General features: G+C 42.8%; 1 pseudogene; it reads left to right on the forward strand.

The window, feature by feature from the left end:
* The first annotated feature begins 18,227 nt into the window (after positions 1–18,227).
* Positions 18,228–59,344, forward strand: LOC115787854 (major histocompatibility complex class I-related gene protein-like; annotated as a pseudogene).
* The last annotated feature ends 1,604 nt before the right edge of the window (positions 59,345–60,948 follow it).

Here is a 60,948-nt window from a genome sequence, read left to right on the forward strand (position 1 = left end):
TCAAAGGTAAAGGAGCCCATCCAAGTGATCCCAATGCTGAAGCAGTATCACTGCAGTTGGAGACATTTGTGCTTGCTCCTCATGATTAGGGCGCCGCTTCTGCACCCCAAACCCAGTTTGCACAGTTCTTGAAAGACAGGATTAGCTTGTTGAAGAGCACAGAGCTCACCAGGAGTATATTGTGGTATGGCTGTAGCTGCCAATAGCAGCCTGGGCTGCCTCAGCATCCATCAACCCCAAAGCATACTGCAAAGGCTTAGGCACGGCAGTACCGGGAAGTACCTCGGAAGCAGATGGAGACTGACGAGAGACGGCATAAGCCTTTTTTTTTAATTTTTACTCCACCCTGACCAATTAATGTAAAAATCAAAAGAGGCCAACTGGGCAGCCCACCTCGGCTCTGTGGCAGACAACGTTGCAGAAGTCAGATGACTTAAGGGATTGTTGTCAGAGACAACACACTTATAGCCAAGCAGATAGTCTCTAAGTTTCTCAGTCATACTCCACTTAAGGGCTAAAATCTCAAGCTTCATGGAACTGTAGTTACTCATGTTCCTTTTGTGGCGGGGTGAGGTTTTAGCGTGCCCGTGGCTATTCCATCACGGTGAGTAAGTCTAATGGTGTTGTGCCTTCTCTCTCCCTAACCGCATAGACCATACTAAACTCAGTTTATATTTTTTAGGTCTTGTGCCTCTGGGTCAATTGGTGGCTACCACTATTGTGGGATTTCTTCCCCACCAGTCTGCTGTTTTGCCTTCGGGCCTGTTTTGCCTTCGGGCCTGTTTTGCCTTGCGAGGAGTGTTCGCCAAATAAGGATTGGTTTGCTTTACAAGAATAACGTGCATGAGGAGCACTGTTAAGCTGTTGTCGAGAGCGGCATGCGGCTACAAGTTTGAGCTGGCTACTTCGGGGACCAGCAGGTTTAACCCAGAAGTGTGAAGTTGCAGCAGTGTCGCACTCCGCGGACCGTTTTTATTTGGGCGCTTAAAGCGCTGAGACACCTTTTTATAGCATGAGCCTGTGAGCTCTGTGTGTTCTTTTTTTTAATTGAACTCAGCTGATCTTGTGTGGTGTTTTTAATTGTGTCCTTATCTTTTGTTTTAGTGTGGGCGAGCCAGTGGTCGAGGGGTTCGTGCCCTGGTGGTGGGAAGTCTTGTGTGGCGCATTTGCAGTGTTGTGCACTGGTTGACGTTGTGGCGCTGTGCGCCCTTGTGTGTAGTGTGTGTGTGTGCGATTGGGTCCGGATCCAGTCCAGCCACTGGTGAGTCCATACGTTTATACCTCCCAATATAATTACTGTTGTATTTTATCATCCCTCCCCTTGGCCTAGTAGGGTTGTTGTGGCCGAGTCTGGGAGGCTTTTAAAGTGTTTTTCTTCAGCTGAGTATTTTTGTTTTATTAACTATATGTTGGTTTTATTGCTCATTGTGTGTTCTTCTTTTGTTTTAAATTAAGTATTGTATTGGATTATTAAGAGAGATCCCTCTTCTTTGGCCTGGTGCATTTTGAACTTGTGAACCTTGTAATCTTTATAGTAATTTATTTATTATTCCGAAGGGATCTTTTCCTCCGGTGGCGTTGTCGGAAATTTTAGAGCTCTTGCAAGCATAAGAATCTGCATGCTGGTGGCATTCAGACAAAATGCAGGTTTAAAGCACTTCCACACTGGCTGTGTTTTTCCACTGTGGAAGCTGCATCCATGCTTTATACTGTAAATATGATCTTCCTGTTAAATACTTGATGATGATGCTGAACTAAAAAAGAGGATTATTTTCTCTATTTTGTAATGCAGTGCATGAATCGTCAAATCTTCTGAGTTTTTTCTTGTAATAAATCATGACTTTGGTAGAATGAAATACTGTCTCCATGTGTGTTTTTTTTAATTAAGTCTAGCATGATAATCTAGAATATTTGATGTTAAAAAAGTCCATGAATTATTCAGAAGTCCTGCCATCCCCAAAACCCCATCACTATAGAGACGGTGCCGCTCCCATCACTTCCCACACTCATCTCTGTTCTTGTCCTGTTGGACCTCAGTGCAGCTTTGATACTGTTGACCTTAACATTTAATTACAGAGATTAGAGCATAAAATATGAGGAGTCTTAATTATGGAGTTCCACAGTATGTATAAAATTTACAGAAAATAAGTTGTATAACAGGGCTTTCAAATTGTTGTGTAGTAGCGGGGGGGCATGCCAAAGTAGCAGGCACTTTATGACCGAGACCTTTGCTGTCCTCCATGGACGTCTTTTCCCATTTGTTTCGCTTTTATGAGTTCTATCCAGTGTTGCCAGATCTCGCGATAGAAACCAGCAGTCAGCTCTATGAAAAAAAAGCCCAAAAGAAGCCCAACTGGCAACCCACAACACTGTATAAAACCGAGGCCACTGTTAAACAGTATAGCTCATTTCTTTGTTTTGTCTCGTGTTTTGGAGCAGTGAAACCCATGTTTCTTAGCCTCATAGAAGAGAAGGATGCACAGTTTTGTTTTTTTGTGTGTGTGCTTCTCTGTATCAGCACGTTGCATTAAATCAGCGTGGTGAGCAAAAAATCTGAATGTCTTTCATATGTCTCTCACCACAGCTACTTTCTGAGGTGTTTGCAGATGCAATTTTAGGCCCCCATAACACACACACACACACACACACACACACACACACACACACACACACACACACACACACACACACACGGTTTACTGTGTTCATGCCTGCATATCTCACCTATTCATGGACTTATAAAATGCAAGATTTCTATTACAGGCTATTATTTTCTATCAATCACAAACAAACAAAAAAAACCTATGCACTGCATATAGTGCACACCCACTTTTTGCGCCACTGTCTCCTATCTGAGCTTGCATCCATTCTTTAAGTGCGCTCTCTTTCTCCCACTCTTTATTATATTTTCTCTATATTTTCCCCATTTACTGGAGCTCATTCTTATCCTTCCTACTAACACTCTGGGTTGTTATGAGTGTGTGCCCGGTCAACAAGGGCGGGAATGATAAACAGGAAATGGGGGCTTGGCTGGGACAAATTACCTACTACGCGTCTTTTGTTTTATTATAGGGCGCTGAGAGATAATCAACAAGTTTCACTCAGAAAAGAAAGTCAAGCTCAAATAAGCAACTTGATGTTCAAAAACAAGCCCAAAGAAAACCGCAACCAGCAACACGAGATGTGCAAGAGACTTTAGAAAAAAGCAAGCTCAAAGTCGCTTATAATAAGCGGACTTGGCAACACTGCTCGAGGTCCGGTGTCCTGCAGGTTTCAGATGTGTCTCTCCTTCAACACACCTGAGCCAAATATAGAAATCATTAGCAGGACTCTGGAGAACTTGACTGCATACTGAGGAGGTAATTCAGCCATTTGATTCAGGTGTGTTGGATCAGGGACACATCTAAAACCTGCAGGACAGGGGCTCTCGAGGCCTGGAGTTGGCCACCCCTGCTCTACACAAACAGATCAGATTAGGTGCTACTAGTGTTGTAGTACTCAAGATCGTTCTTTGTCTCGAGACCTCTTTTTGATGGTCTCAGTCTTGTCATGGATTCGGACATTGCGCACGTGGGATTTTATTTCAAGACCAGTCAAGACTAGGGATGCACTGATCCGATATTGAGTATCGGTATCGGTCCAATCCTGATCTAAACTGACCTAAATTACTGGATATCAAAAAGACATAAAAAAATGCAATCCAATCCGATCCAGCTAATGTGAGCTAACGGTCCATGCATCTACATTTCATGTATTGAAATCTAAAAATGCAACGGTATCTGCAGGGACCATGTTGGAAAATAAATATGATGAAATTCAGCTAAATAAAAAGATGAGACGGGGGGTGTAGCTCTCGACTTCTATGCTGTTATATTTATGAAACATTTGTTTTGAGCAGGTACATTTTCCCTTACAGAATCGTCTTTATGTTCAGTGTCTTTTAAGTTACAATATACTTGAATGCTAATATCAAAACCAAAATCCAGATTAAAATATATCTTACTGTGTAAAATTACACATATTCACTCTGAGGCATTAAATACACAAAACTATTGAAACCAATACGGATTTATAATCATAAACTGGGGGAGAACATGTGTTACAAAATCTGCACTAATCAGAACACCTGTCTTCAGTGCTTACGTGGCTAATTGGCTAATTATGTAACAGACGTTATGCAATAAACGACGAGATTATTTCCAGCAGCAGCTCGGCTTTGTCTTCTTCTTCTTGTGGTTTTAATAGCAGTTGGCAAACCAGCTAACCTACTGGACTGGAATTTGGCTCAGGAAGTGACTCCAGCAATTTCCCAGTGATAAACTAACGAAGAAGACCAATTTTCTGTGGAGTTTAAGAATAGAGTTGAGGTATGGTGGCACCCTCTTGCCTGCAGCCAGGTCCCTCTCAAAGATACTGGCCTTTGAGGGGTTGAAATACTCCAAAATACATGTAACATTTGATATATTTATTTCAGGTTGAAGTAGTTCTAACAGACTGGATCATTTAAAGTGGAAAAATATTACTTTATAATATTTTTGCAACAGTTATTGTGTAGTTGAGTGTAAGTTTTATACAAAACCCGATACCATAGAAAAACAAAAAATGCATGAAAAAGAATGTTGCTGCCAATCAGTGACTCCTCTCAGGGCCTAATAAAAATAATAATCAAATAGTCCCCCAAATACATTTTATGGAAATAATTGTAGTTTTTTTGTTTTGTTTTGTTTTTTTTGTTTTTGTTTTTTTGCCTATAAAAACAGTAGCACTGTAGAGGGTTTTAATTTTTCAAAAAGTATATTATATTTGGTATCTATGTGTCAGGCTTAAGTAGTTTTAAAAGACTGGATCATTTAAAGTGGAAAAATATTACTTCATGATTTTTTTTTACAGCAGTTTTTGGGAAGGGGACACATTTTGTCCGGAAGATCACGAATGTCAGTTTTTTAAGGGATCTCCTGTTTTAACAGCACTTTATATGCAACAATCTTTCACAATAAAGTCTTCATTGCTAAAACAGTATTTTATTTTATGTATGACTAATTGCTTTCTTGATCACCCCTTTACAAAAAACACAACATAAAATGTGATTCAGGCGACTTGGGCCATGTTGGTCACGGTCCTGAGAAGCCATGATGGGGTCCCTTACTTCGATTTTTGAAAGGTGGCAACCCTACTCTATAAAATACTTCAAGAAATCATTACACATTCTAGAACATCTACACAGACAGGCAGTGGAGCATGAATAACAGAATCAATCACCTTGAACAACACGTTCATTTTTATGGTGGAGCATAATAATATTGGCCAGATAATGTCTTTTTGCAGTCTTAATAGCATGCTGGTAACAATGCCAGCAGTTTTTAAGAATCTGAAATGAAACTTGTAGTTATTCTTCCATTTCCTTTCGGCTCTGCGACATTCACGCTTGATGGCATGAACTTCGTTGTTAAGCCATGACTCACGTTACCTCGACCAGATCGCGGCTCCTAACCGTAGTAGGGAAACCTCTGGCTCATACTTCGCTTGGCTCATGGCTGGTAACTAACTTGCTCATCCACTGTGGGTCAGCTTCAGCAAGGCGGAGAAATGCAGCAAGTCGAAAGATTTTAGCAACAGAACTTTTATTCCTTTTGCACCGCCACCAAACCCCCTTTTTCCCTCGCCCTCGTGTCCCACGCCAGTTCATATACTCCCACAGGGGGGCAGAGAAAAATGGGCGGTCTCTCTTAGCCTACAACATACAACCTGTGGCTTGAAATACATTTTCCATAATTCAATTCAATTCAATTCAATTTTATTTATATAGCGCCAAATCACAACAAACTGTCGCCTCAAGGCGCTTTGTATTGCGGGTAAAGACCCTACAATAATACAGAGAAAACCCAACAGTCAAAACGACCCCCTATGAGCAGCACTTGGCAACAGTGGAAAGGAAAAACTCCCTTTTAACAGGAAGAAACCTCCAGCAGAACCAGGCTCAGGGAGGGGCAGTCATCTGCCGCGACCGGTTGGGCTGAGGGGAGAGAAAGACATGCTGTGGAAGAGAGCCAGAGATTTATATCAATTAATGATTAAATGCAGAGTGGAGTATAAACAAAGTAAATAAGGTGAATGAGAAACAGTGCATTATGTGAACCCCCCAGCAGACTAGGCCTATAGCAGCATAACTAAGGGATGGTTCAGGGTCACCTGATCCAGCCCTAACTATAAGCTTTATCATAAAGATTACTTACATTACTTCAAGATGGCGCCGGTGAGGTCAGCAGCCGTCGTACCTGCTCCTAACGCTTTGTTTGTATATATTAGGTTTAGCTCTAATTCTGGACTTTATAATTCCGCCTGCTCTGTGTCATATCACATATGACAGACAGACTCTTTTTAATATCAGAATACAGCACTCTGGCTGTATTCTGACACCTTTTTCTCCCGACCCGACTTGGCCCCAGGAGATACTGCGTTTCCAGTGGGCCAGCTCAAACAAAGGACGGCGCGGAGCCCCCAGGTCACGGACAAGGCCCCGAGGGAAAAGAGCCGGCGTAAGAGAGAGGCTGAGGCGCAGAGCGCACCAAATGCCACTGCCGAGCATCCTGTTGGCTAATGTCCAGTCACTGGATAACAAGCTGGACGAACTCAGGGCCAGGATACAGTTTCAGAGGGACATAGGGGACTGCAACATCATCTGTCTCACGGAGACATGGCTGACTCCCCTCATACCGGACCACGCCGTACAGCCGTCGGAGTTCTTCAGTGTTCATCGCACGGACAGAACGAGTGAGTCTGGAAAATCAAGAGGAGGAGGTGTGTGCCTAATGATTAATAACAACTGGTGTGACAGTAGGAATGTTGTCCTTCTGAAACAATCATGTTCACCTAACCTGGAGCTCCTAACCCTGAAATGCCGCCCCCACTACCTGCCCCGCGAGTTCACTTCGGTCATCTTCAGCGCCGTCTATATTCCACCTCAGGCGGACACAAACACTGCACTATCCGAGCTACATGAGGCGATTTCCACCTATCAGGCTAACCAGCGTGATGCGGCTCTCATCGTAGCCGGGGACTTTAACAGTGCAAACTTGAAAAAGGTGATACCGGAGTTGATTCAACACATCGACTGCCCCACCAGAGGAGAGAGGACCCTAGACCACTGCTACTCTGCATTCAAAGAGGGCTACAAAGCAAAGCCTCTTCCGCCTTTTGGGAAGTCTGACCACACCTCTGTCCTTCTCATGCCGAAATACAACCAACGGCTCAGGCAGGAACCCCCTGCTGTGAGAGAAGTGACACGGTGGTCTGATCAAACAGAGGCCGCTCTGCAGGGTGCGTTGGATTCAACCGACTGGGACATGTTTCGCAGCAGCGCGGGCGGAGACATCGAGGAGTTTACGGAAACTGTTGTGGGATTTATTGGGAAAGTTGTTGAAGACACTTCACTTAGGAGGACCATCAGGACTTTTCCCAACCAGAAGCCGTGGGTGGATAAATCTGTCCGCGACGCCCTGAGGTCCCGCACCGTTGCCTACAACTCCGGCCTCGCCTCTGGGAACATGGAGGACTACAAGGTTGCATCATACAACGTCCGCAGAGCGGTGAAAGAGGCTAAACATCGCTACGGCCGCAGACTGGAACAGCAACTACAACAGTCTGACTCCAGGGGACTGTGGCAGGGACTACGCACCATCACGGACTACAAAGCACCACTCACCGGGTGTGTGTGTGGTGCTTCTCTGGCTGATGAACTCAACATCTTCTTTGCGCGCTTTGAGTCGGGAAGCCGACAGCCCGCTGCGCTCCCGGCCGGAGGGGCGGAGACACTCACTGTGACGGAGCGCGACGTGAGGAGGGCGTTTAGACGTGTAAACACCAGGAAAGCGGCTGGACCAGACGGTATTAGTGGACGTGTCCTTAAGACCTGCGCTGACCAGCTGGCACCTGTGTTTACACTGATATTCAACCTCTCACTGAAACTGTGTGTGATTCCCACCTGCTTTAAAAAGTCCATCATAGTCCCTGTCCCAAAGAAACCACACCCCAGCAGCCCCAATGACTTCAGGCCCATAGCACTCACCTCTGTGGTGATGAAGTGTTTTGAGAGACTCATCAAGACATTCATCACCTCCTCACTGCCCACCACCCTCGACCCACTACAGTTTGCATACCGGCCAGACAGATCCACAGATGACGCCATATCCTTCCTCCTCCACAAGACCCTTTCACACATAGACACTGGTAAGGGGAACTATGTGAGAGTGCTGTTTGTAGATTACAGCTCAGCATTCAACACCATAGTTCCCTCCAGGCTGGTCTCTAAGCTGCTGGACCTGGGTCTGGGCCCATCCCTGTGCAGGTGGGTTCACAGCTTCCTGACCAGCAGACCACAGGTGGTACGAGTGGGTCACCTCACCTCATCCTCCCTCACCCTCAACACTGGATCCCCCCAAGGCTGTGTGCTCAGCCCTCTGCTGTACTCACTGTACACCCATGACTGCGTGGCCACGTCAGAGTCCAACGTCATCATCAAGTTTGCTGACGACACTGCTGTTGTGGGACTAATCTCTCACAATGAGGAGACAGCCTACAGGAGAGAGGTCTCCCGCCTGGAGAACTGGTGCCAGGAGAACCACCTCCTGCTCAACGTCAGCAAAACAAAGGAACTGATCGTGGACTTCAGCAGGAAGCAGCAGAGGGACTACCATCCACTTGTCATCAGTGGTGCTGAGGTGGAAAGAGTGGACACTTTCAAATACCTGGGAGTGACCATCTCACAGGACCTGTCCTGGACTCATCACATAAACATCACTGTGAAGAAGGCCAGACAGCGTCTCTACCTCCTCAGGCAGCTGAGAGACTTCAAGCTCCCACTCAAGGTGCTCAGGAACTTTTACACCTGCACCATCGAGAGCATCATGCGTGGGAGCATCACCACCTGGATGGGAAACTGCACCAAGCAGGACTTCATGGCCCTAAAAAGGGTGGTTCGTTCAGCTGAACGGACCATCAGAACCACCCTCCCCAACCTGCAGGACATTTACACCAAGCAGTGCAGGCTGAGGGCCATGAAGATCCTAAAACAGCCCAGCCACCCCGGACACTCTCTCTTCTCCCTGCTCCCATCAGGCCGGCGTTACCGCTGCCTGAGGGCTAAGACTGAAAGGTTGAAGAAGAGTTTTTACCCACAAGCCATCCGTCTGCTCAACTCTGAGCCCTACCTGGACCATTATTGCACAATGTAAATATTATAATTTATAAAAGTGTGTATAGTGTATAGTATATAGAGTATAGTGTATAGTGTGAATTACTTTTTTTTTTTTTTTTATTCTTCTTTTTATTTATATGTGTGTGTATATATGGTTGCAGGTACAAAATACATTTCACTGTGCATTGTACTGTGTATAACTGTGCATGTGACAAATAAACACTATCTTAATCTTAATCTTAATCTTAAAGGAAAGTTTTAAGCCTAATCTTAAAAATAGAGAGGGTGTCTGTCTCCCGAATCCAAGCTGGAAGCTGGTTCCACAGAAGAGGCGCCTGAAAGCTGAAGGCTCTGCCTCCCATTCTACTCTTAAGTATCCTAGGAACCACAAGTAAGCCAGCAGTCTGAGAGCGAAGTGCTCTGTTGGGGTGATATGGTACTATGAGGTCTTTGAGATAAGATGGTGCCTGATTATTCAAGACCTTGTATGTGAGGAGAAGAATTTTAAATTCTATTCTAGATTTAACAGGGAGCCAGTGAAGAGAAGCCAATATGGGAGAAATCTGCTCTCTCTTTCTAGTCCCTGTCAGTACTCTAGCTGCAGCATTTTGGATCAGCTGAAGGCTTTTCAGGGAGCTTTTAGGACAGCCTGATAATAATGAATTACAATAGTCCAGCCTAGAAGTAATAAATGCATGAATTAGCTTTTCAGCATCACTCTGAGAAAGGATGTTTCTAATTTTAGAAATATTGCGCAAATGCAAAAAAGCGGTCCTACATATTTGTTTAATATGTGCATTAAAGGACATATCCTGGTCAAAAATGACTCCAAGATTTCTCACAGTGTTACTGGAGGCCAAAGTAATGCCATCCAGAGTAAGTATCTGGTTAGACACCATGTTTCTAAGATTTGTTGGGCCGAGAACAAGAATTTCAGTTTGATCTGAATTTAGAAGCAGGAAATTAGAGGTCATCCAGGCCTTAATGTCTTTAAGACATTCCTGCAGTTTAATTAATTGATGTGTGTCATCTGGCTTCATTGATAGGTAAAGCTGAGTATCATCTGCATAACAATGAAAATTGATGCAGTGCTTTCTAATAATACTGCCTAAGGGAAGCATGTATAATGTAAATAAAATTGGTCCTAGCACAGAACCCTGTGGAACTCCATAATTAACCTTAGTGTGTGAAGAAGACTCCCCATTTACATGAACAAATTGGAGTCTATGAGATAAATATGATTCAAACCACTGCAGTGCAGTACCTTTAATACCTATAACAAGCTCTAATCTCTGTAATAAAATGTTATGGTCAACAGTATCAAAAGCTGCACTGAGGTCCAACAGGACAAGAACAGAGATGAGTCCACTGTCAGAGGCTGTGAGAAGATCATTGGTAACCTTCACTAATGCTGTTTCTGTACTGTGATGAATTCTGAAACCTGACTGAAACTCTTCAAATAAACCGTTCCTCTGCAGATGATCAGTTAGCTGTTTTACAACTACTCTTTCAAGAATCTTTGAGAGAAAAGGAAGGTTGGAGATTGGCCTATAATTAGCTAAGACAGCTGGGTCAGTGATGGCTTTTTAAGCAGAGGTTTAATTACAGCCACCTTGAAGGTCTGTGGTACATAGCCAACTAATAAAGACTGATTGATCATTTTTAAGATTGAAGCATCAATAATTGGAAAGACTTCTTTGAACAGTCTAGTAGGAATGGGATCTAACAAACATGTTGCTGGTTTGGAGGAAGTAACTATTGAAGTTAACTCTGAAAGATCAACTGGAGCCAAAGAGTCTAAACAAATACCAGCAGTGCTGAAAGCAGCCGAACATGAAGAATAATCTTTGAGATGGTTATGAATATTTTTTTCTCTAATGTCTAAAATTTTATTTGTAAAGAAATCCATGAAGTCACTACTAGTTAACGTGAAAGGAATACTCGGCTCTACAGAGCTCTGACTCTTGTCAGCCTGGCTACAGTGCTGAAAACAAACCTGGGGTTGTTCTTATTTTCTTCAATTAATGATGAATAGTAAGATGTCCTAGCTTTACGGAGGGCTTTTTTATAGAGCAACAAACTCTTTTTCCAGGCTAAATGAGCATCTTCTAATTTAGTGAGACGCCATTCCCTCTCCAGCTTTCGGGTTATCTGCTTTAAGCTGTGCATTTGTGAATTATACCACGGAGTCAGGCACTTCTGATTTGAAGCTTTCCTTTTCAGAGGAGCCACAGTATCCAAAGTCGTACGCAGTGAGGATGTAAAACTATTGACGAGATAATCAACCTCACTGGGAGCAGAGTTTAGGTAGCTGATCTGCACTGTGTTGGCACATGGCACTGAAGAGCATATGGCTACACTCTTAAAGTGAAAGCTCTGCCTGTAACACTCAGTTTGCCTCTTTGGCCGCATCATTTCATGGGGGCCACAGTGTCCAAGATATTCTTGCAGGAGACTTCCAACCAAGAGTGTAATTGTTCCATGGTAGAATTTGAAGGGCAGTAAGCCGCTCGAATGCGTCAGAAAAATAATTCATAATAGAAGGGTTAAAAACCCATCGGTGGCAACCAGGAAGAGGAGGTTTGACTTCGCCACCAGGTAAAACAACATTAACTACAACGGATAAATAATGAGAATTTATATTTCCACCTATTACAAGATGCATCACAGACAGGATGTGAGAAAGGACGAGGTCCATTGTGTGACCATGTTCATGCGTCTGGCAGGTTACCCACTGTACCAGGTTAAAAGAATCAATAAGGTTAAGAAATTCCTTCACCAATGGCCTCGTAGGACAACAAGTTGACCATTATTCCAGACAGGAATCCAGCAAAGTCACATAAAAAGTCCTTATCAACTCTTGGAGGCCGGTAAATGACAGCGCACAGCACAGAATCAGTGCAGCCTATTTCAAACAAGGTAACCTCGAAGCTTGAAGATGATGTGATGCATGGCTTACTCTTAAAATGTTCTTTATAAAGCGCTGTCGTTCCTCCTCCTCGTCTGGAGATTTGGGGGGAGCTGAAATAAGAATATCCTGTCAGCAAAAGTTCCACAAAAGCGCCGGAGTCACCTGCCTCCACCCAGGTCTCCGTTAAGCAGAGAAGTTCCAGGCCCCTGGAAATAATGCAATCCTGTAGAATGAAGGTTTTATTTGCTAGGGATCTGGCATTCACCAAGCCAAACCTAGAGGGAACCGCAGTCTGCAGGTCAGCAAACCGAGAGGCCCGGGGTAAGGTCCTCAAATTCTGCAGGTTAACTCTGCGCAAACGGGGTCCGGAGAAACAGGAGGGGCGTGGTAGGGTGCGCTCATCCAGGTCAGCAACGTATGTCAAACAAGTGTCAATAGAGTCTAAAAGCTGCAGAGAAAAACAATAATCCGTTTCTAGTCATGAAGGTGGAAGTTGAGCGTGTTAGATGGCGTTTGATCTTTACCAGCTGTCCTCCCGAGTTGGGTTCTCTGTGGAGGCAGAGTTTTATGTCCATTATAGCCAATCATACCTATTTTCTGCACGAGTTTTAATATCCAGAAGAGACTGGCGATCATATACGAGTATAGACTCATTGTGTATTATAAAACAAAAAACAGGAGAAACACAAGTAAAACAGCAGATGACTGATGGCCCTCCAAATACACTGGCACCATCTTGTCTGCTGATTACTGTACACAGCAGTTAATTAATAAAACATACTTATAACAAATTTTCAGTTTACAGACATGTAATGACTGAGCAGTTACTTCCTGTGTGCACTGATGACAAAAAGAGAGCTCAGTGAATTTCTCTTCTGTTTCATCAAAATACCAGTATTATTTGTATATTTATTTTTGTTATTATTTATATATATTATTTATATTGTTTTCTCCTCCATCACAAAATCCAGCGTTTGGCTCTGTGACTCTTCGGGGCTTTTCAGGTCGTTTAGTTCCAACAAGCTCTCACATTGTCTGTGTAGATTCTCAGTTATCCAGGTCATAGTAGTCTCTGGAGCTTGAAAAAGGCGACTGGACTTCTTTTTGTTTCTTTCACCTCTCATCCGAAAGGCTTCTTCAGTTCTCAACCAAATGGTGGAGAGACCCAGGTATTTAAACCCCTGTGGGCGTAGTCCCCTGGAGGTGGTTATGACCCTCTATTGATCATGTGCGTGAACACATGTGCCCAGGTGTGAAGGGGGCGTGGGTCATATTTAATCAGTGGTTTCAGTTGAAACCAATTTAGGACTCCGCTCCATTGTTTCCTGTGGCCTATTGAGGTCACTGGAACAAAGGTGTGAATGGGGGTTGAGACGTCTGGGAATGGAGCTCAGGACAGCACTGTAAGCGGGGGAAAGTTGGTGACGTAATCCACCTCCTCTGTTCAATGATGGTTGTTCACAGTGGACATAGATGGCTTCTTTCACTCCTCTTTCAAACCATCTGTTTTCCCTGTCCAAAATGTGAACATTGGCATCCTCAAAAGAGTGCCCTTTTTCCTTCAGATGCAGATGTACTGCTGAATCTTGTCCTGTCGAGGTGGCTCTTCTATGTTGTGCCATTCGTTTGTGAAGAGGCTGTTTGGTTTCACCAATGTAGAGGTCCGAGCACTCTTCACTGCACTGAACAGCATACACTACATCGCTGATCTTGTGTTTGGCGGGTGTGTCCTTGGGATGAACCAGTTTTTGTCTTAGGGTGTGACTTGGTTTGAAGTATACTGAGATGTCATGCTTGGAGAAAATTCTTCTGAGTTTCTCTGACAAGCCTGACACATATGGGATGACAATGTTGTTCCTCTTGTCCTTCCTTTTCTCTGTAGTTTGTGTTTGGCCTTCATTCCTGTGCATCTTAGCTGATTTGATGAAGGCCCAGTTGGGGTAACCGCATGTTTTGAGGGCTTTCTTAATGTGTGTGTGTTCCTTATGCTTCCCTTCTGCCTTAGAGGGAACACTTTCCGCACGGTGTTGTAGGGTCCTGATCACCCCAAGTTTGTGTTCCAGAGGGTGGTGGGAGTCAAAGAGGAGATACTGGTCTGTGTGTGTGGGCTTCCGGTAAACTTCAATGTTGAGGCTTCCATCTTCCTCGATAAGCACCGCACAGTCCAGGAATGGTAACTTGTTATCTCTGGTGTCCTCCCTGGTAAAACGTATGTATTTATCCACTGAGTTAATGTGATGAGTGAAGGCTTCTACTTCTTGGGTTTTGATTTTGACCCAGGTGTCATCTACATATCTGTACCAGTGGCTAGGTGCCATCCCTTTGAAAGAACCAAGAGCTTTACTTTCCACTTCCTCCATGTAAAGGTTGGCTACAATGGGAGACACTGGGGAGCCCATGGCACATCCATGCTTCTGTCTGTAGAATCCATCATTGTATTTAAAATATGTTGTGGTAAGGCAGAGATCTAAAAGTGCACAAATCTGATCTGGGGTGAAGCTGGTTCTGTTCAGTAAGGAATCGTCTTCCTGTAGTCGTCTTCTGACGGTCTCCACTGCCTCAGTTGTGGGTATGCAAGTGAAAAGTGAAACCACATCAAAGGACACCATGGTTTCATCTGGATCCAGTACAAGATTCTGTACCTTGTTAGTAAAATCTGTAGAGTTTTCAATGTGGTGGGGTGTGATGCCAACAAGCGGTGATAAGATGGTGGCGAGGTGTTTGGAAATGTTGTAGGTGACCGAGTTTATACTGCTGATAATGGGTCGAAGTGGGACTCCTTCTTTGTGGATCTTTGGGAGTCCATAAATGCATGGAGTGGCTTCTCCAGGGTACAGGCGGTAGTAAGTGGGGCGGTCAATGGCTTTTTCCTTTTCAAGTTGTTGCAGGCAGCAAACAACTTTTTTCTTGTAGTTGCTTGTGGGATCACGTCTCAAGACCTCATAAGTATTGTTGTCACTGAGGAGTGTAGTAATTTTGTTGTGGTAATCCGATGAATTCAGCACAACCGTGCACCTCCCCTTGTCGGCTGGCAGTATGGTGATGTTTTGATCCTTGCTTAGGGCTGTGATGGCCTTCTTCTCCTGAATGGTGAGGTTGGATGGAGGAAGTCTTGCACTGGAGAGAGTGGCTGAAACTTTCATCCTGATCTGTTCTGCTTCAGGATGAGAAAGTTTGTTATTTCTTATAGCGGTTTCTGTTGCTGTGATGAGGTCTACTATAGGAAGCTGTTGTGGGGCTATGGCAAAGTTGAGTCCTTTGGCTAGCACATTTTCTTCTGGTTTGGTGAGGACCCTGTCTGATAGGTTCTTCACCCACTTTCCTTGGTTTCCATTGCTTATCGTGTCGTCCTGTTTGTTAACAGATGAATGGTATGCCTTGGTTTGCAGAGTTTGAAATTTACGTAGTTGTCTTTCCTTGCCTTTGATGTGTTGTGTGAGCTGGGCTTTGTCCACAAATGTAAAAACTTCTTCTGCGATGGTGTGAGGTAAGAGTGATGAGAGTTTCTGCTGAGTCTGGTGGATTTTGTTCTGGAGTGCATCTATGGTGAAATGGACCTGTCTTATCCTTTCACTCAAAAGGTGGTTCTGTGCTCTCAATAGAATTTGGTCAGCTCTATGTCCTTTTACTGTGGACCCAAGGTGCAAACTCTTGGGAACCAGTCTGGACTGTCTGCATCTCAAGTTGAAACGAAGGTGGTTCCTGTAGTCCGCTAGCTTTCTTGAGTCCCTTTCATAATCCCGCACCAATTGAAGGGTGTTCCTCCCAAAGTGCAAGGCAATATGTCTGTGTAGATTCTCAGTCATCCAGGTCATAGTAGTCTCTGGAGCTTGAAAAAGGCGACTGGACTTCTTTTTGTTTCTTGAAGACGTTTCACCTCTCATCCGAAAGGCTTCTTCAGTTCTCAACCAAATGGTGGAGAGACCCAGGTATTTAAACCCCTGTGGGCGTAGTCCCCTGGAGGTGGTTATGACCCTCTATTGATCATGTGCGTGAACACATGTGCCCAGGTGTGAAGGGGGCGTGGGTCATATTTAATCAGTGGTTTCAGTTGAAACCAATTTAGGACTCCGCTCCATTGTTTCCTGTGGCCTATTGAGGTCACTGGAACAAAGGTGTGAATGGGGGTTGAGACGTCTGGGATCCAAAGATCCACAAAGAAGGAGTCCCACTTCGACCCATTATCAGCAGTATAAACTCGGTCACCTACAACATTTCCAAACACCTCGCCACCATCTTATCACCGCTTGTTGGCATCACACCCCACCACATTGAAAACTCTACAGATTTTACTAACAAGGTCCAGAATCTTGTACTGGATCCAGATGAAACCATGGTGTCCTTTGATGTGGTTTCACTTTTCACTTGCATACCCACAACTGAGGCAGGGGAGACCGTCAGAAGACGACTACAGGAAGACGATTCCTTACTGAACAGAACCAGCCTCACCCCAGATCAGATTTGTGCACTTTTAGATCTCTGCCTTACCACAACATATTTTAAATACAATGATGGATTCTACAGACAGAAGCATGGATGTGCCATGGGCTCCCCAGTGTCTCCCATTGTAGCCAACCTTTACATGGAGGAAGTGGAAAGTAAAGCTCTTGGTTCTTTCAAAGGGATGGCACCTAGCCACTGGTACAGATATGTAGATGACACCTGGGTCAAAATCAAAACCCAAGAAGTAGAAGCCTTCACTCATCACATTAACTCAGTGGATAAATACATACGTTTTACCAGGGAGGACACCAGAGATAACAAGTTACCATTCCTGGACTGTGCGGTGCTTATCGAGGAAGATGGAAGCCTCAACATTGAAGTTTACCGGAAGCCCACACACACAGACCAGTATCTCCTCTTTGACTCCCACCACCCTCTGGAACACAAACTTGGGGTGATCAGGACCCTACAACACCGTGCGGAAAGTGTTCCCTCTAAGGCAGAAGGGAAGCATAAGGAACACACACACATTGAGAAAGCCCTCAAAACATGCGGTTACCCCAACTGGGCCTTCATCAAATCAGCTAAGATGCACAGGAATGAAGGCCAAACACAAACTACAGAGAAAAGGAAGGACAAGAGGAACAACATTGTCATCCCATATGTGTCAGGCTTGTCAGAGAAACTCAGAAGAATTTTCTCCAAGCATGACATCTCAGTATACTTCAAACCAAGTCACACCCTAAGACAAAAACTGGTTCATCCCAAGGACAAACCCGCCAAACACAAGATCAGCGATGTAGTGTATGCTGTTCAGTGCAGTGAAGAGTGCTCGGACCTCTACATTGGTGAAACCAAACAGCCTCTTCACAAACGAATGGCGCAACATAGAAGAGCCACCTCGACAGGACAAGATTCAGCAGTACATCTGCATCTGAAGGAAAAAGGGCACTCTTTTGAGGATGCCAATGTTCACATTTTGGACAGGGAAAACAGATGGTTTGAAAGAGGAGTGAAAGAAGCCATCTATGTCCACTGTGAACAACCATCATTGAACAGAGGAGGTGGATTACGTCACCAACTTTCCCCCGCTTACAGTGCTGTCCTGAGCTCCCTTCCCAGACGTCTCAACCCCCATTCACACCTTTGTTCCAGTGACCTCAATAGGCCACAGGAAACAATGGAGCGGAGTCCTAAATTGGTTTCAACTGAAACCACTGATTAAATATGACCCACGCCCCCTTCACACCTGGGCACATGGGTTCACGCACATGATCAATAGAGGGTCATAACCACCTCCAGGGGACTACGCCCACAGGGGTTTAAATACCTGGGTCTCTCCACCATTTGGTTGAGAACTGAAGAAGCCTTTCGGATGAGAGGTGAAACGTCTTCAAGAAACAAAAAGAAGTCCAGTCGCCTTTTTCAAGCTCCAGAGACAAGCTCTCACATTAGTCCCACACCTGCTCACTGATGTACCTGCTCGGCTTTCCTTTCAACACTGTTGTCTGCTGTAAAATGACACGTTATCTCTATACAGTGAAAAAACTGTGAAGATTAAATGGTGTTGATGCCAAGAGAAAGCGGTCTTCAGTTTATTCTCCATCTCTTAATATCGGGTGCGTTGTCTCCTGCTGCCTGTAGGTGCCCTCATTGCTCCTGCAGGTTGTATTTGAGGGCAGGAACAAATATCGTCATTCAAACTGGAGGACTTGCTGCAGCAAAGAGTTGAGGCGGTGGTGAGAGTCTGAACCTTGTACTGTTTCACATTTTCAAGCCACGTCCATCACATTTTCATGGTTTCAGCTTGAACCATAAAGGAACGATGAAGTTATTTGTGTTGCTTCTCCTCTGCCCGGGTTTATTTGCAGGTAAGAAAAACGGTTAAATCGTTAAACAGTCTCAACTTGAGCAGCATGTTTACCTTCCTGTTTCTAGGACAGGTCTTTTAGTGGGAAAAAAATAACCTCAATTTCAGTACCTATTTATTCATTTTATAAGGATATAAAACAGGATACAAACAAATCCATGTTTTATTGTGTGGATGTTTATTGGCACCGCTGCTCTTTTTCATCACCATCATAAATGATACGAAGCTGAAAAGCATAAAAACAGTAATAAGTTCTCTTTTATAAAAGTGTGAGCTCAGATTCATTTTTAAAGATTTAGGCTGATTATGTTCAATATTGTTGTAGCTCAGAAAAGGGAAAATCTGATTTTATTTGCTCACACAGGTTTATTATTAACCATCAGTCAATCAGAGTCCAGTGGAAGCAAATATGCAGTGAAGGTGGTTTCACTGAGCAGCCAATCACATGCAGTCCTGAGAGTCTGTGATCTTTGCTCGTGAAATGTCAATATTATTGTGTTGGATATTTGCACTAATTTCTCAATTTTGAATGAAGTCACTTTTATGTAAGTAACAACTTCATCCACATCTTTATCAAAATATAACCATTAAGATTTTCTTCTGTCACATTTCACCATTGATCACAAACTCTCCTCTCCTTATGTTAACAGAATTATACTGAATATCATATTTCTGATACTGTTTCTATGTTTCTATTTACTAACATCAGAAACATTGTTTGTCCCACAGCGAAACACTCACTGAAGTATTTCATCACTGCATCTTCTGGACACCCGAACATCTCAGAGTTTCAGGGTGTCGGGTTGGTTGATGGCGTCGAGGCGGGTCACTGTGACAGCAGCAACAGGATACTGGAACTGAGACAGGACTGGGTGAAGAAGATTTTAGACAAAGACCCTCGGCAGTTACACCATTACAGTTATGTGTGTTTTGAAAACCTGCCAAACTTCTTCAGAGGCGAGATTTCTAGATTGAAGCAGGAATTCGACCAATGTGGAGGTGAAGATTTCCTGTTATACCTTCTGTTAGTCAGTATAATCACCAGATATACCTCAACAAACATGATAATTGAGTAATCGCATCCTCTTCCATTAATCATATAACTAAAATACAGATTATCTGACTTGAATTAAGGTCTGAGTGTAACCCTAACCCTGAGGATTACCTGTGCCTCACAGTAAAACACAGATTAACATGGTTCATCTCTTCAGGTATCCACATTTTACAGAGGATAGATGGCTGTGAATGGGATGACAACACTGGAGAGGTGACCGGCTTAGAACGTTATGGTTATAATGGAGAAGACTTTATTGAACTTGATCTGAAGACACTGACATGGATCGCACTGAAACCAGAAGCTGCTTCTACCAAACTCAGATGGGATGCTGAGATAAATATAAATACCACTGTAGACTTCTTCACTAAGGTTTGTCCACTGTGGCTGAGCACAGTTTGGGACATTGCAAGAGGTTCCCTGCAGAGAACAGGTAGAATCACATCACCTGATGCCCTTTCGTGGATGGAGTACCCATTTTATTTCACTCCACCTCTGTTCTTTCTTCTCTTTCCCTTCTTCTCTCCAGTTCTTCCCTCAGTGTCTCTCCTCCAGAAGTCTCCCTCCTCTCCAATCAGCTGCCACGCTACAGGTTTCTACCCAGACAGAGCCGTGATGTTCTGGAGGAAAGATGGAGAGGAGATCCATGAGGGTGTGGATCATGGAGAGATCCTCCTCAATGATGATGAGACCTTCCAGATGAGTGTTGATCTCAGTGTTTCATCACTCAAACCTGAAGACTGGAGCAGATACGAGTGTGTGTTTCAGCTCTCTGGTGTCGAGGACAGCATCGTCACCAGACTGAATGAAATGGTGATCAGAACCAACTGGAGGAAAACATGATGAGAAAGGTGAGAAACAAACATCTGATTCATTTTGTTGGTATGGTGGATCGTCTACGATGTGTCAAACAACTGTGTGGTAGGCAGGAAGGAGGACCCAATACAGGATACGCTAGGCGAAGGTTAACTTAAAACCCACTTTATTTTCAAGTTGTAAACAAAAGACCGGACTGGACGGGACCAGTGGCAAAACTGCAGACAGGAAAACCAAAACACTTGACTTGAACAGAGGCAAAACCATAAATCCAGACAGGGAGCGTGCACCCACCCTAGGAAAACAATGATGAAGAAAATGACACAACAACAGGCACTGAAAACACAGGACTTAAAAACACAGGAGGATAACGAGGGGCGTGGGAACAGCTGGGAACACAGGTGACGCTAATTACTATGACAAGACCAGGGGAAGCAAAACTGCACACAACAGGCAGGGACCGGGTGACTATCAAAATAAAACAGGAAGTAAGACGATGGAACAGAGAAGCAGACCTGACACAGAATACAGGGAGAACACGAGGAACTAGAAATCACCAACTAAACCCCACAACTAAAGAAACCCAGAACAGAACAGACAAAACTAAGCAAAACAAAATACACAGGGTCAAAAGGATCCTGGACCATGACAAGATGGGATGTTTGAGGTGGAGATGTTAATGAATACATTTAGGGGAGTTTTTCAGGTGAAATACTGAGCTGCTGTAAAAAGATTAAAAGTCATGAATCTTTCTAAGTGCTGCATGTATGGTCACATCAGCAGGTCCTGGTATGGAGACCATGCTGTACGTTCCCCTCTACCAGTATGTGACAGATGTAGATTAATACAATAAGAATATATGAATACTCTTCTATAACCTGCCTCATCTGTTCATTTCATTTTTTTCCTCCTGACCAGAAAAGCCCACTAACATGGCCACCACCACCACCATCATCATCACCATCATCATCATCATTACTGTGGCTGGTGTTAATGTTTAACAAAAAAGAGAGATTCAGATGAGCTGATGCTCTGATCCAAACTGCAAAATTAATTTATTTCAGAAAAACACGCTGCACCTCCCAAGTAAACTATTTTATCTTTAGTTAACCTTTGGGTCTAAAAAGGGTTTTATTGCAGTATTTCTGAAAATACTGCATTTCCTGAGTCACCATCCGTTTTCCCAAAACTTTAAATGCAAATCTAAAAACTCAGTCACACACAGCAAGTGATAAATCTATTCAGAGACCATCTGCTACACACTACATTTAAGACACAGCATCCAGGACATGTAGTCAACAGAATGTTTTTTCCAAGTGTGAACACAAAATGCTGCCATAGTCAGAGAGACGTGGCAGTGCTGAATGTAGAGAAAAAATAAAAAAATAAAAAGCACGAGGTCTGGCCAGAGGACCTCATCCACGTCACAGGCAATGGGGACACCCCCCCCAGCCCCACAGTGTCACGGCGTCCCAAACTGTGACGTCTACAGGAGGCACTGCATGCTGATCCAGCTGTTGATGTGATCCTGTAGACCACAAAGGAATGGGAGGAGATGCCCAGTGTTGTATGGCTCCAGGTTAGCATGATGGTGGAGGAACCCCAGTTACCACTGGCTGCACAGAGGGTGACATTGCCACCCCACTGGCCAGGGACTTCCACGTGATGCATGAAAAGGGCACTCCTGCCACCAACATGTAGTCGTTGTTCAATTCTGGGAAAGGGGAGCGTGCACTTGGACGTTGCACTGTAATGAACGTCACAGTGCTTGCAGTGTGGCAGAATGTGTGCCAAATGTTGGACAGCATGAACAGTGAATGTCCTGATGATGCTGCCACAGAGAATCTGCTCAGATTGGGTTGGACCCTTTGTCCTGCTTCCCTCGTGGTCATCCCGTGGACGAGGACATGGTTTGTTTTCTCAGTCGTCCTCGTCCTTTTCTTCCTCGTCTGCCACCTCTCACACACACGCTCTCTGTGTGTGTCTGTCCATTGTAGATGCACATGTGCCACCTGCACACTGAACTGACTTTTATCCTGCTCGGTTGGTCTGTTCACATTATTTGACAAATGTGTGTTCAGATGTGAGTTGCTGTGTGTAACAGCTGACAGCAGTGTTGGAGTTGTGTTTGCATTCTGCTGCCAGTGTTTATGGTGTTGCAGCAGTGTGTTTAGTGACTGAGAATGTGTTTGCTGTTTTGCAAAAATGATGTTGCACCAGAAGTGTCTGAGCGCCAGAACTGTGTTCATGTTTGGCCAGAAGAGTGTGTGCTTTGAGAAGTTCATGTAGACTAATGTGGATTTGATTTAGGGAATGGGGTCTAGTGATTTAGTGATTGTGAAATACTGTAATGTTGCATATTAAAGCAGTCATCGATCAGTGGACTAACAGTTAGTTTCATATATATGTTTTCATACAGCTCCCGGCAGCTTCTCTGAACTTCTGACCTCTCTGAGAGCCTGAATGAGACTCACACAGCTGAGTCCAGTCAGACGAGTTTAGGGAACAGAAGATCGACGGTTCTGGCAGTGCGCTGCAACGCTGCATGAATCTGTTTTATTTGCCAATAAAAGTCTTTGAAACTTGTTGTTATGATTGTTCGTCACTATATCAAAGAATCAAGTTAAAATCTAGAATCTGAAACACCAAATGATGCCACATATAAAATTTGATAAAACCAAAATATTGTTATGACTGTATATCTCAGTGATGACATGCAGTTACGCCTGTTCAGTGGATCCATCCCGGCTGCCTCAACTTTGTTTTGGCCGTCTTAATATTATCAAATGTCTCAAAACCTCTTTAAAGTTCAGAGATGAGAAGACAGATTGTAATCGTTGGTCAACATATTCAAATTAATCTTGGTTCATGACCCAAAAACATAATCTGGTAGAAATATTTCTTTGGATCCTGACCTGTGTTTCATTCATGTTTCATTCAAATAAAAATAAAATGAGATAAATAAACACTTATGAATCTCTGCATTTGTTTTTACACTCATTTTTAAATCTGTGAATGCAGCAGCTTGTAAACTGAGGACTGATCTCAAAATAAATTTTGGTTTCAGTTATTTTCTAATTACCGTTTTTTATGATTTGTTCTGTGAAATAATTTTCAATTAAAGAGAAGTGTTAAAGCAGTTTCATTTTGTAGAAGGTGTTTATTGTTGTTGGCTTAAAATCCCTTCAGTGTTGAGCTGGTGTGTCAGCTGATGATTGATTCTGAATAACAAACTTGTGTTGTGTGAACTTAAGCTTTGATACTTTTTCATTTTTATAATTACAGTATTTCTGAACTGCAAACTCACATTTCCTGAGTCCACCACCCATTTCCCAAAAACCTTAAATACAAATCTAAAAACTCAACCTAATTCCCCCAAACTCAAGACTTTCCTGTCAAAATTGAATAATCACTGCAAAAACAGTGATCTGTGTGCAAAAACAAACACTGTGGTCAAGTCACACACACAGCAAGTAATAAATCTACTGACAAAGACCATCTGTTACACATTACATCAAATAATTTCAGACACAGCATGCAGAGCTCAACAGAAAATGTTTATTCCAAGTGTGAACACGAAACACAAAACAGATGCAGTGCCCCCACCACAGCCTGTGGAACTGTAGTAGGTGGACAAAGCTGCACCAGCAGGCAGCAATTCATTGGTCCCAGCTAAGTCTCCATTAAGGAATAAAATATCAATATTCTGGTAGGTGATCGAAAATTTGTGAAATATTGAAAAGGTCCAGGACAACTGGACCCAAAGGTCTGACGCTGGCAAGATGTTATTCGTATCATTTAGGTCCTGGATTTCTGCAGTTCTAAACATCAACAAATGCAGAAATTGAACATGAAATGGCCACACAGTGCTTACAAAAGCAGATTCATCTAAAGGATTCTGTTGATAAATCAACACACACTGAACTGTAAAACCACTTACCTCTATTTATCCATGACAAGACTGGTTCCTGATCAAATTTCAGAATGTGATGCAAACTGTTGTGCATGTGGTAAATTATATAGTTTCCAGAGCACTAAATCACAGACAGTTCAGACAGTTAATTGAAGACTATGACACAGACTACAGCGATCTAGTGATGCACAGTGAAGTAAGATGGCTGTCCCGTGGAAAGGTGCTGGAGCGGTTTCTGAGCCTCCTTCCTGAAATTTGCACTTTTTTGGACAGCAAGGAAAAATACCAGCCAAAGTTAAAGAACCCACAATGCATCATACAGCTTGCCAGCTCTTGTCGGAGACGGTCGCACTATCTCTCTCTCCCTGCCCTCCCCATCTCTCCGCTTGCTGCTTGCTGTGAGAGCGTCTTTTACACACTGTCCGAATAAGAACAAGATTGAAACATGGATCTGGCAAACTGGGCATTCTCCGTCATTGATCGAATTTTTTCCACTATGAGATCCGGGACAGGGGAGCCTGCGTGTCCGAGTGGAACAGACCCGGTTGGATACGTCATCGACTCTTGGAGCTCGTGGAGACGGTGTGCTTCTCAGCCCTTGGAGTGGAAGACGTGGAAGACGCATATATATTCGGCTTTTTGGTAGCGGTATCTTCTCTGTTTGGGCTCGGTGGATACCTGCTTTACTGGCAAATTAAGAAAATCTGGACGGCGGTTCGACATCTGCAGAGGCTGCCGACCCAGGTGGAAGGGCTGAGCAGAGCCGTACAAACTCAGACTCAAAGCCTGGTGGACCTGAGCCGCAAGATTAGCGAGCTCGCAGGCGAGAGGGGTTAGATCAGGAGATATAGTTCGGTTCTGCACAGTGAGGACAGCAATCAACGAATTTGGAATATTGGATTTTTGAATGGTTTCCCAGTAAGACTGAAGGCTGTTGGAAAAACAAGCAGCCTGTTCCAAAACAACATTTGTTATCAGGAATTCGGCTCCCCTGCCGGCCTTGGGTTGGCAACCATATCTCTCTCCAGGGCACTGTGTGCGGCTGCTCTTCCCCCACTCCGCGTTGTGATTTGTGAAGCTGGGTCTGGTGTATCACGGCCGCTGATGAAATTCCACCACTATCAGCGAACTGTTTTGGCTGGAACCTGGCATCTGGCTCCACAATGCCCCCACCTCTCGTCTCCGTCTGCATCCCCTCCTGACCTGACCTCACCTACCGCCGCTGTCCTTGCTTTACATGTGCAAATGCTTTGCTAAGGTGTTTTTTTTGGACCCTGGTATAGTGCTCTTTTTGAGCACTGTACCAGATGACTTTTTTTTTAACCTAACTTCCCCATGATGTGTTGTTTTCTCCTCCTGCCAAAGGTAGCGCTGCAAGTCGGCTGCATGACCCCAGGACACATATCCCCCCATGTGTGTTGTGTTTTGTGTATTCTTGGATGGTGTTCTGTAACTGCAATTTCCAATGTGTGAACTTGTTCACCCACATGGCAATAAACTTCATTCATTCATTCATCCTTACAGACATTACCTGTCACCTGAGCACACTCAATTTGCAACTCCAAGGGAGAGACAAGCTTCCAATCAACATGCTGAAGGCAATCAAAGCATTCCAAAACAAAATAACAACGCTGTGGATACCTGACAGAGAACTCATCCACTTCCCAAAACTCAGAGCAACAACCACAAGTGATCCAGCTCTTGAGCAGCACTTCAGGTACAGGGAATTAGTCCAACTTTTGGAGGAGCTGAAGGACAAGTTTGATTCCAGATTTGTGATGTGAATGAACATAAAGACATTTTTAATTTTATTGAAAACCCCTTCTGAGCGGAGGTATCCTCACTTATGCCCACCATCAAACAACTCTGCCCTGATAGTCGTGCCAGGCTTGAAAGTGAAATAATTGAGCTGAAAACAAATGAAATCCTCCAAATGGAACTTCAAGATGGTGTTGGTCACTTCTGGAGTTTAGTTTCTTAAGCAGACTTTCCCACTTTGAAACCACTCGTTCAGAAAGTGACGTCTTTCTTTATGAGCACATACACCTGTGAGTCAACATTTTCACACTATCAACACTATCAAGCGAAAACAGAGAAATCGGCTGACCCATGCCCATCTTGAATGCCTTGTGGTTGCAACAACAAATTACAAATACAACATGAAGAAAGTCAAGGTCATGCACCACAGCTTCCGCTCATCTCAGTACTAAGGTAAATTTGGTTTAAACAGATAATGTGTTGGCTGTGTTTCTTTTTTGTTCATTTGAGTGACTTGGTGATATTGTGGCTCTCCCCTTGACTTTGTTCTGTCAGTATGGCTCTTTTGAAAAAAATAGTGAGGATCACTGCACTAAAATATGTTATCCAGATAGATCGAGCTGTACAGATTTAACAGCTAACAGACAGCAAAACACGACTGTGCTCAGGACCAGGAAGTGATACAATACTGCAGTGAGAGCCAACACCAAGTGACAGCGCCACCAGCATAACCACATCATAATTAAACATTAAAGATAATTAAATGTTGCGTCCCGTATTGAACCGATACGAGACGCGATTTGTTCCGTATTTTTCAAAAATGTCCAATACTCATGTCTGTCACACACACATCAACACTAAATGTAACAATTAAGCACAGAATAAAATACAAGAAATACTACGGCCAACAAAATTATTGTAAATGGCGCTGCTGTCACCGTTTCCTAGCAACAGACGTCACACACCCGCACCTTTTAAAAATGTCCGCTACTACACAGACACTCTACCACGTCCCCAGAAACAAAAACATATGCAAAGATACAGACGTGAGTGGGAAGACGCACATCCATGGCTGAACAGCGTCAGTGGGGATGAGTTTAAGGCAAACTGTAACATTTGTCGGCGAGTCTGTTCAGTGGCGCATGGCGGGCTGTCTGATATAAGGCAGCATGGATCAGGAGAGCACTGCAGAAAGGTCAGAGGTCAGAAAAGGCAGGCATCAGTGTCACAGTACTTCATACCACAGTCATCTCCGGACACTGATATGGTGCAGAACATTATGTTATTATTGTTCAGTTTCCTGTTGTGCTTTAGCAGACTATTGTGGTTTGATTGTTTAGGATGTTGAGTCTGAATGATCATTAATTGAATATACAGTAGTATTAATATACATATATATGGCCACTGAAAGGACAAATTATGCCAATATATTAATAGTAAACCTCTGATTCTTGAGACTCTGGCAAAATCATGTCCCACCAAAAAACTGTAAATTCCATTGCACACTAAATGGAAAAATTCATAAAACATAACTGGGGTTAATCCAATAATTTTAGCACAAATATTATTATTTTTATTTAGTGATTTAAATGATTTTATGATATGCAGGTGCCCACAAAATCTATACAAAGTCTATAATTTTGATTTGATGAAAAACTGTTTAAAAGTCTTTTTAAAATATGAAATATCTCAGAAAAATTAAAAGTCAAAGTCAGGCTAAAAGCTAGAACGTTTTGGCAACATTTACTCTAAATTTGTGGTCACTTAAAGTTTTGGTCAACAGATTTTTATAAAAAAGCAATAAAATCAGGAAACTCCATGATTAGTTCCATTTCTGAGGGTTTTTGGGTTTTTCCTCTTTAGGTAAAAACATCCCTGGGTTCACAAAAAGAGTCCCTGCAGCAAGAACAGTTCTGCACTTTAAAGCTGCTGCTGTTGGGTCATGACATGGTTACAATTTTAACAATTATGTAAAAAGCAAACATATTTTTATAAAAGTTACACACTGCAGCTTTAAGAGTTACATTAAGTTCTCAACTTACTTAGTTCATTAGTGCACACTACACAAACAGAACAGATCAGGTGCTACTGTCATGTGGTAGACCATACAGTATACCATTTACTTGGTTAATTGTGCAGTAACTTGTGCGTAAGTTGTGGTTCATTGCACTTTGTTATATATTTGCATGTAATGTTGCCTTATTTAACAGCACTTTTTATGCAAGTCTTTCACAATAAAGTCTTCATTGCTAAAAAAGTATTCAATTTTATGTATGGTTAATTGCTTTCTTGATCACCCCTTTACAAAAATAACACAACATAAAATGTGAGTTGGGCAACTTGGGCCATGTTGGTCACGGTCCTGAGAACCCGTGGCGGGGATCCCTTATTTTCATTTGTGAAAGGTGGCAACCCTAGATAACCCTCTTCCCTCTTATCCAGTTGACATTCCCAGCTGACTACGTTATGGATTCCTGTGTGGTCTAGAAGATGACGTGCCTGGCCGTTTTGTCGATGGAGGACATGCATATTTGGTTTATTGACACTAGGATTTCTCCAAATTGGACCTGGAGATACCTGGCTTGTTGCTACAATTTGGGAAGTCTAGGCAGCTGTTGGGCCATGGGAAGGCTGCTTATGATGGGAATACAGAGAGGTACAGACTCAAATTCAGACTCAGTATATCTGGAGCTGATTCGGAGGGGTAAGATCTTGGAGACGTATCTGTTTCTGCATGGCGAATGAACAAACCAAGAAGATTCGGTGGACTGGATGTTTTGCCACTGAGAGGTGCCAGAAAGACTAAAGGCTGTCAAAATTAATCAGTATGGCCTGTACCAAAATAATTTGTGGAATCAGAAATTTGGCTCCCTGGCAGCCTTGGACTGCCGCTTATCTCATTTTTCTCCAGGATGTTTTGTAAACAGATGCTCTACGCCCCCACTGTCCTGTCTTCTGACCTGTGTGAACTGATATCCCCAGCTGATGAACATTCCACATCCTATCAGATGTGGGCCTGTTGGAATGCAACGGGCCCACCTGCTCAATGCAGCGTCTGCAAGCACACAAAAAGATCCACTTACGCTATTAAGGTCGCGTGACTTACGGTACAACCCATAGGTATACATAAATAGACGCTGCATTGGGCGCTGACTCGTACGTCAACGTCGCAGCCACATTGGATGTGGCAAAAGCAACCAACATAATATGAGAGAGATGCTGCACTCTGGTGCTGTGTGGAGTTTTACAGTCAAAATGGGATCACATGGGATTACCTTTCACAGGTAAGACTGGCGAATTGTTTTGATCATATTTGGCTATTCTAACATTTTGAAAACAGAATTTTCTTTTGTGCCTAAAAGTTTCCCAGTGTGTATCAGTGCATATTTGAATGTGAGAATGAACGCATTAACTTAAATAACTTTGTAGAAAGGCGCTTTATGAAGTTCAGTCCATTCACTTGTATCAGTCTACACTGCAGATCTGCCACATCCAATATGGTGGATGGACTGATGTGTCACAGCAACAGGCCGCCCCGCTCAGTGCAGCGTCTACATATATATGTTTATGTTACAACCCAACTTCTGCTGTGTATGGCGGTGCTTTCTTATCTGCAGCCAGGGACTCTTGGGGGTCCGGGCGATGCCAAAGCATACAAACGGACGCAGTATGAAGACTGTGCGCGCACAAACCATGGCGACAGAGGACGATTTCAGGTTTCCAAAAATCTCACCGGAGAAAGTTGTTAAATTTGTTGCTAGTTGCTTAGGGAAAAAGTCACCAGCGGGGTCTGAAAAGCCACTAAATCCACTAATAAAGTCACTAAGTTGGCAACACTGCCATGTGCTCGCTTCCTGCATGATTAACGGGTGAAGCGGAGAGAGGTGGGGCAGTGTGAAGCTATGCAGAGGCAAACGGGGAGAAGAGAAAGGCGAACTGGTGGAGCTACAAATATGATTGTAACATGACCTAGACAATATCGATATAAACAATATTGTCTCATCATATATCGCGTATGAAAATATATATCAATATTTTTTAAAAACTTGATATATCGCCCAGCCCTTTGTAATACGGTAGAAAGCTTTACTTTGAGATAGCAGTCAGGTCCTTCTGCCGCTTTCGTCAAGCGCTCTTGCTTCAAGACCAGCCCCCCCCTTGCTACTCAGCTTTCACTCTCAGTGGCTCCACTCTACATCCTGCTGCAGCTTAAAAATATATAATATATAATAAATTATTATTATTATTATGGGCTCCTCCGGGAATCGCCACCTTATCGTGGTGGAGGGGTTTGTGTGTCCCAGTGATCCCAGGAGCTATGATGCCCAGAGGCTTGGCCCCCTGGTAGGTCTCCCATGGCAAACTGGTCCTGGGTGAGGGTCCAGACAAAGAGCGGTTCAGAAGACCCCTTTGTCAGCAACAACCAGGGAACAGTTTACCCTGCCCGGGATAGGGTTACCAGGGCCCCACCCTGGAGCCAAGCCTGGGGAGGGAGCTTGAGGGAGAGCATCTGGTGGCCGGACATTTGCTCGTGGTGCCCGGCCGGGTGCAGCCTGAAGAGGTTACATGGGCCTGCCCTCCTGTAGGCCCACCACCTGCAGGAGGCGTCATAGGGGTCGGGTGCAGTGTGTGCCGGGCGGTGGCCTGTTGGCTTCATCAGGGCTTCATCAGGGCTGGCCTCCAGCTTGCAGTGGAACGGTTCGCAGCCGAATGTGAAGCATGAGAATCAGCACCTCTAAGTCTGAGGCCATGGTCCTCAGCCAGAAAAGAGTGGAGTGCTCTCTCCAGCTCAGGAGTTCTTGCCCCAAGTGGAGAAGTTCAAGTATCTCTGGGTCTTGTTCACGAGTGACGGGAGAAGGGAGCGGGGAGATTGACAGAGAGATCGGGGCTGCTTCTGCAGCGATGGACGCTGCACCGGTCTGTCGTCTGTCGTCCTCCCAGCCCCCCCCAGAAGCTCCGCCCCTGCTCATCATGCAGGTCCAGGGAAAGGGAAGGCTGAAGAGTGCTGTGCTTCATAATTTTGACGTGAACTATGAAACACGGGAAATAAATTGGATGTAGTAAAGAAAGAAAGCAGCATCACTCAAAGCTTACTTTGAGCCTCCCAAAACTTACAAAAAAGAAAAAAATCAAACATTTCAAAGCTTCTTTTGAATAATTCACGACAGTAATTCTTACAGTGGAGCCTGAACTTGAAGGCGACAAAAAAGGAAAGGAGGAATCTGAGATTTATATTATTTCAGATTTTTAGGTCCTTAATATTTTCATAGTTTCTTGTTCCGGCAGCTTTAAGGATAAAATTATGCTATTTTTGTGGTTCATTTACAGGTAAGAAAAATTTCCTGTGAGCTCCAACAGCAGCCTCATCTGAGCTTGAGCAGCATTTTTGTTTTCACTTTGAATCATATGTTTTGTTATTATTATTATTGTTTTGTGGCTTGACCACTACTCTTTCTTATCCTCTGCTGTAAGTGATATACAGTTGGAAAGGTTTGGATAATAGAGCATAAAAGCTGCACAGTTGTTTTATATCAGATTCATAAACAAGTTTAAAAACGATTTTGTCTTAATATCTTTAATACTGTTTGTAATTCAGAGCTGAAAACTGTTTTGACTTTTATTTACTGACACAATTTTTTCTGCATAGATCATTCTTGATCATTTTTATGTTGTGTTATAATGAGTGTTTTGAAATATCTTTATTGAAAATGTAAACAGTACATTCTACTCAAAGACATGAAGAAACAGAACAGTGTTTAATGGATGTTAAGTGTATTTGAGCCATAAAATGAGCCGTTATTGACAAAATCTTAAACATTCATCATGGACTTGAAGTATGTTGACCAAATAAAATCTGTGATTGTTGAACTTGGTTGGTCCTGAAGCCCAACCCTGTTTTTTCAGGTCAGTGAGCACAAGTCACGTAATTTAATATCATATTGCAGGACTTTTTCCTTCTTTACTTGGTTACAGTTGGGTCAGATTCTGAGTTGGTAGTTTTATGAATTTAATGGACTTCTTTATCAGCTATAGCAGCGCTGCAAGGCTCAGGTATTATTTCTGTAATCAGCTCAAATAAAAGCTACATTCAGCTCCTCCCTCAACAGTGGTTGCCACAGCACATATGCGCCACATCTGACCAATCTAAAAGGGGGGTTTCATGGACCCTTCTTCCACAGAAAACAGTCCCTGACTGCCGCACACTCCAGAGATTTTATCAGTGAAGGTGATTACAAAACTATAACAAATGGTAAAAGGACTAGTTCTTACATAGCACTTTTCTACGCTGTCTGAGCACTCGAAGCACTTTATACATTCACCCATTCATACAAGCACTTCTATGAGTAACTAAGCTAAGTGCTTACTGTCTAACATTCACACACATTCACACTCCGACGCTTGCATCAGAGAGCAACTTGGGGTTCAGTATCTTGCTTAAGGATACTTTGGCATGTAGCCCGGAGCAGCCAGGAATCGAGCCGCCGACCTTCTGATCAGTAGGTGACCTGCTCTACCTCCTGAGGTACAGCCACCCCGTAACAATACAACACTGTTGTAAAAAGGACAAGAAATGAATGCTGTCAGTCATTAATATGGGGATTTATTGTTAATTATTTTATTACAACACTGCCCTTTTTTTTTAAAATTAAAAAAAAAAAAAAGGGCCTCATAGGTCACAGGACTAGCTGGATCATCATGTGCAAAGATTATGGAATGAAAGATGACTATAAGCATATTTTACTCCACATGCTGACCCCTGAAAGAAGAAGATGATGTTATGGTATTGATGTTGTTCAGGCTCATTTGTGAGGAGAACAGATGCTTGAATAGGAAGGACCAGACAGGGCAACTTGTTTAAGATCACTGGACAGTTTGAGAGAAGCTTTACCAACTCGAACATTAAGGACACCGACTGTTTTAAATAGAGAGTTTGGGACAATATTCCAAATACTTTCTGGATGTTTTAGAAAGTGATTCCTCCAGTTAATGTTGATAATATGATAAATGTGGCTTAATTTTACAAATAACATTGAAAAGTCTAAGGAAGACATTTTATGTGTAGAAACAACAAAGAAGCAGCACTCTACCATAAGAGCTAAATCTTGATCAGCTGAATTTAATTTGAATGGAAGCAAATTTGGTTTCATTTTGTACAGAAACCTAACACATTAAACCTTATATTTAAACAATTTAATAATTACATTTTTTTGTGTGTTTTAATCTTGAATTATAGTTTTGTTTTCTTATTTATTTTTAAAACCAACATTATTGTTCATGAATCACAAAACTTGATTTACCAAATAGTTATTTGATAAGGTGAATTTAATTTTCTATTTAGTGTGTACATTAGATATTCTGAAACAAAGCAAGAAAAAATGTATAAACAAAAAGTACAATAAACCATTTCATAACTGTCTATGTAAAGCAGTTACACACTGTGACTGCAGTGGCTGCAAATGTCTGTTTAAAAGGTGGTCCACATGTTCAGGGCTTTTACTGTGAAAGAAAGGAACAGGAAGAGCGTTTTTTCCTACGTCCATAAACGTAACGGGATTCCAGAGTGGATCATGGCAGCCTGAACGAACAAGATCAGTAATTATTCTAAGGATAAGTACAAAGACGAGGACGAGGATGAGGATAGGATGGCTTGTTCCTGCTGCCTCTGCTTTCTTTAGTTTCGTCGTGCAAGTAAGAAACGTACACCAGAAAGCTCTGAGCGTCTCATCCGGTCTGGATCAGGGCGGAAACTTTCGCTTTCACCTCTCTCTGACCTGAATTTTATTAACTAAATTGAATTCTCGTTTTCGGGAAAACTGCGGATAAAAACGGCACTTTAAATTTATTAGAATATATATATTCACTCTGTGACAAAGGAAATTTGGACCACAGCTCTGTTTGTTTATCATATATAAATTAGTATATTAAGAGTTCTTCTAAGTGTCAATATTTATTTACCCTTTTAAAGAAGGTTCGTAAAGACTGACCCTGAAACTCGTTTACTTACATTTTATAGATGTTGGTCAGTTTACTAATTTAAAGTTGATGCTGTGCCAAACATATCTTTGTCAGAGTAAAACTAAGATGTGTGTGTGTGTGCTCCTGGCACATCACTGATCACACCTGAGCAGTCCTCTTTTACACTAATGTCCTTTGACTGCTGCTTAAATAATAATCATACTGAGTGAATCAAAGTTCTGATGCTGGATCGTTTTTAGCTTTAATGTAACATTATAAACATTGTTTGCTCCACAGTGAAACACTCACTGCAGTATCTTGTCACTGCATCCTCTGGAGTCCTGAACATCCCGGAGTTTATGGGTGTTATGCTGCTTGATGGCATTCAGATGGCTTACTGTGACAGCAACAACAGGATATTGGAATTAAGACAGGACTGGGTGAAGAAAATCTTAGAGAACAACACTCAGTTGTTTGAAATGTATACTCGGCACTGCTTTGTGATTCAGCCAAGTACCTTCGGAGCCCGAATGTCAGCTTGCAGGAGCAGTTCCAGCAAAGTGGAGGTGCAGTTTTGTTAATATACTTCCTAATGTCTTAATAATGTGAACATCCTTAAAATAATGATAAAGTGATATATTTACATATTTGTTCTTAGGTTCAGCCTTAATTTTACCTTTTGAAAGTTTCTATATCTTAATATTTTCCTGCTGGTGGCATGGACCCTGGCCTGTGAGTGAGTTAATGTTTCTTTAGGATTTTGAGAATAACCAACGTTAGAGTTTTGTTTTTCTACATATATTGTATTACTTATTCTTCGTTACCTCCCTTGTATACATTTAGTTTGTCATCTGTGCTCACTGTATGTCCTTGTATAGGTGGTGGTGTTTAGTTATTATCTGTCGAGTGGTTGCATGTTGAGATGTTTTGAAGTCTTGTTAGAAGCCCAATTATTGATTGAAGTGCATTATTTATTATGCTTTGTGAGAATCAGCACTGCAGCTGCATTTAGAGTTCGTGTTCAGATCCATATCCTGCCACACGGCCACTCCATAACAGTGTTAACAGATTATTACCATCTCTGTTTTCAGGTGTCCACATTTTACAGATGATAGAAGGATGTGAATGGGATGAAAACACCGGAGAGGCGACCGGTATTTTACGGTACGGCTATGACGGAGAAGACTTGGTTGAATTTGATCTGAAGACACTGATGTGGACCGCACTGAAGGCCGAAGCTGAAGTTACAAACAGAAGTGGGACACTGACAAAAGGAGAACACAGCACAATGAAAACCTCCTCAAAAACATTTATCCAAAGTGGCTGAAGGTGTTTTTATCCTATGGGAACAGCTCCCTGCAGAGAACAGGTAGACTCACACAGCACAATGCAGAAGTGTTTATTTTGTGTTGCATTGTCTTTCAAAAAATACAATTATCTTAGAAAAAGAGAAGGCAAAACATTTTGTTTTCAAACAGTTTTATTGAGGAATCAAACATGAAAATTGAAACATCAACAATACAAATCCGTCCTCTTTTGATATGAACATAAAACATAAAGACAATACAAAGTCAAAACAAAACAAAGGTAACATAAATAAACAAGGACATTCCCAAGACCCACCCCCCTCCCCTGTCCCTAGGACTTACATCTTATCACACCGAGAGTCAAATCAAATTCTCTTCAAATAGAGTTATCAATATATTGTCGAAGGGGATGCCAAGTTCTGTTGAATCATTTTAAGTTATTTGCTAAGGAAAACCTTATTCTTTCCAGGTGAGAGAGCTTTACCAGTTCTTCCAGCCACAATTTAACCGGTGGAACCTCTGATTTTTTCCAGAACATCAACACTAGTTTTTTCCCTACGATGAAGCATAAGATAATAATTGTTGTTGGTATTTATTAAGTTGTGAAAATTGAACAGAAACTCTGAGTACAATCAGAAGTGGGTCCAGCCTCAACTCTGTATGAAACATATCTGATAAAGTTTTGAATATGCCAGACCAAAATGGGGCTAATTTTGTACACAAGAGTAAGAATGGAGAAGTGTGGCTTCTTCTATATGGCATTTGTCGCACAGTAGGGAGGGCTAGTCCACCCTCAATTTTGGCTTGCAAAGATGAGCTTTGCTAATTCTGTGCGTTTTATAGTCCCATAAAAATGGAACGATTATGGAATCAAGTTTCTTTAAAAATTTCTTAGGTTGAAAGACGGGAATATTTTGAAACAGATAAAGGATCTGAGGGAGAAAAAACCATTTTTATTGCGTTGATTCTTCCCACCAGGGAAATGGGGAGAGATCTCCAAAATTGAATGTTATTCTGCAGCTTCACCACCAGGGGGGAGAAATTAGCTTCATAAAATGATTTAAAGTCCTTAGTAATCTCTACTCCAAGGTAGGTGAACTTAGTATTAGCAATTTTAAATGGTATACTTTCCAAGATCGAAGAGTCCTTGAGCTTAATTGGCATCAGTTCACTCTTGGACCAATTGATCCTATAACCCGAAAACCTGCTAAACTGCGAGATTGTATCTAGGAGCGTTGGTATAGTGCACTGAAGATTGGTTATGAACAGTAGGATATCGTCTACATATAAGGAAATTTTATTTATAGTCCCTTTAGTATTGTATCCCTGTATAAGGGGGTTGGCACGGATTGATTGTGCAAGGGGTTCTAGGGATAAGGCAAAAAGTAAGGGTGACAGCGAGCAGCCCTGTCTGGTACCCCTATGTAAGTGAAATATCGGGGAAAGTGTCTTATTAGTGACAATTCTAGCACAAGGTTTATGATAAAGGATTTTAACCATTTTACAAAGTGTTCGCCAAGATCGTATCTTCTCAGGGTTGCAAAAAGGTAGGGCCATTCTACCTGATCAAAGGTCTTTTCCGCGTCGAGGGAGAGGGACAGCCAAATCAGAAGTTTCCTCCCTCTGGGAGTATATCACATTATAAAGCCGTCGCAGATTAAAAAAAGTGTGTCTGTTTGGTATAAAACCTGTCTGATCAGGATGAATTAATTTATCCACTAATAAAGTCAGCCTATTAGCTAGAATCTTGGCTAGTATCTTTTGATCATAGGTTAGCAGCGATATTGGCCTGTAATTACCTACTTCCTCAGGGTCCTTGTCCTGTTTTGGTATTAGTATTATAGTGGCTTCCCTCATAGTAGGCGGTAGGATATTATCTGAGTTAGATTGAGTGTACATTTTTAGCAAATAAGGTGATAAAAGGTCACTAAATTCTTTATAAAATTCCCCAGGATATCCATCAGGACCAGCCGCTTTCCCACTTTTTAATGATTTAATAGCAACCTGAATGTCTATGCATGAGAGATTTGCATTAAGAGAGATCTTGTCTTCCTGGGTTAAAGTTTGGAGATTACAACTATCTAAAAACTTCTGTATAATTAAATCATTTTTATAGCATAGGAAGAATACAATGATTCATAAAATTGTTTAAATCTATGATTAATGTCTTTTGTGTGAGGTTAAAATTTCCCCATTTTCTGATTTAATTTTATTAATTGTATGATCATGTTCCATTTTCCTTAATTGTCTAGCCAGTAACTTATTGGGTTTTTTCCCCAAATTCAAAATATTTCTGTTGAGTAAAAATAAAAGCCTAATGATAAGAATTTTTTTGCGAGTTCTGTGGAGGGGCGTGTGTAGCGTTATCCTTATCCAGACACCTAATTGTTGCTCTAAATCCACCAACTCTGCACGGTTCTTTTTCCTCCTTGCCGCCCGAAAAGATATAATAGCTCCCCTCAAATAGGCTTTCATAGTCTCCCACAGTGTTGAAGGAGACGTTCCTGGAAGATCATTCATCTCAAAGAAGAAAGTAATTTTGCTCTCTGATAAACTTACAGAAGTCTGGTTCCTTCAATAATTGCGGATCTAATTTCCATGGTCTTCCAGTTTGGTTCAAATTATCTAAATGTAAATCTAGAGAAAGGGGGGTGTGGTCTGAAATTGCGATATTATGATATTTTACTTCCCTAGTATAGGGCAGTAATTTGCATCTATCAGTAAATAATCAATTCGTGTGTACACATTGTGAACATTTGAGTGAAATGAATAGGCTCTTCCCTGTGGGTTAAAAATCCTCCAGCTATCGACCAAATTAGAATTATTTAGGTATTCCTTAAGGAAAATACTAGCATTAGAGGCCGGTGCTCTACGTGTTGACGAGCGGTTCTAAGTATGGATCTAAAACAGAATCAAATCCCCTCCAATGATTAGATTAGTCTCCAAAATGTCAGGTATTTGGGCTAAAACATGTTTGTAAAAAGTGGAGAGTCTATGTTGGGGCCATATATATTAACCAGAGTTAGAAGAAACAGCCTTTATTGTCCCACAGAGGGGAAATTTGGGTGTAACAGCAGCCGCAGTTATTATAAATATAAATAAAGATATAATAATTCACACTATTAAGAAAAGAATATATATAAATCAACAAACAATATTAACCTTAATACTACTAATAATAACACTATATACAATGTACATGATGTGCCTGTGTGTTGAACCTTAACAGGCCGGACTATTTACAGTATATTATATATTATCCTACATTGTGTAGGCTATTGTGGTTTTTGTTGGGAGCAGTGATGGTTATAAAGTCTTACAGCTGCTGGGAGGAAGGATCTGCGGTAACGCTCCTTTGTGCGTTATAGGAACAGAGTACAGTTCTCCAACTAATAATAAATATCTGCCTTCCCTATCGGATATGGTTGATTTATGGGTAAAAGGTGTACCTTTCTTGAATAATATTGCCACGCCTCTGGCTCTCAACCGCACAAGTAGAGTGATAAGCTATCCCTGTCCACCTGCATCTCAGTTTTATGTGCTCATTCTTATTAAGGTGGGTTTCCTGAAGGAAAATTACATCACTGGACAATGTCTTTAGGTGTGCTAATATTTTACCCCCTTAACAGGATTATTCAGACCTTTAACATTCCAGGTGACTAAGGTAACTTGTCCGCCCTTCTTTGTTTGTGTTGAATTAACCTGCATAACTCAGATTAGAATGAAAAAGAATATATAAGTCCTCATAAGTGTGAAAGAGATGATTACACCATATACAAGTCCCAGCCCACCCCTTTAAACAAAATGCTTACTGTCTTGCCTATACTAAGAAGAACCTGCAAAGTAAGGCGGGACCCCTCTAAGGAAGCTATAAAGAAAAGAATGAACAGAAAAATTAAATTAAGAGTAACACTCACACAACAAAGACACATTAACCTACTCAACTAACAACTTCCCTTACTGTAAACTCCTAATTAGATATTTAAAAAGCTCTGCAAAATATAGAGTTCAAGCACCAAAACAACATCTGAGCATCTGAAAAAAAGATCTGAAAAGCATGCGTCAGGTTATATAAGCTGCCTATCTATAAACATCAACCCACTTCAAATTATCAACGAGACTTAAGGCAGCTAGTTATGTAATCAAAGTGAAGATTCTAAGCATTATATAAACTTAGCTGGATAAACAGCATAGAGCAGTCCAACATTGAGTACTACCAGAATCCAGCCACGCCGCATCTGCATCAGGTGTCCGCCGCGGGGACGCCTGCATCATCTCCACCCGTGCCGAAGTGTTGCTCCGCGAACCTCTGGGCTTCTTTCGCGTCTGTGAACATTGATTCTGTTCCTCTGAAAGTCACTATCAGCTTTGCGGGATGTAAAAGTCCATACCGAACTCCTGGCTTGTCCCGAAGAAGTGCTCTAACACCATTAAATGCAGCTCTGCGTCTCGCCACCTCGGGGGTGAAGTCAGGAAAGATGCGGATCTTCTGCCCGCGGTAGGCGAGGTCCCTCTGATTCATGGCCTTCCGGAGGATCATTGTAATGTCGCGGTGGTGAGACTCTATTACTACCGCGAAATTACAATGATCCTCTGATTCATGGCCTTCCGGAGGATCATTGTAATGTCGCGGTAGTAATAGAGTCTCACCACCAACGCCCAAGGAGGTCCTGTGTCGTCTGGGCACCTTCGTAGAGCTCTATGAGCGCGGTCCACCAGCGGTAAGTCATCCAAAGCCAGCACGTCCTTCAGGAGCTGCGAGATGAATCCGTTCAATTCTGCGCCTGTCTCTTCCCCTTCTCTTAACATTGCAATCCGTATATTTTGTCGTCTGGACCTTCCTTCTAGATCCATGCATTTTTCTGTTAGCTGATTCGTTTCTGTGCGTAGACGTTTTATCTCTGACTGTAGCGCAGTTATGGCATCCGCTGACTGTGTGGCCGCTTGTTCTAGTTCAGCAATGGATGCGCCATGTTGGTCGTTGGTCGTTTTCAGCATGTGTATGGCATTTTGAGTTTCGGTCTTGAGGGCAAGGAGTTCTCCTCTGATATTGGCGGACACTTCTTCAATGCGAGTGTCTATTGTCTGACAAATTTCGGACTTGGTGACTTGTAGTTCTGCGCGGAGAGAGTTTATGGCCTCTAGGATGATAGCATTAGCCATCGGATAGCTACCTTCAGGCGAGTCCGAGGCAGCTGGGCCCGGTTCTTTCGCTTTCTTGTCCTTGTTGGAGGAATGCATCCTCAAATTTGCTTTCATCCTGTCCTGGTGGAGTTGAGTGAAATCTAGCTTGTTCTCTCTCCCAATCTATTGTAGAAGCGTCCAAATGTCGAGGTAGTGCGAAAAATATTTCTAAATTTGCAGGAGCTCCAGGGAAACGCTGCCTACTCCTCCATTGCATTGAGAAGGTAAAACATTTTGGCTCATTAATGATTTAGAAGGTGATTAAAAGAGGCTGAATCCAGGCTATAATAAGTAAAGCGCTATTTATTTATTAAATCATTTACTTTTCTGAAAAGATTCAGGAGATTTTGGGTTAACCGTATTAGAAATACATTGTAATACCTTTACTGTGTATTTAACTTTATTCTGCACCTTCAACAATTAAGAAAAGGCTTCAGTTTAGTTCCAATTTAGTTTTTAGGTTTTGATTCATCCTTTCAACCTTACCCTTGGACTGGGGGTGGTACACTGACCCAAATGCATGTCTAATTCCTAGTGCCTGTTCAACCTGTTGCAAATCTTGATTACGGAAATGAGTGCCTTTATCAGATCTAGTCTTTATAGGAAAACCATATCGGGGGATGCAGTGGTTTATCAGGCACTTCACAAGCGTCTTACTGTCTTTCTTCTTAGCTGGCCAAGCTTCGGGCCACCCATTGTAGGTGTCCACTAACACCAGTAAATACCAGTACCCTTGCACTCTTTCCCCCATGTCTGTATAATCAATACTTATTTCTTCTCCTGGACTTACCTGTATGGGAAATGCTCCCATGTGTGGCTTTAAAGTTGATCTGGAGTTGTACTGGGTGGATATTTTGCACTCCCTTCCATAATTTCTTACCATATCCACCATATAAGGGTGCCACCAATAGGAGAGATTCTCTCCATCTGTCGATTCCCAACATGTCCTACCCATGTGCTTCTTCCAATACACTTTTCCGTAATCCTTGGGGAAGGATAAGTTGTCCACTGGGTTCTTTCCATAATCGCTCTTGTTTGTGTGGCTCCCCTTTGTTTCCAAACTGTTTTCTCTTAAGGGGAGGCTTTCTGTTGTTCTTTGATCAGTCCCATAGTAATTGGAGGTAGTAATTCCACTGATTGGGTTCAGTACTTACCATTTGCAGATTTGAAGTGTATCCAGCTGCCCTTTTAGCGCTCTGATCTGCTTCTTGATTTCCTCTGGATATGAGTCCTTTACTAAGATCATGGCCTTTGCATTTCACAGTGGCCACTTCCTGTGGTTCTTGAAGTGCTTCAGGCAGCGCTCTCATCTCCTCTTCATGTTTTATGGGTTTCTGATCTGCAGTGAAAAACCCTGCTCTAACCCACTGTCCTAGGTCTACATGTGCGGCCCCCACCCATATGCTAAGTCTGTATAAATGGTGACTCTTCTTTCCCTTGCTATTTCTTAGGGCTGCTATCATTGCCAATACGTCTGCTCTTTGGGCAGATGTCTCTCTCTCATTTTTTTCTTTTACCACCTAAAATTGGCCTAACTTTGCAATCCAAGATAATTTTATCTTGGCAGCAGTGTGGCTCTCCTACCTGCATGTGATCTGCCATGTTAATTCCTTCATGGGTGCATGTTATATTGGGGGCTCCTAAAATTTTGCACAGGCATCTCTGTCTTAGTTATGTCATTGTAAAGAGCTGTGAATTCACAAAAGCTACCACACTGTGGTTAGTTAACACCTCCAGTGAATGTCCCATCAGTAAATGTGCTGTTTTTTCAATGATTTTTGCTACTCCTGCTGCATGCTGGGTGCATTCTGGATGCCTTTTTTCCATGTTGTCCAGCATTATGCTGCAGTACAGGAGTACCTGTCTTTCTCCCTCTTTTTTCTGAAACAAAACCCCATTTACCACCCCATTTGTTTCAGAAACATCCAAGAAAAATAGCTCACCTCAAAAATTATAAGTGGGCATTCAACACAAAGGCCTACATCTGTTGGGCCCTGGGACCACAGAGTACTAGGCAATGTAGCCAGAAGTTTCTCTGTGCATTCATAATCTGAAAGCTCATGACCACGGTCTCATGAGAGCAACAAATGTTCCAGCAAAACAGTATTTTCAGCATGCACCTGTATGCAATGTGTATCAATTTAGAGGAGTAAATTACTCCTGGAATCTGAGTAGGTATCCAATCAGTAATTGACATAGAACGTTTGATCATGGGGCCCAAGTCTTTAGCTTGGTGGCCCGGATGCAATGCCAAGGAGACATGTGGATGAAATTCTGTGAACATTTCATACCACTCCATTTATGTTTGCGTAAGGTTCGCTGCAGCGGCAACACCCTCTGGTGCAACATAGAGATTTTGAGGAACTATCTGACCCATGTGGCCTTCCAATTCTATACCAAAGCATTCAGCATAACATTCATCCTCATTTCTATCATAATACAGAGTTACATGAGGGGGATTGCGAGGGTGGTGTACGGATGCAACAGCATGATCCATGGTTTCCACTTTAGGCACTGAGTCATCAGTCCCGGTTTATCAAGCGTCTCTGGTTCTAGTCGACCCCAGTAGATGTCAACAGGTGAAGTAATGGTGGGCAGGGGTTGAACTAGCCACTGTCCTGAGTTAATAGCCTCCGGGGAGCTGCATGTCAAAATTGTCCATTAGGGAAGGAGACTTTCAGTCCATCAGCACTGCACAAATAGTCGCTCCCAACTTAATGAGCAAGTCACGGCCTAATAGATTCACCGGCACTTGTGGAGACAACAGGAATTTATGTTTCAGAGTTTGGTTAGCCAGCTGTACAGTCAATGGCTTAGTTAATGGCAGTTTTTGTGGTACCCCCAGAGAATCCCACCACTTCCACTGTGTTTTTTGAAATGTCCGTTTGTTGTGGAGCCTCCTTGATGGTGGAATAGGTTGCTCCAGTATCAACCAAAAATGGCAGATGAGACTGTGCCAACATTAAGTGCGCAACATAGGGTCCGCCTTTTCCCTATTGCATGGGCTTCTCTATGGGGTGTGCCATTGTTGCTGTTCCCAGGAGCCAGAATACCAGTTTTCTGGGTCCACCAATGGGTATTGACCTCCTGGTCCACTAGATGGGGCCATTCTTGCATTTGGTGCTTGATGCCAACCACTTTGAGATGTGACATAGCCTTGTCTCACATTGCCTCTTCCCCTCATTGGTGGTCGGGGTGGTTGCAAGGCATTAGGGCATTCTCCAGGCCAGTGTCCTTGTTGACCACAAGTATAACAGCCTCCCCAAGCTTGAAAAGCTCCACGTCCCCTGCCGCCACATCCACATCCACCACCACCCATCATCCTCATCCCTCTGTAAACTCCTAACTGATTTTGATTCCAAGCCCCCAGATACGGGGGTCGGGGATCTATCCAAGGAGGGACAGGGTTTAAATCAGGAATATCCTGCACCTGAGGGATAGCTGCCGGCTGAGCAACCATCTGTTTAGCTTGTTTATTTCCCTTTTTAACATCATTAACTTTCTTCCTAGCCTCACCTAGTTGCAGTTTAAGGAGTTGTGCTTTTAAATCCTTCAACTTCCTTTCTTTTTTTTTCACCAGCTTCTTTTGCCTTGTCTAGATGGTGGCACAAATGATGCTCCCAAGTGACCTGGTCCACAGCGGGCAAGTCAGGATTATTCATCATAACAGTTTTAACAGTCTCTGGAATATCCTCCCAAACAGCCTACCTGAACCACTCCATTTGGGCTCCACCTTTACCTGGATGAGACCCTGTAGCCTGGACCCATATGATGATGATGATGATGATGATACTTTATTGATCCCACAATGGGGAAATATGTCCTTTGCCTTTTCCAAATACTCTCTAGGGGTCTGGTCAGTTTTCCAAGGGAGTTTGGGTACTCCTGCTCTAATGGGTAAGGGAAATTTTTCTCTTAATGCCCTCCCAATTTCTGTGGCCAGTTCCATAAATGGGTGTTTGTCGGGGGTCCTCAAGTGGTTTCTTGCCTGATCTTCAGTCTCTCTAGCATCATAGCGACTCATACACCTAGATGCTATAGCTCCATAGTTCCCCAAAGCCAAAGTTTTTCCCTGCAGTCAACTTACCTAATTTGTGCAGCCACAGGGAGCCCACTTCAGTAATAGGTGATAATTGGTCAGTGAGAGTAGAGAGATCACCCAAAGTAAATGGTTTATACCTTTTACTACCTCTATTTGTCTCAACTGAGGGACAATTCAAAACTGCTGTCCTCTGTCTAATCATCATTCATGTACTCACAGTTGGGGCAGGTGTTGAGGTAGGAGAACTGACATACACTCATTAACTCCTCATCTTCCGATCCATCTTCTGAAGTAGAACTCTTAACTGTTCTCTGGAGCTTCTGAGGGCCGTAATCATATTCATGGCTATAAGACCTTGAGATTCCCTCTTCACGCCGTTCTCTACAGATTGGTCCAGTACTTTCCACCCTAAACAGTCCTCCAGAGACCACCAACATGGGGCACTGACTTACCAAGGTAGGAGGGGGAGGCGCCGTTGGTTGTGATTTCTTCTCATAGGGAGGGGGTTCTATTCCTAACTTACCTGTTCCCTGTCCTCCCCTATTGCCTTTTTCAGAGTTTTCTCTGTTAACATAATCAGAACACTTACAACAAGTCCAGGGATCAAACAGGATTGTCAATTGTTTCTCCAGGATTTGTCTTTGTTTCTTTGCCTTACTGCTGGCCACAAATCCTCCTTTTTTTCTCAGTGTCCTTGCATCCCTTAATTTCCTCAAGCACCGCAATATATTCAGTGTGCAGCCCTGAGTGACACAAGCCAGCTGGTTTTGTATGGAGTTCACCCAAGCAACCCAGCCCAATCAGTCACTACTTCCTGTTTCCTGTTTTGTTAACACCGCAAGGTTTTCCACAGGAAATCAGGGGCAGCTTTTCGTGACTGAGACACTTGTATCACTAATTTTATATGTACCTATTTTTATTATTATACTTATTTTTAGTATTTTTCCTTTTTTTTTTTCTTTTTTTTCAGTTCAAGTGAAACACCATTCCTTATAATCTAACTGTCCCTATCTCTCCCTGCCAACCTATATATTCCTTTTAAATTTGAATACTTGCCAGCCCCTATTTCGGGGGTCCTGAATTTCCCCGGGAATTGCAACCCAGCACTCACAGGGACTCTAACGCCGTTCACGAACCCTCGTCAGGAATTCGTGTGGGTGTGCTAACTCAAGGACTACAGGGACTCTACCCTGTTTATTTGGCCAAACCAGGGACTCTAACCCCGTTTATTTTACCGAACCAGGGACTCTAACCCCATTTATTTTTACCGAACCATGGTGTTTCACTCAAATGTATTTTATTCCATATACTTTTATAAATACCTAGTGTTTATCGCCAAGTACAACCAGTTCTCTTTAAAATTCTATTTTACTTCACTTCGTTTCCGGAAACTGACGTCATCATATACTCCGTCACCAATCACTCTTAAAATATTTTTTCTTTGAAACTGTTCACCGCATTTAATCTAGTGCCTTAATTTGGTACATATTGTCCGTATCAGCAGAATTTATACAAAAGGTTTCTGCCCTTTCCTTTATTATAAGCCCGGGCAGCGCAGAAAACACAGTGAACAGAGCCTCCTCAACGGAGATTGTCCAGTTTCTTCTGACCTGTTAGTCTCTCCTCACCATCCCAGACAATGGGATGTGTTTTCCAATCCTACTTTAAGAATCTTTCCTTTTTTTAAAACTTCCAATTTAATGATCCCACCCAGGTTCGTTGATGGTGAAAAGAAACACACAGGTCATGCAAGTACTCACGTCATAATATAAACATTTATTCAAGCATTAATTAACAGAGTATATGACATAAAGCATGTTTAATTCAGATATCTGAGAGACTAGGTCAGGCCTTACCTTCCTGTCCCTCTGCGTAGTGCATCCATTTTACCAGCAAAAAGCACAGCTGCAAACACAGCTGTGGAGACCTGCTCTGATTTCCATCCCTGAAGCTGCAGGGACAAAGGTGCTGCTGCTTGCGAACTTTTACTGTAATAAACCCTATGTTGGATGTGAAATTCAATTTCTCAGCTTTCAGAAACTGTTTGAATTTTTCCGATAGGACAAACGGTCGCTGAATTACGGTAATTCAAAATTCCTTTGAGCAGCTGGCTCAGTGTTAAACAGCTGTTCACGCCAGGTAAGGGCACATAATGGGTGCCTCAGCGACGATCGCCGGCACTGTCTCTATTATGGGCTCGACACAGGGGAGCGACATAAGACAGCAACGAATGGGCCGCATCGCCACTGGGGTGAAACTGAACACACGGGAGGCGATGGCAATGGCAGCATTGCGTGTGAAATTTCAAGCTCGTACACATAGACGTGCACACGCGACCAGGCGACGTGACACAAAGTTGAAAAATGTTCTACTTTTGTTGCTGTCGCGTGGCACTAAACCAATCAGCGAGGGTTTCATTGACTGACCGATGAGCGGAGAGTATGCTATACGCTGCATTCTGCAACCACTTTCAGCATGAAGGAAAGCATTGTTTTCGCTGTGTTTGACTTTCCTGTATATGACACTTCTCACAGTGATTATCGAGTTACACATAAAAGGCAGCCATATGAGAACCTGTTGGCGCAAGACTAACGTTAAACAGACAGACAGAGAGGACTTTTGTGCTAATATATGATGAACCCAAGGTTGTCTTTTTCTTTTGTAGAGGAGACTTAACAGCAAGATTTCTGTCAGTTCCAATAAAATCTTCTGACTCCTCATCTTTATTCCCGTGTCTGACACGGACTGCTTTGAAAATGTCTAAATCCCTCCAGTTTCATAACCAATCACATTTCTTGTAGATGAGTGATTCTTGTAGCGTGATTCGCAATGCTGCCGTCACTATTGCCTCCCGTGTGTTCGGTTTCACCCCAGTGGCGATGCGGCCCATTTGTCGCTGTCGTTTGTCGCTCTCCGTGCGTCGAGCCCATTATGGTGCTAATGACGCATTGTGTCTTCAGGACTTTGCTGCGCAGCATTTTCTGGTGTGTGAGCAGTGATGCACTGTCAGCTCACCTGTGCAGGTCTCCCTCTGCATCTTCTCCCATAACTCTCCCACCAATCTGCTCTTTTCCCCGCACAGTGCAGGCGGGGAAAAGAGACACGGTTTACCTCCGATGTCAGCGATCAGGTCCTCTGCCTCCCACCTGTTTTCCACTTTTCATTGGCCATTTTTGGTGGTCAGGCCAGCTTATATGTCACTGTAAAAAGTGTTGTCTGCTAATCACTGATCAATGAGTCATTGGCAACACGAATGGGTTAGCGCACAGGTCTCGGCCTGCAGCTACTGTTGCAGTGCATTGTGGGATTTGTAGTATAAGTGGTGGGAGCGCTGTTTACCATTGGCCATTAATAATAGCTATATGAAATCATCTCACGGGCCGTATGAAATTACATCACGGGCCGGATTTGGCCCGTGGGCCTGGAGTTTGACACGTGCCCTAGAGGGATAGCCTGTTGTGGCTGGTTCTGTGTCACTGATAGTATCAGTTTTGCTGTTTTACTCCAATAAGGAGACGGGATCCTGATTTTGCTCAGGTGTCTTAGGCTCTTCTGCCTCTTTCCTGTACCTGTTTTGTATGTCAAACTCATCCTCTGGTATTACATCAATTTGTGTCTGTTGCTCTACCGCCTTTTTGAACAGAACTTTCACTAGTCTGTGTTTTTGAACTTTTCCCTTGTGTGGAAAATAGATTAGGTAGGCTGGGCTATTTTTGTCATATCCCTCAAAAATTCCCTCCTCACATTTTGGGTCTAGTTTTCCCTTGTCTTGTCTGTAAGCGTAACAGGATGAACAAAACTTCTGCATTCTGGACAGATTTGGTCTTTTACCGCTTACCTTTTGGTAAGGGGCGTGCCCTGTACGTCTATTAAAACATCTGTTTCTTATTGTGGCTGCTGTCTGAACTGTGTAAACCCACAATGATTTAGGTAAGTCGCTCTCTATCAGCATGCACCTCGCCATGTCAGTGTGTGCCAGTTTGGCTCGGCGGTGCCATTCTGGTGCGAGTATGGCGCTGAGGTCTCATGTCTGATACCATTTTTGTTCAGTAGTGCTTGATAAAATTTTGCGGTAAACTTTGTGCCATTATCAGACCGTATACACTTGATCTTGCCATACGGTGCTGTGTCTGCAATAAACTTTTATGATGCTTGCACAGTGTCACTCTTATGTTTTAGAAAGTACACAAAAACTGCATCATCCATGAATGATAACACAAATCTGTAGCCTTCAGTAGACTCTGGGTCTATTGGTCCGGCTAAATCTGTGTGAACCAGTTCTAATGCAGCTTTAGCTCTCTTGTCTGGTTCCCTGTTTCTCCATTGAGTGAATTTTCCTTTAATACACACTTCACATTACTTCACCTGTTTATCACTGTTACCCTTAATGTTTATTCCTTCAACAACATCCTGTAAATTTTGTACATCATCGTAATTACAATGTCCCAAAATTTTGTGCTTACACTTACACTGATCCTCCCATTCATTACTCACAGTCTGAAGATAGTACAGTCTGTTGTACTCTTTGATGGGAAACTTTGTTCCATCTTTGTTTTTCAGAACATCTTCTCCCTGTTTGAAAGTCACTGTTGCACCATTGTTAATAGCTGCTTGTCCTATCCTGTGGATAAGAGGGGATGTACAGCACCTGTTTCAGCGTCGTCTTGCAATGTCGCCCTCTGATGTCCATCAAAGTCACCTCTGCCTCTCCTCTTTTTTTCGCTACTCCATTGCATCGGGTGCCATCAGCCAATTCAATGCAGTGTGTCTCAGGTTTAAAGTTGTCATCAAATCTTTTGAATCTTCCAAGATCAGTCATGATGTGCGAGGTTGCTCCCGTGTCACCATCAAACCTTTACCGCTTGTCTGTACCTCCTGGTTTGCTTCTCTCAGCTGAAAATTATATTGCTTGCCATCCTCTTCATTAGCAGCTTTCCGTGTCTCATCCAATCGCTCTTTTCTCCTGCACATTCCCTCTCGGTGTGTGGTGCTTTTACAGAAGTTGCACCATTATTTGCAGTGGCATACGTAAGCTTTTTTGCCCCTGTTGTCTGCATCTGAAGCGCACTAAGTCAGTGCCATCTGCTCTTCGGTCACCCGCACCTGTCTGTGCATACTTTGTGCTTGACTGCACTCTTGCTTTCATGACCTTGTCCTCCGTCGCTGGTGTCAGTGTCTTCATAACTCCTTAATTTACATTTAAAGTCAGTGAATGTCATTGAAGCTTCGCTTTGTGTGACATGGATGATAAATGGCTTGAATGACTCTTTTCAAAATCATAGCAATGAGCAGGCCATCACTCAAAGTAATGCAGAACATAGTCCGTCACACTCACTGTTAGCTTTCTGCAGCGAAGTCAGTTCTGTATATAGGCTGATAACATGGGGCTTACCCTTTCTAGAATAAAAGTCTCTTAGAATATTTCATTCCTCCTGCTCTCTGATTGGGACGGTCACATTCTCTCTCTCTCTTCTGCCCTGCCCTGCCCCATCTCTCCTGTTTGCTGCTTCCTGTAAGAGCGTCTCTTACACACTGACCGAATAAGAATAAGATTAAGAAGCAACATGCAACATGGATCTGGCAAACTGGACCCTCAACACCATTTCTCCACTATGAGATCGGGGAAAGGGGAGCCTGCGTGTCCGAGTGGAACAGACCCGGTCGGATACGTCTTTGATTCTTGGAGCTCGTGGAGACCTGTCTGCCTCTCAGCTCTGGAGGTTGAGGACGTGGAAGATGTTTACATATTCGGCTATTTGGTAGCAGGAGCTCTTCTGTTTGGGCTTGGAGGATACCTGATTTACTGGGAAATTAAGGAAATATGGGCAGCAGTTCGACATTTGCCGAGGCTGCATAACCAGATGGATGGGCTGTGCAGAGCCGTACAGCCGTACCCTACCCTACCCCACCATATTTCTATCCTGGCTTTAAATGTGCAAATATGCTTTGCTAAGGAGTTTTTTTTTGGACCCTGGTATGGTGCTCATCTTGAGCATCTTACCAGATGAATTTTCTTTTTAACCTAACTACCCCATGTTGTGTTTGTTTCCTTTTTTCCAGGGATTGATTGTAATGGCGGAGCCAGTGTGGCAGGGGCTGCAGACACCCATCTCCTTATGTTAGTCTTGTCTGTTCTTCTCTGGATGGTTGTTCTGAACACAATTTCGTTATATTATGACGGAATTACATTATATAATTCGTTGTATGATGATTAATTTCGTTGTATGTATAATGACAATAAAGTTCTATTCTATTCTGTTCTATTCTAAAGCCTTTCGTCCATTGTTGGCAGCTTCGCGCATTACTAGCGATAGACTGGTATCAAGAAAACTGGATAAGCTCCGTGTATGCCTCTGCATTTTTTGTGTCGTCTTCGTCTTCTCATTCCTCTTCATGCTTTAGAATAACATCCTTTAAGCCTTGCAATTGGAGGTGTCCTAAAAACTTTGTCTCCCATACATTAAAGTACACGTGAAAATTATAGTTTTAAATCTGATCTCTTTTTCAGATAAATATATTAAAATGAATATCAAGGTACACATATTACAAATTCATTATGTGTTTTTATACGTGTCTCTGAAATTGATGATCATTTACAGTGGGGCAAAACTAATAAATAAATAAGAATTCAAATCCCCATATTATACATATACAGTTTTAGCTAAAAATAAATTAAAATGCATACAGATGTATCTAATAGTAAGCATACACCATGATATAAGCCACAACTTAGCCTATGTATATACATTAACATGTAGTTCAAATAGTGAAATTAGAACAAAGTTTGCATTACCAAGGTACAATAATGGTGTCACGTAATCTGACATAATTTATGCAGAAGTTAGTTGTTTTTTGTACATGTTTAAATTGAAAATGTTACTTCTGTGTATTTTTGTCATCAAGGAAGAATTAAACAAAGTTGCTTTGGCTTGGAACGACCACAGAATGCGCCCAGTCCACAACTCCCACAGTCCTCATGGTCGACCATCTTTTACGTATGCCCTCCCAGACATCTATGGAGCGAGAGACTGTCTCCAGCATGTCAATGTGGAGAAAGTTGAAGCCTGCCTTGAAGAATGTGTGTTCAAAGACTTTTCATGTGATGAGGATGTCTTTCATCTCTGTGTAGAACTGATGGCTGAACATGCTCTGGACTTCACAAATGATGTGTTTGATACAGTGGATCTGTATGTACAGCTAAGGCAGCTCATGCTTGCTCAGTTGGAGACATTGCCCTAAAGGGTATACGTATTTATGCATTTGACAGAGGTGTTGAAAGCACATGTCCTTTAACCTTTGTGCTTCCCTAGGAAGTCCTCTGGCTTATTGTCTTTTTTTGTTGTTGTTTCTACAGTAATTGTTGTCTGCACAAAGAGAACATCCCAGTTTTTTGATGTACAAAGGCTTAAATCTTACACATGCTGCCTGTCAAACCTGCTATTTGGTGGAGATCATTACGGTAAAGAGATACAGGGGTTGGACAATGAAACTGAAACACCTGTCATTTTAGCGTTAGGTTTCATGGCTAAATTGGACCAGCCTGGTGGCCAATCTTCATTAATTGCACATTGCACCAGTAAGAGCAGAGTGTGAAGGTTCAATTAGCAGGGTAAGAGCACAGTTTTGCTCAAAATATTGCAATGCACACAACATTATGGGTGACATACCAGAGTTCAAAAGAGGACAAACTGTTGGTGCACGTCTTGCTGGCGCATCTGTGACCAAGACAGCAAGTCTTTGTGATGTATCAAGAGCCACAGTGTCCAGGGTAATGTCAGCATAGCACCAAGAAGGACGAACCACATCCAACAGGATTAACTGTGGACGCAATAGGAAGCTGTCTGAAAGGGATGTTCGGGTGCTAACCCGGATTGTATCCAAAAAACATAAAATCACGGCAGAATTAAATGTGCACCTCAACTCTCCTGTTTCCACCAAACCTGTCTGTCAGGAGCTCCACAGGGTCAATATACACGGCTGGGCTGCTATAGCCAAACCTTTGGGCACTCGTGCCAATGTCAAACGTCGGTTTCAATGGTGCAAGGAGCGCAAATCTTGGGCTGTGGACAATGTGAAACATGTATTGTTCTCTGATGAGTCCACCTTTACTGTTTTCCCCACATCCGGGAGAGTTACGGTGTGGAGAAGCCCCAAAGAAGCGTACCACCCAGACTGTTGCATGCCCAGAGTGAAGCATGGGGGTGGATCAGTGATGGTTTGGGCTGCCATATCATGGTATCCCCTTGGCCCAATACTTGTGCTAGATGGGTGCGTGTTATGTTGTGCTATTGCATGTAAAGGACACAAGATGGTGCTGTGACTGTGTATGGTAAAAGATGCTGCATGTTGGGGGAGTGAAGAAGAGAACGAAAGAAAATAAATGGAGGAACTGAAGCTGATCCACGTGTGATGTTGGTTATTCTTACTATTTATATAGCAACAACACAATATTGGCGAAGAGGATGTCTATTTCTTTGCCTTTGCCTGCTCCATTCATGCCTTGCCCGACATGGCTAAAGATGTTCGACAACTACATGTTGATGATAATGGCGTCAGGGGATGGCTGGCCTGATGCTAGAAAACACGCGGTTCTAATTCATGCCCTGGGAACGGAGGGCCAAAGGCTTTTCTACACCCTGCCGAATACCGGAGACACGTTTGCTGCTGCTGTTACTGCCCTAAAGGAACATTTCATACCGTAGGTGAACGTCGTTGCTGAATGTCACAAGTTTCGACAAAGAGCACAGAGACCGGATGAGATGGTAAACCAATTCCTAGCTTCTTTATGGGAGTTGGATGCTGCATGTGAGTTTGGCAACATGGAGGAACAAATGCTACGTGATCAGCTGATCGAGCAGGTTGCTAACACTCGCATAAGAGACAGATTGTTACTTGAACCGGACCTCACACTTGCTAAAGCTACTACATTGGCGTTACAAATTGAAAGTGGATTAAGAGATGCTAATGTTCTCTCTGATGCTACTGCTGCTGGCGCTTCCGCTCCGGTGCGGACCATCCGGGAGCAATCAAAGCCGAGCCGCTGCTGGGATACGAAAAAGAAGCCGCTGGATCACGCTTCTGCCACTGCTCAAGCTGCCAGTAATCGTCGTTGTGGATCTTCCAACCATTTTGCTAATAAACCTTCCTGCCCTGCTGCTAAAGCAACCTGCAACAAGTGTGGTAAAATAGGACATTTTTCTCGAGTATGCCGTTCAGCCCAAAAGGAGGTATGTGAGATCATCATTAATGAGCCCACAGTTCTTTACATGAACAATACAGTGCAAGATAAGATCCTCTGCACAGTTCAAGTGACTGTTAATGGACAATGCAAAGATGTTGAGCTGATTGTAGATATAGGCTCATCTGTGTCCATTATACCAGAGAACATTTATCGCACCTTATTCTCAGAGTGTGTCCTAACTGAACCTACATTTGCTCTTGTTACCTATGCAAAAGAGAAAATTTCTGTAAAAGGGTGCTTAAAAGCTACTATTTCTCATGGTAATCATTCCACTGTAGGTACTCTAGTTGTGGTTGACTCAGGTGCTGCTCTCCTTGGCTACTGTTACTCCTCCTACCTCTACTATTCAACCTGCAGTGCCAAAGATTATACCAGAAAATGCCCCAGAACTGTCAGTTCAGGAAGTAGGCTACGCTAAAAACTTCATACAGAAAGTACGCACACTGCCAAATGCTGTTCCAGTGCAACAAAAACTCAGGAGACTTCCATTTTCAGTGAGACAAGCTGTTTCAGAGGAACTCACAGCTCTTGAAGATAAGGGTATCATTGAGCGTATTGATGCTTCTCCTTTGGTTTCTCCTATAGTCGTGACACAGAGGAGAGATGGTGGAAAATCACACGTGTGTTGATTTAAGGGAGCCAAACAAGGCTATTGCTGCTGATTGCCATCCATTACCACATATGGATGAACTGTTCTCAAATCTGCGAGAGGCTACTGTCTTTTCCACTATCACTCTAGCTTCTGCCTACCACCAAATGCCTCTGCATCCTGAAAGCCATGATATTACTGCATTCATCACTAATGATGGACTTTTTCATCTCTGCAGAGTTCCATTTGGCTTAGCTTCTGCCCCTTCTGCCTTTCAAAAAATGATGTCAATCGTCCTTGCAGGTTTGCCGGGCGTACAAGCATATCTGGATGACATCATCTGCTACAGCTCTACAGAGAAAGAACATGATGAAAACCTGCAGAGGGTGCTCCAAGCCCTGGCTGAGGCAGGTCTCAAACTGAACATGCACAAATGCCGGTTCAACCAACCTTCACTCAACTACTTGGGTCACACCATTTCAAAAGACGGTCTTCAACCGGACCAGGACAGAGTTACTGCTGTGATCCATGCTCCAGCTCCACACGACATGTTTTCTCTGAGATCTTTCCTTGGTCTCGCATCCTGGTACAGTAAGTTCATTCCAGACTTTGCGACTGTTAGTGAACCATTACTGCAGTGCTCAGAGACTCTGCGGATTTACACTTCAAGTGGACAGTGGAAGCAGAATCCAGTTTTACTGCACTTAAAGGACTGATAGTCAATAGCTCTGCCTTAGCTCTGTATGACCCTGAGCTGCCAACCTATGTTACTACTGATGCTTCCGATTATGGGCTGGGTGCAGTGTTAACACAACTTCATTCAGGTCAAAGTGAGAGAGTTGTTGCTTTTGCATCCAGAACTCTTTCTCCTGCTGAGCACAAGTACTCCACAGTTGAACGTGAAGCTGTTGCCTGTGTGTAGGCTGTGGAAAGGTGGAGAACCTCTCTCTGGGGTCGTCACTTCGTCCTTCGTACAGATCACCAAGCGCTTATGACCTTACTCACCTCCAAAGGGTCTGGCCGTGCTGGACTGAGATTTGCCAGATGGTCAGCGCGACTGCTCTGCTTCACATATGACGTCACTTACCGCCCAGGACACCAAAACATCACTGCTGACTGCCTTTCCAGGCTGCCACTAACTGCTGCAAATGAAGTCACAGAGGAACCTGACATGATTCTAACTGTTTTTAAAGAGTCACTGTGTGCCATTTCTCTTTCAGAGTTCACTTCTGCCAGTGAAACCTGCCCAGAACTTTCACTACTGCGCAGTAAGATTCAGAAAGGTTGGCCCAAGTGCAAACAAGGTCTGCCCGAGAACCTTACACCATACTTTCAGGTACGACAGGAGCTGTCAGTTCATGGTTCACTGATAATGAGAGGGACACATAGACTTGTTGTTCCTGTTTTTCTACAGGCCAGAGTTGTTGATTTAGCACATGAGGGACATCAAGGCATTGTCCGTACCAAGCAGAGACTGCATGAACTGTTCTGGTGGACACATCTGGACAAACTTGTACACTCTATCATTGCTTCCTGTGTCAATTGTCAGTTTAGTGATAAGGTAGCTGTGACTGCCCCTGCTCCACTTACACCAGTCATGTTGCCCAGCAAACCATGGGAAAAGGTTGCAATAGACATTACAGGTCCATTTGACAATGCTACATGGGACTGCAGTTATGCTATTGTACTTACAGATTACTACAGCAAATGGCCTGAGGTTTCATTCGCCTGAGGCGAATGCAACCTCTGTCACCACAGACGTCAGAAAAACCAAAGGCCCTCTAAACCTAAAAAAAACCCTGAATAGGTTTTTCAGTGGGTTGGCCAGTATCCCACTTGGACTCTTCACCTGCCATTCGTTTTGCCTATTTTTCTTTGTAGTCTCATATTATCAGCTCTTTTTTCTTAAACTCTTACACCTGTGTGAAATGGCTCGAATTACACCTTCCTCCTGTCTTACCACCAGTGACCATTATAATTTGATACAATTCAATATGCCGATATCTAGGAAAGGTCTCTTCCAACCTTTAGATGGAGATCTGTTCACTGTGGAGTCTGGAAGTCAGCACTGTCACACAGAACCTCGAAGCAGTCATTATTGGTGGCCAAATTCACTCCTTATTCCCAAGAAACTCAAAAAACACAAATAAAAACATCTAAAAATCAAAAACATTCCTGTTCAATCACGTCAGGCATCACCAATTGAAGAAACCTGCTACCAGCTTATTCCTCCAGGTTTCTGCGTGTTCATTTATCAAACAGGAATAAGACTCACAACAATGGAATAAGGAGTCCAATTATTACATTTAATTAAGCCATTTCAAACAGTTTTACAGATTAATCCAGGTCAGGACTGCATCTCATCCCCCTGTGGGATGGCATGAAGTTCTGACCTCTTCTAATTCAGCTTACAGTTTCATATAGTGACAGCTTATCAATCTTGGTTACATCATATACAAAACAAAATGTGGAAAACGGAGAACTTCAACAGCTGGGAGAACTTGAATTCTCCATTTCTATCATTGTGTCGCCTCCATCAGTGTGGTCCGTTTCCCAGTGAGAGCACAAAGTTCCTGATGACCCCAAACATTATAAGCTTCTGTATTTTTAATCAGTTATGTTTATCTTCCAGTCTAAGACAAATTTCTCAGGCAAGTAAATGTACATATAGTAAGGGGACACACATACCATGAACTTCATGAAAACTAATTTCCTTCATTGGCTAATTATGTAACAGACGTTACAGAATAAACTACATGGTCAGATAACACAGAAGTACATCTTAGTGAACATAATGTGATAATTTGCTAATTACTTCACCAGAGTTTTAAGATTGGGCATTCCTTCGAGTGGGACCTGGTTGAGGACAAGAGATTATTTCCAGCAGCAGCTCGTCTTCTTCTTGTTGTGGCTTTAATAGCGGTTGGCAAACCAGCTAAGAGGTGGAATTTGGCTCAGGAAGTGACTCCGGCAATTTCCCAGTGATAAACTCACGAAGAAGACCAACTTCCTGTGGAGTTCTGGAATAGAGTTGAGGTATGGCGGCCCCCTCTTACTTTCAGCCAGGTCCCTCTCCGAACATGTCATATTTGGCTCAGTGTACTTCAAAAGTGCTGCAGTTTGCGGACTTACGGCAAAAATTACTTTAATAAAATCATAATAATATCCTAAGTTGGTTGTGAAGTGCAGTTTCGCAGCTTTCAGAAACTTTTTGATTTTTTCTGATAGGACTAACGGTCGCGTTATTACGGTCATTCAAAGTTCCTTTGATCAGCCGCCTCAAGCTCTGTGCTAACCAGCTGTTCAGCTAGTAGGGGCAGGTAACGGTGCTTCAGCGGCGATTGCCTGGCAGTATAGGGTTATAATGTGTATGCTGCTTGTGCATTTCATGTTGCAAAACTACCGCTGCAAACTTTCAGTCTGGGGATTCAACCGGTGCTTTGTGCCTCCAGTTTCTTGCTGTCAGGTTTTAAAAATGGCAGGCTTGATTCTGGTGAAGGAGTCGCTCTCATGACTCTGCTAGTGAAGGCACTCCCTGGCCAATCAGTGGCATGCTGTTCTTCTACATCGCATTTTCAGGTCTCCACGGATCGCCTAGAACCTCGGGTGAGTGGGTACGAAAAAAGGACCTGCAACCGTGTACATGATTCTGATGGAAATGCTGTCAAACCCGAGTTGACCCGCGCTGAGTCGTTCTGTGTGGAAACACGACTTTAGTTTAAAGTAAGCAGCTGATAGAAAGCTGCTGATTCTTTGGCTTGATCGATTCGCTTTGATTTGAATTACAGAAACATTTTTGCTTTGATTTTTCACATCTTTGTTTCAGTTGTTTTCTACTGTCATGTTTTTATCTAACATGTACAGTGTACACTTGTACATTTCTTCTTACTGAATTTCTTCTTTGTCTGTTTTTCCTTTATCTCCCTCCCTCTCTTTCCCATCTCTCTCCAGTTCTTCCCTCAGTGTCTCTCCTCCAGAAGTCTCCCTCCTCTCCAATCTGCTGCCACGCTACAGGTTTCTACCCTCACAGAGCCGTGATGTTCTGGAGGAAAGATGGAGAAGAGATCCATGAAGTCTTGGATCCTGGAGAGATCCTCCCCAACAATGATGGGACCGTCCAGATGAGTGTCGATCTGAATGTTTCATCAGTCACACCTGCAGACTGGAGCAGGTACGAGTGTGTGTTTCAGCTCTCTGAGGACGCCATCATCACCAAACTGGATACAACAGTGATCAGAACCAACTGGGGTAAAACCCAAATAAGTAAGAGTGAGAGTACCTGTGGATTATCTATAATGTGATGTTTGAATTTTTGGGGTGTGTGGTTGGTGGTGGTAGTGTGTGTGAGTGGGGGGGGGGGGGGGTCACATTTCAGACACTTAAATCTGACCGATATTGGAAATTCATCAAAGTGTCTGTAACCTGTAAAGCCTTTGGTTTTTCAGCTCTTGTTAAAAAGTTAATGATATAATTTTAGTGCATTACTTGAAATATGTATTGCAGATTGATGCTGTAGGATGGATTTATTTCTAACCTGCTTTATTGATTTTGTTTGTTTGCTGCTTTTACTGAGCAGAGATGCCCTCTGACATGACCATCACCATCATCATCATCATCATCATCTTTGTTGTTGTCGTCCTCGTTGCTGCAGTTGCATTTGTTGTTTACAAAAAGAAGACAGGTGAGGGATTCAGCAGTGCTCTAACACAGAGTGCAAAACTGAACTCATCTGACATTTAGAAATTGTTTCCTTATTATTTCAGAAACACACCGCAGCAGGGTGCCAGTGAGTGAGAGGCAGTCAGGTTACCAGTCCGTCACAGGGCTAACGCTGATAGACCACCATTAATGCCCACATTCACACTAAACTGAACCCTGTGGATGTCTTTGGACTGTGGGAGGGAGCTGAAGGAGGAAGCTCCTGTGGAGAAATGCCACACAGAAAGGACCCCGACTGGATTCAGGTTCAAGACCGTTAAAAATGTTTTTTATTGTTATTGTCATAGGCGTAGGAACCATAAAATGTTGGACAGGCGCATTTGTCCCACCTAAAAATTAATGTTAGCTTCATAAATTTAACATCAATTTATTTTGTTTTTCCTTTGTTTTCTGTTTGCAGTATAACGCACTGTTCATGATGCAAAAAGTGCCGCACAGTTAAGCAGCATATAAAGTGCGACATGATTCTGTTATTAATAACAGTTCTTACATTTCTGATATTTTTCTGAGCAGTGTGTGATCAGTGAGTTGTTACTGAAACAGACAAATATGAATCTGCACTCAGTTCTGAACAGTTTTTAAGTGCTCAAGGAATTCTTGTTCAGTTCAATTATGTAATTTAATATTTTACAAGTTTTCAATTCTGCCTGATATTTCACTATTTGTTTGCAAGTTAACTTGTGTGTTTATTTTTAAATGTATGATTTTAAATCTTTCTGTTTTTGGAGCTTACCGTATTTTGCGGACCATAAGGCGCACCAGGTTATAAGGCGCATGATAAAACATATGTAGAGTGAAACAAAAGCATCAGATAAATCGAACTTTATTCAACTCATTCACAATAACTCAGAATAGTGTTCAGTTGTAAACAAATACAGAAAAATACACACATTTTAAATCATTCATCTTCCACAAATCCATCAAATTCCTCATCTTCAGTGTCTGAGTTGAGCAGTTGGGCGATTTCGGCATCAAACATGCCGGGTTCCCTCTCATCATTATCCGAGTCAGTCTCGATGTTGTTACTGTTTTGTTTTGGTTGCGGCACACAGCAACCATTTAATTGTTAATAAAAGGGAAACTTTTTTTGGCAATCTCTCGCCATCTTCTTCAACGTCTTAACAGACGCTACAATATATTCTTTATTAATGAGGGTAAGAACAAGGGCTGCAAGGATTCATCGATTAAGTCGATTAAATCGAGTCTAAAAAATTATCGACACAAATTTACTGTGTCGATGCTTCGTTTAAACTCTGCAGCGCTCAGCTGTCTCACTGTAAGCGGTGCTACTCACTAGCATTAGCAGCATTAGTGCTCCGTCGTCTTTTTGTGGGTTTATTGGTGGCTGGCAAACCAACATAGAACTGCATTACCGCCACCTACTGGACTGGAGTGTTATTCATGCACACACAACACACACACACACAGATTCTAAAAAGCTCTCTGTCACTGCGATGGATTTCCTTTAACAAAGAGTGGATCATCACTAGAGTTGCCACCTGTCTGGTAAAATACAGAACCCCGTATCCCGAACTCTGTGGAATACGGCTCCGTAACATGCGGGGTTCCGTACTTTACGGGACGGGTGGCAACTATCGCTGACGATTTCCACTCCTGCACTGCTCTCTGTGTGTGTGCTCGCTGAGAATTTCAGCTGTTATTTTTGTCTTTACTTCAGCTGTAGCTACCAGAACTGGTTTGCTAGCGAGCGCGGGCCATTAGCACTAGCGATGGTTCTGTACCGGAAGGCCCCCCAGGATCGAGGGGCTCCGTCAAAATATTTTTTATACTTTAATCCCTTATTAGCAGGGGTGAAAGTAGTTTTAAATTCTTGCCGGTACTATGACAAACACACACACACACACACACACACACACACACACATACATATATATATATATATATATATATATATATATATATATATATATATATATATAAATATAATATAG

This window comes from Archocentrus centrarchus, chromosome 11 (genome assembly GCF_007364275.1).
Source record: "Archocentrus centrarchus isolate MPI-CPG fArcCen1 chromosome 11, fArcCen1, whole genome shotgun sequence".
Taxonomy (NCBI): Eukaryota; Metazoa; Chordata; class Actinopteri; order Cichliformes; family Cichlidae; genus Archocentrus; species Archocentrus centrarchus.